Raw genomic sequence first — 72089 nt, 5'->3', positions numbered from 1 at the left:
CGAGGGTGGTTCTACCTACGGAACTACAGCGGTGTGCTCCCGGCGTTCACCAACAGGGTACTCCGGGAGCGACCACCGAAGTGGGACTGGGGGTATCGCCCCCAGCACAGCAAGCCAGGCTCGGAGTCCTCACCGACGCACTGGCGCACCTGGCGAAGAAGGGGTTGACGGCGGCGGCCGTCATCGCAAACTTTCACCTTCAGTGAAACACAAGAGACAGGAGATATCAGTTGAAAATCTGATAGCGACTCTTGATTTGAGGAGAAGGCTCGGAAGAAGGACGTGCCTGAGAAAGGAGATCAAGGCCAGTCCAGCGCCAACCTAGTCCAAAAGTTCCCACATGGCAAGAACAAAGGGAACAACAAGCCTAACAAGACCACTACCTTCTAGAAGAAGAAGAACAAGGCTTTGGAAAAGTGCTATGCATGTGGTAAGCTTGGACACTTCTCCAAGGAGTGCCCAGATCGGGCAGACCGCAGGGCCAAGAAAGCAAATGAGTCCAAGGATGTCAACATGGTGACCATAAGCAACACTGGAGATGGGTACGGTAATTTACCTACAGTTCTTTCAGTGTTTCAATCCATGAGTTGGTGGCTTGATACGGGTGTTAATGTTCATGTGTGTGCTAACATCTCTATGTTTTCTTCTTACCAGACCGTCAGGACTTCTCTGTGCTGATGGGGAACGGTTCACATGCTTCTGTTCATGGTGTTGGCACGGTAGATCTGAAGTTTACTTTGGGGAAGATCGTGCAGCTGAGGAACGTGCAGCATGTGCCCACTATCAACAAGAATCTGGTCAGCGGGTCAGTCCTATGCAAGGACGGGTTTAAGGTAGTGTTAGAGTCCAATAAATTTGTCGTGTCGAAACATGGACAATTCGTTCGTAAAGGCTATGATTGCGGAGGCTTGTTCCGCTTTTCTCTTGCTGAATTTTGTAATAAGTCGGTGAACCATATTTGTGGCAACGTTAGCAATGATGCGAGTGTTTGGTATTCACGTTTATGTCATGTTAATTTTGGTTTGATGTCTCGGCTTTCTAGCATGTGTTTAATTCTGAAATTCACCATTGCTAAAGGTTCTAAGTGCCATAGTTGTGTGCAATCAAAGCAACCTCGGAAGCCTCACAAGGCTGCTGAGGAGAGACACTTGGCACCTCTAGAACTCATACATTCTGATCTATGTGAGATGAATGGTGTGTTGACAAAAAGTGGGAAAAGATACTTCATGATGTTAATTGACGATGCGACTAGATTTTACTATGTTTATTTGTTGCGAACTAAGGACGAAGCGTTAGACTACTTTAAAATATATAAAGCTGAAGTTGAGAATCAACTAGAGAGAAAGATCAAGCGTCTAAGGTCAGATCGTGGTGGCGAGTATTTTCCCAAAATAATTGATGAATTCTGTGAGGAGCATGAAATTATTCATGAGAGGACGCCTCCCTATTCTCCCGAATCAAACGGGATTGCCGAGAGGAAAAACCGCACGGTGACTGACTTGATTAACTCCATGTTAGACACATCTAGTCTTTCTTAGGCATGGTGGGGGGAGGCTGTATTGACTTCGTGTCATGTCTTGAATAAAGTTCCAAACAAGAATCAAGATCAAACTCCATATGAGATGTGGAATGGGAGAAAACCATCACTTTCTTATCTGCGCACGTGGGGGTGCTTAGCGAAAGTTAATGTGCCTATTCCAAAGAAGCGCAAGTTGGGACCTAAGATAGTGGATTGTGACTTTCTAGGATATGCTCAGAGGAGCATTGCTTATAGATTCTTAGTGGATAAATCTGAGATTCCAGATGTGCATGTTGATACTATTATGGAATCTCGTGATGCAACATTTTTTGAGAATATTTTTCCTATGAAAGACATGCATAGCAATTCTAGATTTTCGACGGAGATAACTCCTCAACCTGCAGGACCTATTGAGTCTTCTGAACAATCCGATGAGCATGAGCATGTCCTAGAGAAGGATGACAGTGAATCTCCTAGAAGGAGCAAGAGACAAAGGATTGTAAAATCCTTTGGTGACGATTTCACTGTGTACCTTGTGGACAATACTCCCACGTCCATTGCAGAGGCATATGCATCTTCAGATGCAGATGATTGGAAAGAAGCAGTCCAAAGTGAGATGGACTCAATTCTTTCTAATGGAACATGGGAGCTCACTGAACGACCCTATGGTTGCAAGCCAGTAGGATGTAAGTTGATATTAAAGAAGAAGCTTAATCCAGATGGTACTATTGACAAGTACAAGACTTGGCTTATTGCTAAAGGGTACACACAAAAGAAAGGCGAAGACTTCTTTGATACTTATTCACCTGTCGCTAGATTGACCACTATTCGAGCATTAATTTCCTTGGCTGCCTCATATGGTCTTATCATTCATCAGATGTATGTTAAGACAGCTTTCCTAAATGGAGAGTTGGATGAGGAGATCTACATGGATCAGCCTGATGGATTTTTAATGAAAGGTCAAGAAAACAAGGTGTGTAAGCTTTTGAAGTCATTGTATGGGTTGAAACAAACACCTAAGCAATGGCATGAGAAGTTCGACAGAACTTTAACTTCTGCGGGCTTTGTCATTAATGAGGCTGATAGATGTGTGTACTATCGCTATGGTGGGGGTGGAGGAGTGATATTATGCTTGTATGTGGACGACATACTGATCTTTGGCACAAACATTGATATGATCAGTGAGGTCAAGTCCTTTCTTTCAAAGAGCTTTGATATGAAGGATCTAGGAGAAGCTGATGTTATCCTTAACATCAAGCTTATTAAGGTTGAGAATGGGATTACTCTTTCACAATCCCATTATGTGGAAAAGGTCTTGAGCCGTTTTGACTATATCGACAGCAAGCCTTCTCCAACACCTTATGACCCTAGTGTGATGTTGAGAAAGAACAGGAAAATTGCCAAAGATCAACTGAGATATTCGCAGATTATTGGTTCACTCATGTACTTAGCTAGCGCAACGAGACCCGACATATCTTTTGCTGTGAGCAAATTGAGCAGGTTCATGTCAAACCGGGTACTGATCATTGGCATGCACTTGAAAGGGTTATGCGCTATCTAGCAGGTACTATGAGTTATGGGATTCACTATTCTGGGCACCCTGCTGTGCTTGAGGGATATAGTGATTCAAACTGGATATCTGACGCTGATGAGCTATATGCCATGAGTGGGTATGTGTTTACCCTTTGAGGTGGTGCGATATCATGGAGGTCTTGCAAACAGACCATTTTGATACGGTCAACCATGGAAGCAGAACTTACTGCTTTGGACACAGCCACTGTTGAGGCAGAGTGGCTGCGTGAGCTCTTGATGGACTTGCCTGTGGCTGAGAAACTAGTGTCGGCCATCCTTATGAACTGTGACAATCAAACGGTGATAGCCAAAGTGAATAGTGCTAAGGATAATGCAAAGTCATCAAGACATGTTAAAAGACGACTGAAGTCTGTCAGGAAGTTGAGAAACTCCGGAGTGATAAGTGTGACTTATATTCAAACAGACAAAAACCTGGCAGATCCCTTTACAAAAGGATTATCACGGAATGTGATAGATAGTGCATCAAGGGAGATGGGTATGAGACCCGTATAAGTTGCCACAGTGGTAACCCAATCTATGTGATCGGAGATCCCGTGAATTAGGACTTGGGGAGAACAAGCTGATGGTGAACTAAGGAGAGTAATGGTTAAACCCTCTCTAAGAAAAGATGTAATACTCTCAGTTGCTGTAAGGCAGGTTGGCTATTTGCCTTAATGTGTTTCTGTTGGCTCTAATGAGCAAAGGTGTTGTCCTACAGAGCATTCTTGAAAGAACACACCTATATGAGTCTGACTGTCTAACATCGCAATCTGTGAGATTTGGGTGATCTCTAGTAAACTCATGAAGAGACCAGGGAGTACGACGTATATGCTCCACCCGCGGAGAAGGCTACTGGCAGCCATGTACTGGTTATGACTTTGAGTGAAACTTGTTCGCACCAAACTTGCAATTCAAGGCGTAGTCTATTATTCAAGTTGTGGATAAGTGTAGCTTGGAGCTCTAGGTGAGAGTTCAACTTAACAGTCCTCACTAAAACACTGGTATATCAAACAGTAGTGAGAAACAGGCAAAATCTATAAATGGGTATTTGAGATCTAGTGGGGGATTGTTAGATTTATGGGCTTGGCCCATATAAATAATCCTAATAAATCTCAAAGGCCCATTAGCGCTAAGAGGAGGTACACCATCTATTAGTCCCGTATTGCTAATGGACGAGGGTGTAGGGGGTTTTTCTCTCTTTAAATACGGACCACCTCCCTCATGAAAAAAGTGCACAATAAATCGTTATACGTGGAGTCCCCAAGGTTTGGGAATTCATAAGAAGATCTATTTTGAGTTAGGGTTTTGCCTCCTCTCGTTGCTGCGCAGCCACCGTAGTCTTCTCCATCCCGAGCGCCGGCGTGCACCGGCGAACGGGAGAGCAGGTCTCCGGAACCGCTCGCTCTTGTGATCCTGCACCGGGAGAGAGCGAATAAGGTTTTTGGGAAGCGCTAAGCGCCACTGCTCATCTTCTTCACCACGGCTCGTCCTCCGTCCAAGTCAGGAGCTGCGGCTTACCGTCGTCTGCAACGCCGGTTGCTGCGCTCCGTTCAAAGGACCGTCTTCGTCTCGTCTGCGCCTTTCGTCTTCCCGGCGGCTCCCGCACAGTATGTATTTTGTGATCAGGTCTGTTTCATAATTATGTTTTCTGAGATCATGTCTATGATATACGTACTGTCTAGTATGTTAGAGTCATGCATGTTAGGTTTAATTCTCGTCATGATAAATCTAGTTCGGAATTTAAACTTACAGTTGTCTATTTTTCCAACAGTGGGGACAGAAGTGTCTCCGAAATCTAGATCCATAGAAGATCCTACACCGGTTAGGGCGATTAAGGTTTTTTGACAGCGATCACTTGATTGCTCGCCGAGTTGATCTGAAATGTTCTACTGACTTCATGATGCACTCAGCCACGATCTCATCATCGATCATGCCGGAGCAATCCCGACTGTAAGCAATGATGAGTTCCTCATTTGCTTTAGATTTAATCTGCTATATAGATATGTTGTTCTTTGCGACGTGTGGTTTATCCCTAGTTCATGTAGCTTGTGTTTTAGGAATTAATTTAAAATTTTTTGGTAAGCAAAGGGAAATGCATTAGCTAGACAAGAGTATACATTCGTATTCTATGGCATCGGTGACACGCTCCGGCGCCGGTCCTATCGATACCGCTGAATGCGTATTGCTTCTAGCTAACTGCACTCAATCTATCCCTCTTCGGCTTTACGGACTTTCCAACAATCCACGAGAGTCCGTGCCCATTCCTTTGCTTCTTGAACGATAAAGCTCACCTCTGACATTCCTTTACAACAACGTACTACTATAATAGAGAGATTGAAAATTATTTTGATTTGCAACGGATTTAAACCTCCAAAATAATTACGTACAGTAATTATCTCCAAACCGAACAAGCGCTCAAGTTCGCTGCGACCCGCTAAAGAGCAGCAGGAACACCGTGTAGGGTGGACTTATTTATACTTTACAAACTATAGTATAGTAGATAGCCAGCTTATTACATGCACAGCACGTACGCAAGCATAAACATACAAATTAGTTACGTAGTACAATAACAGCACTAGCTGGCACAGGCGTACAGTAGAGTGGCAGGTCAAGTATGTGTATGAACCAGATTCACAGCTCGTCCGTCCTTGTTTCTCAGCTAGATCAGCTAGTTGTTTTGGTACTTGACGAGCGCCACGATCCTGGCAGCGTCGTTTCTATCCTTGACACCTACCTGCTCCAGATCGGGGAACTTAGCAGTCGGGTCCTTGGCCCACTTGAACACCGCCGCCGAGATCCTATCCCATTTATTCACCTGTTTCCCCTCCATCTGGGTCACCGTCGCCGCCGGATTGTCGAACTGCTTGTCCACCGTGCCGGACACGGTGAGGAAGCGCAACCCCTCGCATACCATGATCACCAGCTTTGCCAGCATGCTCTTGGGCAAGGCGTGCGGGTCGTCAGTCCCAACACCGGCGCCCCGCAGCAGCTCCTCCTCCTCCAGAATCCTGCTTGTGCCGTGTTTCGCCAGGACATCCACGGCTGTGGCCATTTGGAAACGGCCGAGCATGACGGTCTCCAGTCCCTTCTGGCCGATGAGGTCCTGATACCTGCCACCGAATCCGAGCCACTTGGCGTCCCTGATGAGGTGCTTGTTCTGCTCGTTGTTGAACTCCCACCAAACCCCAGCCGGGGTCTTGAAGCCAACGAGGTAGAGGTTGTCCATGCGTACGGCGAGCGTCAGGGAGCTGGTCTTTGTGTTGATGAGGTCGACGTGGAACCAGAGCTTGGGGATCTTCTCCTCCGGTGGCAGCACGGGCTGCCAGATGCTGGGACTCCGGTCGCTGCAGTATCTGATCACGTTTTGCCGGACTATGCGGATGAAGTCGCCGTAGTTGTTGGTCTGCACGAGAAAGGAATCCGTGAACTCGGGTGTTGGCACTGCCATCTTCTTCTCGTTCTTCTTCTTTTGTAAATATCAGCAAACTAACGTTGGCAGGATGCACGATGGATGGATGTGGAACGTGAGGAGGGTCTGCTGCTTGCGTTGCTCGAGTGTGTGGATATAAATAGGAGAGTTGGGTACATAAGTAAATACTCACGCAGGGCCCACTATGATGATTGATTGATTACGTTAGATGAGATGGGAAGAAAATGAGAACGAGACTATGGTAATGGTGCGTTGGCACAAAAAAAAAATCCAGGTTTCCACTATCTTTGTAAAAAACGTACGCGTGCTTCATTATTCCCCTCCGGACGGAATTGAAGGTCAGATTTCCTGCACACAGGATTGGTGCCATTTCCATTAAAATTACAGTTTTTTAACATCGAGGTGGTTTTTTATCTGAGAAATTGGGTATTGTTACGTACGGTATAAAAAAACAGCAACTGTCAAAATTATTACAACTCCTAAATTACAGGTGCCGGAAAAAGGCCAAGTATTCAGGCGTATATGGTATGCTCACAAATTGCAATTTGTTGGAGCATGCTCATGATATCCCTCCAAAGAGTCCAATTCTTTATAAGCGTGCTAAAGCTTCCTAATTTGGTATTTTATCCGTCCTAAATTACAAATCACACTTTAGTATTGTCTTAAGTTAAATTTTCCTAACTTTGAATAACTTTAGAAATTTGACAGAGGACAAAGCTAGAGTATTGACTTAGGAATTTTATAACAAAATCACTCGTCAAACAGTGTTATAGAAGTCCACATAGTATTGATTTTTTAATTCTTAGTTTCGTATGTGCCGATAGAATTTACCAACGCAAAAAAAAGATAATACTAAATAGAATGACAAGCCAATCTTATTTGTCACATGTGAACATACAATAAGTAGAGCGTGTATGCTTGAGCTCACTATCGCTGTGCTTTGTGCTGCAGCTACTGCTTTTCACTGTTCGTTCTTTGTCTTTTCCTATAGTAGTAGTTAAAGCTGCAGCAAAAGCCATGGGAAGTAGCACTTCTGAATAGGCCCACAGTACATATGCTTTTCTTTGTATGAGAACAAGATTCTTATCCCATCGTCTAAAAAACAAGATACTCCTCATGTCATCACTCAGTATCAATTCCCTATCCACTAAATAAAAAGGGACAGCGAATCAGTATATATTATCAATAATATGAGACGAATAATAAAAGAAGGAGCAACATTTATTCGATGAAACAAAGAATATTGATCCCATTGTCCAAAAAGAACTCTTTCTCATCAAGAATCGTAGTTCTCGCTAAAAGCACATTATTTTTTAAAAAAATATTGCCCCCGCCCTATAGAGAAATTGACATCTCATGCCATGTTTTGATACATTTGTTTCAGTGATTGATTGACAAACAACACGTGGACATCATCGAAGATCAACCAAAGAAATGCTACGAAGAAGCAAGAAAAAGGGGTTGATTTGTTTGCATCGGTTTAACCAATGTTACCTACGTTGGTGTATTTGTAGAGCATCGGTGCATTGGAAGTGTCCTAGAAGAGTCAGAGAAAAATGAAATCAGATTGACTGATGAGGGAAGAATTATATTGATCGGTTCATTAAAGATTTGATAGGCTGAAGGTCAAAGAAACTATGCTCATCAAATCAACCAACGATAACGTTGGTACATTCCTCGATCCAGTTTATTAGAGAGGGTGCAGACCGGCAAAATGGACATTTACACTTGTTAGATTTACCTATGAGGTCATCCGATCGACTGATGAAAGCATCGGTGCATTATGGTAGTCATTGAAGTACAATGGCTAGCTCGGAGTTGTGTCTCATCGGATCAACTAATGATGGCAATGTTCTGAGCAACAGTTCATCCAATGTTAAGTACTTTTCTAGCCAAACTTTTCCCCAAACATTTAAATATCTATATCACAAATGATTAATGTTATTAACTTCAATATTACTAATGACATTTTCCTTAATACTATTTAAAGATATCTATATAACAATTTATTGAGTATAATTCAATAATATTAATTATGATAAATATTAAATTTAATATTTAAATTTATTAATAGTGTTATAAAATTAAATTTAAATCATTTCAATGAATTAATTATAATTAATTAATTAATTGATAATTAATTTTATATAATAATGACTTATTGTTATTTAATAATTCTTTTATGTATTTAAGCATTAAATGTTTATTTATAAATAATTTTTACCTGTATTTGTCAACTTTTTGTGCTCATACATTGACTAATAGTTTTGTCATACCAAAAACATATATAAACCAAATTGATATTTATTATTATCAAAATCAAATAGATATCCGAATGGAAATCCATATTCGGGGCAGTCGTTTTGTATTCGTATCCGATAATATCCATATTTGTATCCGGATTCGAACAAAAATATGGTAAATAGTGCTATCCGGATTCGATTCCATCCGTATTCGATCTGAATCCATCCCTACCATTGATCCCGCACTTCGTTGCTAGAAGGAAAGGCTAGCTGCTGGCTTGCTTTATATGGTCCATGAGTCAAGTGGCCCTGCTATTTATAGGTCAACTAAGTTAACAGAAGCCACGTATTACTCCCAAGACCAAAACTTGTACGTCTTAGTTAAAATTCATACAGGTTTTATTCATTTCGTTGAAATGTTTCGTGACTATAAACCATTGATATATCATGATGGAAAACAACTAACTAACATAGCAACACAACTAACGGCCTTCACGACGGCCGGCATCCGAGTGAGGCCAAAGAACATATCATCCACCTCATCACGTCCCAACGGTTCACACCCGTTGAAATATGGTGTGAACACGAGGGACCGGCAGTTCAGAGAATGAATAATCACCGTACTTGTCTTCATTTATTCCTCACCGTACTTGTCTTCATCATCCTGCCTACGCAGCACCCCTGGAACATCTGGTTCGTAACACTTCAAGAATAATTTTTCTTGGCGCCACTTATTTCAACAGATCAAAAAAGGCCAATACGAAAATTTAACCTTGGGAGCTTGAAGTCAATTGTAGAGAGAACAAAATCCTGATGTCAAGAATGGCCCAGAATCTGTTCATCTAATGTTTTGAGATAAATATATGTATATTTTATTCATTTTATTGTTACATGTTTTGTCATGAATGTTACTTATATTTTTTATATTTGTGCTAAAAATCCAACGGCATCGTAAATTAAAAACCAAATGGAGTAATTGTTATCCTTAAACAACGACAATCTATTGAGAAAAGAATTGCGGAGATGTAAAACCAGTATAAGAAATAACATAACTGGCAGAGTTTTACTAAAATGAAATTCATGAAACAAATTTGCCGGAACACTCTGAACACTTGTAAAATACAACAAATTTGCTGGGCTCCGTCGTGACCAACCAATTGTTTGTGTGAACAAAGTTACAAAAAGCACATTTTTTCATGAACACCAAACAAAGTTACGAAAAACTACTATATCTTAGTAAATCTAAGCAAACCTAGACCAACACGATCCTCGTAGCACGAGTCTCACAAGAATTATTACAAAGTTGAATATCGAATAACCAATGGAAATATTTTTGTATCTAAAAACAGGTGAGCACAAAGAAAAACACAACAAACAAACAACACAACGAGCAAAAGAAACGACACCACCAGGCAGCTAATACCTTCGAGACTTGTTTAGTTAAGATAAACCCTTCAATCCATGTCGATTGGTGTGGTTTTGCTTGTATCCAAATAGGCCCTAATATAGCCCACCATCTGAGGAACGGCAAATGAACACATCCGCCACCTCATCACGACCCGACACACCACACTAGACGAAATATGGTGTGAACATGAGAGATGGGCAGTTCTGCAAAATGAAAAATGTCTCCACAAACCTGCGTGTTAATAAGTCAATCGTTCGTCGTTCCATATTATTTATTGTACCACAACTTTGAGTAATTTTTTACTATATATTTTTTCTATACTTTGACGGGAAGGAAGGCCAGGTACGGATATCATCAATTGGATCAATCGAGGTTCCTTTTTTGCACACAAAATGAATCAAAAAGGTAAATCCATACTAGGGCAAATTTATGTCTGTACATCGCAGAGCTGAGAAGCCAAGGTAGAAGTGTACGCGTTTGAGTACATATATTTTTGAGTGATTGAGTACATACATTGACCAAGAAATAGCTCCCAATTTGCCATTCACTACCCCATGATTAAATGTAACGTGCAGCAAGTCACATAATGCAAGGCGAGAGTTAATTATATAGTTGTAGAGTACTTATTAACCTGGACAGGTAAGACAAACTCGGCCCGAGCCCTCGAAAGACTGCAGGGTCGAGAAAAGGCCCCGAAAGCTGGATGCGTATGGCGCGCCTGCAACACATGTGTCTCTGAAGGCTGTTTCGTAGCCAGAGTCTTTTTTTTTCAGAGACGACCTACGGTCCGAGCTTTGGTTGGTCAGCACCACACCTGGGTGCAGCGCCAGCACACTGTACACGGACATGGCTTCTCAACCTGAACGTACCAACGGACTACGAGTATGTATCTTCCTCAGAATCCTTGCCGGGACATAACTACCATCTTGCACCCTTTTATAGCCAGCGAGCAGCAGGTATTAAATGCTCAATCTGTCCGTGCTCGATCCATTATTTGCCACACGTACACGTACGTCTATTTGATGGGTATACGATTTTAATCTGTTTTGTCGCAGCAAAGGATGGATGGGCCACTCATGTAAATAACTTGCACTACCGGAGAACAGCTGAAATGATGAATGCAAGGCATGGGCGCCGAGTGGAACGGCACGGGCCTACGGGAGTTTGTTAGTACCAGGCGGTAACACTCTAAGGGCACATCATGCAACGGCTGGGAGACCTGGGAGCGTGACTGCACCGCCTCATAACACCACCCGGTGCCAATTCTTGAGCTCGGGGTTGGCACCGGGTCGTTACACCGCCCGGTACTAATGACCACATATTAGTACCGAGTGGTTTGATCACCGGCTACCTTTCTAGTTTGGTGTATGGACACGGTCGTTCCCCTCCCGCCATCGCCTATATTACCTCGCCCCTACCGCCGCGCCGCATCATCTCCTCCGCCGCGATATCTCATCATCTCCTCCGCGTCCACAATGGTGAGGCTCCACCTGAACCGCCGCATCAAGCGTGTGAGGGAGATGAATCCCCGCCTCCGCGATGCCCGGCGGGACTGGAGGTTGAGCGTCCTCCACTCAGCTTCTCGCGCCGCCGAGCTCCTCTTCAACCACCACCTCCGCCGTGTCATCGGCGCTGCTGCTAGGAGAAATGCAGCCCGCCATGCTGCTGCCGCCGCTGCACGTGAAGCAGGGGTTGGCTCCTTTGCTTCCGCCGCCAAACCAGTCTCCACTGCTACCGCCACCGCTCCGGTCTCCACTGTCATCGCCGCCGCACCGGTCTCCTCCGCTCCTGTCATTGTAGCCACCATCCTTGCTTGCCTTGCCGCCAATGTAGCCACCCCTGGCAGCCTCCCGGGTGACAGCGCTGATGACCCCATCATCATTGAGGACTATGATGAGGAGCCGACAACCCCATCATCATTGAGGACTACGATGAGGATGGCGTTGACTGGGAGGTGGTGGTGATGACCTCGTCGTCCGGCAAGGAGTAGTAGAAATTAAGTTAGCAATTTTATTTGGAATATAGGTATGTAATAACTTATATAAATATTATTTATGGAATATTGTGTTTGTATATGTGAATTTGTGTTTGAATCTGTGTACTTGTGTTCGAATATAATGAGATGATTTTGTGAATGTGTTGAATCAGTGAATCCTGGAACAATTTTCAATTTTTTGTTTAAACAATGACATATTAGTACTGGGCTATGTTCCAACCCGGTAAAAAATCCTTGGTTCTAACAGCTACTACAAGAAACAGGACCCGATAGGCCGTCGAATTTAAGTTAAATTCGACGTCTTCTCCGTAGCCGTCGAATTTAGTGCATTAAATTCAATAGGGCCATCGAATTTGCAGTAGCCGTCGAATTTTGTCCTGTTTCTTGTAGTGAGCCGTTTGGTCTTTGCATTATTAGCACCAGTTAGTAACACCACCCAGTGCTAAATATTGTTATAAGTACCGGTTTGTGTTAGACTGGTACTAAATTCCAATGGATATAAAACCCTCTTCTTCCTCCCCCTTAGCTCGCATAAACTGTTCAGGGCAGCCATTTCTAGGGGAGGTGCTGTCAAATTTTCTCAAGAATTATAGTTGAAGATTTCACTCATCCAACTGTGCTAAGATGTTTGAAGCATAATCCTCTCACATTGTATTGCTATGGTGCTGCCTTTCTTTCTTTGGTTCTTTAGAATTTTATGTTTTTCATATAGATCCAAATCTAGATCTAGCAAACTTCTTCCTCTCATCACCATTCGAGCAACAATTTTATTGTGGATTGTTTGTTTAGATGTTGTTTAGTTGATGATCTTGGTCAAGGTTAATATTAGCTATAATTTAAGATAAATATTATAGGCGATGCTACTTTTTACTTTTATAGAGTGATGTAGGACTTAAGAATCATAATAAATATACTGTGAGCTTTGAAAGCTATAATATATATCCTGGTGATATTTTGATCTTGTTTGCTTGAACACATACCTTTTAAATCGCTCTAAACATGATGTGTCAAATATATACATAGGTGATGCTATTTTTTACTTTTATAAAGTGATGTAGGACTTAAAAATCATAATAAATATACTGTGAGCTTTGAAAGCAATGGTATATACCCTGGTGATATTTTAAACTTGTTTGCTTGTATATATACCTTATAAATCACTCATGATGTGTCAAATATATACAAAAAGGTCACCAACACATAGGTTATATGTACATATGTTTTAATTTTTTTGTTGAACTCAATTAATTAATAAATACAATATCGATGGACCGATAATGGATGTACAATGCGGACCAATGATCGAAATAATTTATTGATGACTTGGGTGGATTTTAAGCTATGGCCGTGAGACACAAGCAGCTGGGTTTCATATGTTGTACTCTTCATCACGAACCATTCACACGAACTTGGTAATGAGGGGTTTCATGCCACACTATATTTGTTGGACTAAGCATGGAGTAAAGGGGATTGTAGAGGTAGAGAACAAACTACTAGAAAATGGGTCATGGGAACCGGTTGGAAATGGCCTTAGGCACCGGTTTTCCAACCGGTTCCCGCCAACCGAGACCAATGGCCTCACCTTAGGACACCGGGTATTTAACCCGGTGCCTTAGGCACCCATTGGTACCGGTTGGAAAGTCCAACCAGTACCAAAGAGGCTGCCACGCTGACGCAAGGTGGCAGCCCCTTTGGTACCGGTTGGTCTTTCCAACCGGTACCAATGATCTTTTCCCTTTTTCCCAAATCCAGTTTTCTTTGTTATATTTATTACTATTTATTCTTTTATAATTGCTAAACGCACTCAAGCTCTACAGTACTATACGTTAATTGGTCGTTCGTGTTCGTTTTCAGAGAATATTTGAAACTAACTAGAAGTAAAATGCGAGCATATAATTAAGCTAATTAGATGAACTAATATATTTAAAAATTTACAAACATCAAGACATAATGTTTAAAAATATTTACAAATGTACAAGTCATGTTTGTAGTCCAACTACTGGTCCCCTCAAGAGGTAGGTGGAAGTCCTCTATGGATGTGACCGTCGTGGTAGAACTCGCCTCTAGGATCCAAGATCTCGTTCAAAATGAATCCGGTGAGCTGCTCGCACACGGCGTTGATCCGATCAGTAGAGTAACATTCATCCGCCATTTGAGACATCTATCATTTAGAAAAAAAGAATTAACATCATGTGCATTAGTACAATTATGAAAATATACTAGTGAACGGTTTGGACATACTCTCGTGTCTTCATCAGTAACCTTCCCGCATGGAGTCATGATGTGCAAGTAGTCGCATATTTAGTACCCGCACCAATCAGTTCCTTGTTGTTGTTTCGCACACTTAAAAAAAAACAAATAAATTACTCAATTTAGAATAATTTGGGATTATATACTTAACTAGACAAATCTTTATGAATCAACATACCGGATAATCCATGTTAACGTTCAGTTCGGGCCTCCATTGACCACGTCCTTTGTTATTTCTCACAATTTTTTTCCAAACCGTGCGCTGAAAGTTAAGTTTGATATTCATAAATTGTTATTAACATAAAAAAGATTTGATTGTGCAAACTGAACTTACCTGTTCAAGAGGTCTATGATATGTTCAATTGCGGACTTTGGATTTCTCATTGAGTCAAAGACTATAAGATTGCCGGTCTCTACGGAAAGTATGAGTAAAATCCAATGATAACTGCGGATATAGATAGGATATATACATACATGCATTAGACGACTTAGTATTTATTTAGTAATATAACAAACGATTGAGTCAACCAAGGCTTACCCAAAGTTGTATGGTATGAATATATAGGATTTGTAATTTTGCCTAGTCAATGAATCGTACATGTTTTCGCATGTTTCCTTGTAATTTTCGTTGAGCACTTTCTGGTTGACTAGCAAAGGAGACATGAAGCCGATCTGATGGTGCCATCCATGTTTTCGGCTTCTTTGGGTCTCCTGTCTAAATGATACAATAGAAATTTTATAATGCACACATATAATTATGTTCTTGTTAACAAAAAGTATTAATGTAGAGGTAAGTGATAATTACAAAACCCAAATGGTGATGATAGCGGCGTCGAGGGCTTGTCGATGGTAAATGTGATATAAAGTTTCGAAGTACACCCAGAAGTCCTCCTCCCCGCGGAAGAAATCATGGTCACGATACTTGACTCCAAACATTTTCCCATGGTCCTTCAACATTCGCAGGTACCATCTATGCAAATTGAACATCTGCGTGCCTAGACTTTTCTCCTCTTCCTCAGTGACAAAAGGTTTTCCATGCTGGAATGGAGTAAGAATGGGAGCGACAGGGATTTCCGCCTCCACTTGCCCCGTTGCCTCCTCTAGCGTTAATCCAGTTTCAGAAAGAAATATCGCGGCCTGTAGGTCCGCCTGGAGTTGTACGTCCGTCGGGTGTAGGAGTGGCAACCCTGGCACCCGGAGGGGCTCGAGTCCTTTTTGTTGTGTGCCAAGCTGAGGAATGGTCTTGCCACATTTTTTCTTTACATTTCTCACCTTGTGTGCTTTTGTCAGAGCACGATCATAGTCCGAGGGTAAGCTTTTCGGTTTTGGTGGGTTGTCTAGGTTTGCGAGAAGCTTTTTCCCTAGTTCTAGAGGTACCTTTTCCCTCAGCGGGGGGACTTTAGGCTTCAATTGTTCTTTTATATATTGAGCAGTCTCCTCTTCCAACTCCTCAGCAGTTTTCTCTTAGGTTAATTTTCTTTCGACCGTTTTCTGCTTCTTCTTTGAGGGTCCATCCGCTGGGGGGCCGGATGCTGTCTTTTTCTTTCCTTTTTTTGGGTCCGGAGGAGTTGGAGTACTCGTGGCCCTTTGCGCCGGCGGAGACGGTGGTGAAGGAGGTGGTTGTGGGCATGGCGGTGAGGGAGACCGTGGAGACGGGCGATCGGTCTGCACGGGAGCCGTTGTGCTTGCAGTAAGTTTGATGTCGGCCTTGCGCCATAGAACGACCCCATACAGTGCGTCTCCCAATGTCTTCTCTCCATCCCCTCCAACGAAGTCGAGCTCAAGATCCTCATTGTTTCCAACTATCTGCTCGACTGTGATGGAGGTGTAGCCAGGGGGTATCGGCCTTCCATGAATTGTAGTAGAAGGATTCAGGGGCAGGGCTGACCCGTATGCGACATGAATGGATATATTTCCTGCTCGCACATGAAGCTCGCACCGAGTATCCCAGTGGTACCCCGAAATATTATGTGTGCCACAGCCCGGTTTCGAAACCCACGCCCACCCTTTAATTAAATTATAAATAATGGCAATATATAATAATTAAATATAAAAATATCTCTATAATTAAATTCTAGTCAATATATAATAATGGCAACACTATATCTACACCTAAATTAACACAGATAGCACTGACATCTAACATGCACGAGCATTTTTCCTTCGAAGATCTAGATGCAACTAAAGTAACAAAGTTGATTTTGTATTTTTACCATTTTTCTATGATTTGTTATGCATTTTACAAAATGTCAGCCGAATTAAAAAAATTTGGAAAACCCTAAACCCTAAACAGGGGCTGACAGCTGGGCCCCACTGGTCAGTGAGAGGCCCAGCCCAGCCCCAGCTCGCGCACGCCACGGCGGCGCGCGGCGGCGGCGTGCAGCCCCGCATAGGGGCTGCCCACGATGTGTGTGCTGCGGCGGGACGCCAACCGCGGCGGTGCAGCTGCGCCCCGGCAATCCGGCGCCGGAAAGAGAGGGGAAAGGGGTCGGAGAGGATGAGGAGGGCGTGGGGAAGCTCACCACGAGCTCTATTCGGGTGGAGGTAGACCGGAGCGGCGTCGAGGCCGGTGGGCGGCGGCGCCTCTCGTACGCGGCGGTCGAGCGGTCGAGGGCACGCGCGGAGGTCGAGGTGGCGGGTCGAGGAGCTGCCGCGGCGGCCGGAGCAGAGGGCGCGAGCGTCGTCGAGGCCGGCGGCGGAATGAGGCGGCGAGGTGGACGATCGGAGGCCGGCGGCAATCGCGAGAGGAGGGGGGATGGAGGAAGAAGGGCCGGGGTTTAAATACCCTAAGCCTTTGGCACCGGGTGATAATTTCAACCGGTACCTAAGAGCTCCTTAGGTACCGGTTGCAGTTCCTCCCGGTGCCTTAGTGATGCCTTAGACACCGGTTGCAGTTCCACCCGGTACCTTAGGTCCAACGGGCAGGAATGAAATTTCCCTTTGGCACTGGGTGGAGAAGCAAAACTGGAGCCTTAGGGTTTTTGAAATTTGCTTTTGTAGATTGCTGGCGGGATGAGATCTGAAATCCCTCAATAGCTCAATGGTAACTCTGTGTAATTTGTTCGCCGCCGCTACGGTTCGAACCCACGCCCAACCCTTTTTTTTTCGAATCGCCTGCCTTAGGTACCGGTTGATAATTCTAACCGGTACCTAAGGCTTTCTTTTCTTTTCCCATTTCTCGTTTTCTAATAAATCTGTTAATTCACTAATAAATCTTTTAATTGTCTAATAAATCTGTTAATTGCCTAATAATAATAAATCAAATAATTGCTACACAATAAATCATTTAGGTGCATAACTAATTTTGATTGGTGCTCTTGTTATCTTGGGCTCTTGTATAAAATGTGTAACCATTAATTTCCTATTCTTGGTACATCATTTAATTGCATAATAAATCACATAATTGCATAATAAATCATTTAAATGCACAATAATTTTAATTGCTACATAATAATTCATTTAGGTGCATAACTAATCATTTTAATTGCATAATAAATCATAATAAGTCAAATAATTGTATAATAAATCATTTAAATGCACAATAATTTTAATTGCTACATAATAAATCATTTAGGTGCATAACTAATTATTTTAATTGCATAATAAATCAGAATAAATAAAATAATTATATAATAAATCATTTAAATGCACAATATTTTTAATTACTACATAATAAATCATTTAGGTGCATAACTAATTATTTTAATTGCATAATAAATCAAATAATTGCATAATAAATCATTTAAATGCACAATAATTCTAATTACTACATGATAAATCATTTAGGTGCATAACTAATCATTTTAATTGCAAAATAAATCATAATAAATCAAATAATTGCATAATAAATCATTTAATTGTCCAATAAATCAATTCATTGCATAAGAAATCTAATAATGTGCAGAGAAAATATTACAAGACATAATCATTCAACTAAGGGAATATTAACAATGGTTCGCTTTACAATCGTCCCTTCATTATGATCATGACGTGCGTACGGAGCCTCCTCTTCGGCTAAAAGAATACTTGTGTCAACCTCCACTGTGAACGGAGTCATATCTTCAACCTTATTGTATTCTTCTTCATCTGTGACATCGTCGACTCCCACAATTTTCCTTTTTCCTGCCAGAACAATATGGAGCTTTGGCTCATCTCCGGCACCTACAAAACTTGATTTATTTCTGGACTTGTCCTTTCTCGGTTTGCTAGACATGTCCTGCACATAGAAAACTTGAGTGACATCTTTAGCTAGGACGAATGGTTCGTCTCGATAGCCAAGCTCTTTCAGGTCTACCGTGGTCATTCCGTACTCGTCGATATCAACACCTTTTCCTGTGAGTTTAACCCATTGACAACGAAATAGAGGTATTTTCAACGGCCCATAGTCGAGTTCCTAGATCTCTTCAATGTAACCAAAATATGAGTTCATTTGGCCACTAGAGTCGGTGGCATCTATACGGACACCACTATTTTGATTGGTGCTCTTGTTATCTTGGGCTATTGTATAAAATGTGTAACCATTAATTTCATATCCTTGGTACATCAAGATTGAATTTGCCGGACCCCTGGCCAGCCAAGCTAGCTGCTCATGAATTTGATCATTAGCCATGACTTCCTTTTGCAACCAGGTGGCGAATGTATCGTTATGATGTTTTGTAATCCATGTCTCAGACTTCAAAGGGTATATGCTTCGCACAATTTGCATGTGCTCCTCCATGTATGGAGCCACCAAGGCTGATTGTTACGGAACTGTGAGATGTGCTTTGCTCAACGTGGCATGATCTGTGGCATTTACTAATTTTCGCATTTACTAATTTTCTTCCAAGTGTGCCCTTTCCAATCAGCCGCCCCTTATGACGTGATACTGGAATCCCAATTGGGTAGAGTTCTTCCACATAGTCAACACAAAACTCAATGACCTCCTCTGTGACGTAACCCTTCGCAATGCTTCCTTCTGGACGAGCCCGATTACGAACGTATTTCTTTAGGACTGCAAAGTATCATTCAAAAGGGAACATATTATGAAGGAAAACAGGACCGAGAATACCAATCTCTTTAACCAGGTGAACTAGAAGATGCGTCATAATATTGAAGAATGATGGAGGAAATATCATTTCAAGACTGACTAAACTTTGGAATACATCCGCTTGTAGCCTGCTTAAACTCGATGGATCGATTGCCTTCTGAGAAATTGTGTTGAGAAAGGCGCATAGCTTTATGATTGTTGCTCGAACATTAGCTGGTAGAATACCTCTAAGTGCAACTGGAATCAATTGCGTCATCAACACGTGACAGTCATGGGACTTTACGTGTGCGAATTTCTTCTCTTTCAAGTTCAGTAGCCTCTTTATATTCGAAGAGTAGCCTGATGGGACCTTGATACTGTTCAAACAGTCAAACATACTTTGGTTCTCTTCCTTACTAAGAGTGTAGCACGCAAGACCTAAATATTGACATCCATTATCCGTTTTTTCTGGATGTAGGGCGGCCTGTTGTTTCATACGTTGAAGATCTTACCGTGCTTCCAATGTATCCTTTGCCTTACCGTAGACACCAAGGAAACCTAGAAGGTTCACACAAAGATTTTTTGTTAGGTGCATCACATCAATTGCGTGGCGGACATCTAAGACTTCCCAATAAGCTAACTCCAAAAAATACTCTTCTTCTTCCACATAGGTGCACGTCCGTCATCACTCTGCACTGATTTGCTGCTGGGTCCTTTTCCGAATACTTCTTTTATATCTTTGACCATTTCAAACACCATTTTCTCACAATGTTACCTAGGCTTGTTACGATGATCTGCCTTTCCATCGTAGTGAGCATGCCTCCTCCTTAATGGGTGCTTGATCAGAAGAAATCGACGATGACCCATATACACGATCTTCCTACAGTGCTTGAGGTACATGCTGTCGGTTTCTTCTAAACAATGGGTGCATGCCCTATAACCCTTATTGGATTGTCCAGAGAGGTTACTTAGTGCTGGCCAATCATTGGTGGTTACGAAAAGTAATGCACGAAGGCTAAAATGATCCTTTGCGTGCGCATCCCACATACGAACACCCTCCTCTTTCCACAACAATCGAAGATCCTCAATCAGTGGTTTCATATACACATTTATATCGTTACCCGGTTGCTTCGGGCCGGGGATAAGCACCGGCATCATAATGAATTTCCGCTTCATACACAACCAGGGAGGAAGGTTGTATATACAGAGTGTCACAGGCCAGATACTATGGCCACTGCTTTGCTCTCCGAAAGGATTCATGCCATCCGTACTTAAGCCGAACCTTATATTCCTCGCGTCATTTGCAAATGTTGGGAATGTTCTGTCCACTTTTCTCCACTGCGACCCATCAGCAGGGTGTCTCAACATATTGTCTTTCTTACATTCTTCTTTGTGCCATCGCATCAATTTAGCATTCGTTTTGTTCATGAGCAAACGTTTCAGACGTGGTATTAGAGGAAAATACCACATCACCTTGGCAGGCACCCTCTTCTTGACACGCATCCCCTCAACGTCACCTGGATCATCTCGAGGGATCTTATACCGGCATGCGTTGCATACAGGGCATGAATCCAAATTTTCATACTCACCTCGATATAGGATGCAGTCATTAGGACAAGCATATATAAACTAAATCAAGTAATTTGATAGTATTCAAATATCAAATAAATTGATAACGCATATAACTACAATAAGATGCTACAAATAAAAATAATTATCACATGTATAAACTAAATCAAGTAATAACTGTTTCTAAAAATTAATTGCTAAGTTATAAAGAAAAATAACTAACATTTTTTTCAAAAAAAATCAAAAATTCCCCTCCCCTCACCCCACTCAGCTGCCATGAGCAGTGAGTTCACGGCAGCTTGAGAGGGGGAGGGGCTTGGGTATTTATAGGCTCGGGCCAAAGGAACCGGTTGGTTTCAATGACCCGGTGCTAAATTTTGTTCAATAGCACCGGGTCAAGGAACCAACCGGTGCCTTAGGCCCGAGCTCCTGGCAGCTGCCACGTTTCATCACCATAGGAACCGGTTATTACCATCAAACGGTGCCTATAGCGCCGCCTTCATTTGGTACCGGGTCGTGGTTCAAACCGGTGCCTATGCTGACGCATTGGAACCAGTTGGAACCACCACCCGGTGCCAATTGTCCTCCACTTGGTTGGTCCAAGGCCAAAGGTACCGGCTGCAACAGCAGCTGGTACCTTTGGCCTAGACCGATGGCCCGTTTTCTATCCGAAGTGGGTAGTAGATATTATAATTGGTGATGGAGATGTCAATGACCAAGCTAATGAAGATGATCATACAGACTCTTCTTGAGTTGTTACGATGGAAAGTTGCAAATGGTATGTCGGATAAGGGATTCAATGACTTGTTAATGCTCATAAAGAAGATGCTTCAAGAGGGTAACAACTTGCCTGCAACAACATATAAAGCAAAAGTGGTTGTTTGCTCTTTAGGATTGTAAGTGCAAAAGGTACATGCATGTCCTAATGACTTGAAGCGTCCCAATCCTCACAGGACCCAAATGTGATTCAAATACTAGTCCCAAGAAGGCTAGTATCCATATTTATACATCAGATAGTTCCAGATCTGCTCAAGCGAGATAGAACTACTTACAAAGATGAACCCCTTTAAGAGAAAGTTCATCGCTCGCAACAAACCGTAGTACAAAAAGACTTGCAGCAGGCAATCCATAATATGCAGCGTAAACATTTCAACAGTCCAACCACCACCGGCAAGTTGGGAAGCAGGCATAACCCTTACACGATCTGAGCAGCAAAACTCCTTCTCTGAAAAACAACAACAAAAGCAAGGTGAGTACTTTCGTACTCCGCAAGCCCACTTCACCCACAATAGGGAGTGGACCTATACACTATATGCATTGAGTCAGTGGAGCTTTGGATACTTTGCATGAGGAGCGGTTTCAATGCAGTTTTCAAAAGCATTTTATTTTCAAAAGTCTCCATCTTTCCACAAGGGAGGTTTCGATGGGTTTTATCTCTTTTCAAAACAAAACCGCTGGACTTGGCCATCCAGAAATCTCAGCATAACAAGCCGATTTTCGCAAATCATTTTCAAATCCTTTTCATCAAATGCTATTGGACTCCCCGTCCATCATAGCTCACGGCATCACCTGCCGGACCAAACCATTTTATCAAAACCTTTTATATTTTGAAAACAAAACCTAATAGTTGATACCACGCCATAACTCATCCAAGACTACGGACACAACTTTTCAAAAAGATTTAAACTCTGCGCAGAGGTGTACACTTTACCCACAAGTTCAGACCCATGGCACCACACCGCCCTATACCGGGCTGAAAATTTAAATTATAACACCACCCTTGGTTTCCATTGCATCACCCTGCACACCTGGTAAACTACCAGATTATCCATGAGGGAATCGAACTAGGTACTGCCCACGCAGCTTCGAGTCGTCGTACGATAAGGAGTTAGGCGAAATGAGACAACAAACCAGCCCTTAACAGGATAGGACGGATCTCCAATATTTCTTTTTCTTCCTCTACCAAGCATCTCCCCTGAGATCTTGGCTTCACCAAAATGGAGTCCCAAAACTTAGGAACTTACACCGTCCTTCCCTAGGTAGTGTTCCGACTGTAGTCGTTCACTTTCTTTTCGAAAACATTTTCTTTTTGAAAACTACTCACGCCATTTTCCAAAATCATCTTCCAACACATTGCATCAAAAGTAATGACAATGGTTGGGGGTTTCCTAAGCGTGACTATGACTACAACGGCATAGGTAGGCATTTGATTGGAGTTTTAACCTTAGCAGCAAAATAGATAATGTAATGTATATAAAAACAGGCTTAGGTAGTAATGGCATAATAGGATATTTATGCATCAAGAGATCCAGTGGACTTGCTGCTTGCTTTTACCGACGGAAGACTTGAGCTCGCGGTACAGATTCGAAGAACTTGACCACGAACATGGTCACACCAACAAAAAGCTTCTGCTGGCCTTCTGGCTCCAGCTTACTTGACAACGGCTTCACGGAACGGCACACACACTCCGATGGCAAAATGGCACAACCAAAACACACACATACAAGCAAGCACATCAACAAAATATCACTCGGTGGTTACTAAGAATGGTGGATAGATAGATCTTGGATTTTGGCTACATGCTTAGCATGTATATGGAGTACGCATGCTACCATCGGAGAGTGTAGATGTCCTTACCCGCAGTACGAGTGATGGATCTGAGATCGGTCGGTAGCTGGTTTGGAACTAGTGTGGAAGCGGAGTGGACTGAGTGCACTGAGGGTGCCTTAGAGTGGGAGGGTGTCGGTGGAGGTGGGGGAGCTCAGCAGTAGATGTTTGTGTGGGGAGTGGGGTGATAGCTCTATGGTTTTTTTTATAGAGGGGATGGACTGGTTGGGGAGTGCTTAGATGGATAGAGCTCATGATTAGGGGAAGAATGGTGAAAGAATCGCCCAAAATGGATTTCTGACGGAGGAGATATGAAGGGTTTACTGGGTAGGGGGTAGATTTGGACTTTTAGTTGGAGCTGGGGGGAATTTTAGACTTTTTCGGAAAGTTTTGCGCGGCACCGATCCGGCCCAGGCCGGCCTTTCGGCCCAGCTGAGATGCGGGCGCGCGCGGGCAACGGCGTCGCCGCGCCGTTAAGGTGGGCCCACACGTTAGTGGCTGAAGGGGGGAGGACGGCGTTGGGTGCAGGGCGATGCCAGCTCGGCCGGACCAGTTCGACCGGTCGGAGCTGCGGTTCGCCCGTGGTTCCTCGCCAGTGTCCCTGTTCCGATGGTGAGACCTGGCCGGGAAGGGGCTTGGCGACGAGGCGAACTCGGTGGTGAGGATGGATTGTCGAGGGGGTGGCGGAGGTGGCCGGCGTTGGAGGGGACAAATGGGGGAGGTGGAGGCGGGGAACATCGGCGACCACGGCGGTGGTGCGGGTGAGGGGAAGAGGGGTGGCGGAGGTAGAGGGTGACGAGGCGGAGCTCGGGGTAGAGGGAAATGGACCGAGGAGGTTTGTAGGCGCGGTATTAGCGTGCCCCCATTCCAGCCGGTGAAAATAGGGGAAGGGGGGAGGGCGGCGGCACTGGGGAAGGAGGGGGCGAGCTTGGTGTGGGGAGGGAGAGCGCACGCCGGCGCATTTTATATGTTGGGGAGGGACGGCTGCGCCGGTGGGCTCCAGGCATAGTGGGGTGCCGGCCCCGCCATAGTGGCCATGGTGCAGAGCACAGGGGAGGGGAGGAGCACGTGGGTGACTGAGAGGCCGCCACGCACACAAGGTGACGGGGCGAGGGCCGTGTTGTCGCGCGGTCCACGCCCACCGGTCCGGCAAGTGGCGTGGCACCGGCCGAAGCCAGCCATTGCGGCTCCTCCCCCGGGGTGGCCACGGTTGGCATGGTGACCCATGCACTGTGGTGCACAGTGGGGAGGGGGCACTATTGCACGTGTCCATGTGGTGGAGCCGACGCGATGGAATGGCAGCCGGACGGTAACAGTGGCGCGCTGCGTCCCGAGGAGGAAGAAGGAGGAGGGTGAGACCGGAGGGAGAAGCTCAGGGAGGAAGAAGGAGCCGGGGAAGAAAGGGAAGAGTGGGCCGGGACAGGGAGGTGGCCCAGACGGGCGCGGGGCGGTGAGGCGGGCCGGTCGGCTGTTGGGCCAGTCGGTCCCCTTCTTCTTTTCTTTTTCTTTTCCCTTTTCTTTTCCTTTTTGGCTAGGGAACTTTATAGAGATGGATATAGGGCATTTGGGTGAGGTTTAGAGGGGGTATTTTGGTAGAAGTATTCATAGAATATCTGTGGCCTATTTTGGGGATTTTTCTGAGGTAAGTATTTTATAGAAAGTACTTATCGGATTAATATAGAAGGATTTTTGGAATAGAAGTTTGGAATGAATATTTAGAAAATATTCGAGAGAGTTGTCGGAGAGGGATTTTGGAAAGATAGAGACCCCTAAATTTTTGTTGAGTACAAACTTGCACACAAGTTTATGAAGACATTCTCGAATTCAATTTGAGTTTAAGGCAGGAATTTGAGAAAATTTAGTAGGGCGATTTTCGGGGTGTTATATGACTGTATCCTCTACCGTGGTGAGGAGTATGAGAAATTGGATGCTTGTCCAGTGTGCGAAGCATCACGCTATAAGCTTAAATGTGATGACCCTGGTGATGTTGATGGGGACCCCCCGAGGAAGAGAGTACCCGCGAAGGTGATGTGGTATTTCCCTATTATGCCACATTCAATACGTTTGTTTAGGAACAAGGGACATGCTAAACTGATGCGGTGGCACAAAGAAGAATGTAAGCAAGATGAAATATTGAGGCACCACGCTAATGGGTCACAGTGGAGAAAAATTGACAAAATGTACCATGAGTTTGTAGAGGATACGAGGAACATAAAGATTGGTTTTAGTACAGATGGAATGAATCCTTTCAGTGAGATGAGCAGTAGTCATAGCACCTGGCCCGTGACTCTATGTATGTACAACCTTCCCCGTGGATGTGACTAAAGCGGAACTTCATTATGATGCCGACACTTATCCAAGGCCCAAGGCAGCCTGACAACGACATCGATGTGGATCTAAAACCATTGGTTGAAGAACTTCTATTATTGTGGACAGATGGTGTATGTATGTGGGATGAGCACAAAAGGGAGAGTTTTGACCTATGAGCTTTGCTCTTCGTAACCATTAATGACTAGCCTACACTTACAAATTTGTCTAGACTGTCAAAAAAGGGATTCAGGGCATGCGTCCGTTGCTTAGATGAGACGGATTTCATGTATTTGAAGCACTGTAAGAAGGTTATGTACGGAGGCCATCGTAAATTTCTTTTGGTCAAAACACGTGGTAAGAAAAAAGGTAAACACTACAATGGGTAGGCGGACCACCATGCTAAGCCACTGCACTGTAATGGGAACCATGTATTCCAGATGGTAAAGAATCTTAGAGTAGTCTTTGGAATGGGATCTGGTAGCCAACCTATTTCGAAGGAAAAAGGAAAGGCACCCATGGGAATGAAGAAGTCAATATTTTGGGACTTTCCTTACTGGGAAGTATTAGATGTTCGTCATGCAATTGACGTGATGCATCTTATGAAGAATCTTGTGTGAACCTGCTAGAGTTTCTCGGTGTGTCTGGCAAGGACAAAGATACACTAGAAGCATAACAGGACTTGCAAGCTATGAAAGAACGAGATGGTCTGCATCCAGAAAAGAGGAAGAAATGAGAGCATTACTCTAGGTCCTGCTAACTATACTCTAAGTAAGAAAGAGAAAGATAGCATGTTTGAATGCTTGAACAGTATCAAAGTCTCATCTGGCTATTCATCAAATGTAAAGAAACTAATAAAGGTGGCAGAGAAGAAATTTATACACATAAAATCCCATGACTGCCACATGCTGATGACACAATTGCTTCTGATTATTCTGAGAGGCATTCTACCAAGAAATGTTAAAAAAACTATCACAAATCTATGTGCATTCCTCAACGCAATATCACAGAAGATAATCAATCCAGTTAAATTAGAGAAGCTACAGAATGAAGTTTTCATTTGTCTTGTCAGCCTCGATGCAATCTTTCCTCCATCCTATTTTTGACATTATGACACATCTCCAAGTTCAAGTTGTCAAAGAAATTGGTATCCTTGGTCTTGTTTTTCTACATAATATGTTTTCTTTTGAGAGGTATGTGTTAGTACTAAAGAAGTATGTTCATAAATGGTCGCTAAAGGTTATAGGACAAAGGAGGTCATTGAATTCTGTACCGACTATATTGATGACATTGTCAAAGAGATTGGTATTCTCATTCTTGTTTTTCTATAAAATATGTTTCCTTTTGAGAGGTACATGTCAGTCCTGAAGAAGTATGTTTGTAAATGGTCTAATCCGGAAGAATGTATCACTAGAGGTTATGGGATAGAGGAGATCATTGAATTATGTACCGACTATATTGATGACCTTAAACCGATTGGGGTTCCTATATCGCGTCATGAGCGAAGACTAGGAGGTATAGGCACACTAGGAAAGAAAGTAATACAGACTATCGACGATTTCTTATTCGACAAAGCACATTTGACGGTATTGCAGCACTCATCCATGGTAGCTCCTTATATCGAGGATCACAAGAATATTCTATGCTCTAAATACTGAGAAAGTTCTGAGGCTTGGATTATATATCATCACATAGAATCCTTTGGCAGTTGGTTGTGACAACATGTCACGGGTAGCGAGGAGATTCATGACCAATTGGCGTAGCTGGCTAGGGGGCCATCTTCCTCAATCTATATATTCCAATGATATGAGATAAATGGATATATGTTTTACACAAAATCCCAAGACAACAAGAGCACAAACCAAAATAGTGGGCTCTGTATACATGCCATAGACACTACATGGAACAAGGACACAAATTATGGTTACATAGACGAGATTTGAGAACTCGACCATCGGCCTTATTTGAAGGTCTCTCTATTCAGGTGCAAATGGGTGAAACTGTCTAGGGAGGAGTAATTGTAGACAAAGAGTATAGTACAATTATCGTGGACCTCAATAACACTGGATATGGAAACGAACCATTCATCCTCGCCAAAGATGTTACTCAAGTTTTCTTTGTGAAGGACATGTCTTCTAAACCCAAGAAGAAAGTTAAGAAGAATGCAACGTCAAATGATGAGCCCAAGCGCCACATAGTTCTTCTAGGGAAAAAAATAGTGAGAGTCAAGGATGTCATCGACGAAGAGGACTATGATAAATTTGATGATACACCTCTTTTGTTTGTGGACATTGACACAAGCATCCTCTTAAATGATGATGAGGCTCCCTATAACTGTTGTGATCATAGTGAAGGGACAACTGTGAGGAGAAAGTTTGTTACTATTCCATCAAGATGTAATGTTGTATATTAATAGAAAATTATGTTACTATTCCATCATGATGTAATGTTGTATATTAATGGAAAATTGTGTTACTATTCCATTATGATGTAATGTTACACAATTTCAACAAGGATTCATAATAAAGCACCTTTTTAGATTTCAAACTAGGATATGTGAAATACCTTTTCATTTGAAGTAGGAATTTAGAACATTTATACATTTTAAGCAAGGCCTTGTGAAATATTATTACAATAGAAACACCTTAGTTTAAAGATTAAATATTTAGTACCGGGCCTTGAAAACCCCTGGTACTAAAGATACTCCCTAGGGCGCTTGGGAAGTGAAAAGTCACAGCTTTAGTACTGGGTACTAAGAACCCCCGGCACTAAAGATACTCCCAGGGTGCGTGGGAAGTGAAAAGTCACATTTTTAGTACCGGGTGGTAAGAACCCCTGGTACTAAAGATGCTTCCCAGGATGCACCAGTTTCTATACTATGGTATCCTCTTTAGTACCGGGGGTTCTCACCACCCGCTACTAAAACATGTCTTTAGTACCGGGTGATGATAAAATCTGATACTAAAGAAGTCTTTAGTATTGGGGTTTGAGAACACCTAGTGCCAAATGTCTTGGGGATATATATATTTTTCGTTGCAACTGTTCCCTCACCCAGATTCACTTTCATCGATTTTCACCGTCGGTGCCCTGTTCCCATCGTCACTCGTCGCCACCATCATCACCGTCGTAGTCACCACCACCACCGTCGTCTCGTACCGTTGCCCCGCCACCACCATCATCACCATCGCCTAGTCACCGCGCCACCATCGTTGTCGAGCGCGCCACCATCGTTGTTGTGCCACCGCCGCCATCGTCGTCGCCATGCCACCGTCGCCGCCCGTTCAACAGCGTTGTTCCGCCAACATTGCCGTCACCGTCGGAGGTTAGCCACCCAGCCGCCATCTCACCCACGCCGGCCCCAGCCCCCTCCTCTCCATCGCCCACGCTGCACGCCGCCATTTTTCTGGCTTCCGCTGTGGTATTATTTTTTAACTATGGTGTTAATTAGTATATATTGTGAAATGTTAATTAGGATACACTACTAGATTTTAGGCCTATGGCAACGGTCACAAAATAGTAGCAATAGGTCAAATATAGATGCGATAGGTTCAACCTACAACTATCTTAGTTTGGTTGCAAGCCGTTGCAAGTATCTTTGTGGTAATAGGTGCTTTGCAACGAGTTTTTATTCCTATTGCAATACTAGTAATTGCCATGCAATGAACCATTGCTTTAGAGAGATGTGGAAACAACTGATATCATGGTAGTAGCATGTATTGCCACGCCACTAAGTGTTGCTATAATATCTAGTTGCAATACACTAATGCTATGGCAATAATTTTTTTGGCTATGACCAAAATCGTGGCAATAGAGAATGTAGCCACGGAAATTATTGGTGGTAACGATAAGTTGTGCAACGGAAATTATTTAGATGCGAGAAATGAAATCGCAACAAGGTATTGGTCGAGGTTAGTGAAGATTATAGCAGCACTAACAATTGGTTGCAACAATAAGTGTTGCAACATAAAATATGTGGAAGCAAGAAGTGAGATTGCAACAAGGTATGGTTCGAGGTTATTAACTATTATAGCATCACTTAATATTGGTGGCAAAAGAAAGTGTTGCAACAGAAAATAATTGGAGGCAGCAAGTGATATTGCCGCAAGGTATAGTTCGAGGTTATCTACTATTTTAGCACCAGTCATTATAGGTGGCAACAACTTGTAGTAAAATAGAGTTGTTGCAATTACTTATAGCATTGAAGAACCATTGTTACATTTTGGTTATTGCAATAAGTTTATCCCTATCGCAATGGATATTGCATTTTATATTTTTGGATAATAAGTTTTCCTAAATAATAAACTAATAACCAAAAATCACATTTCAATTCATCAAGAAAATGAAACAAATCCATCATTAATTCTACCAATGAGTAGATAATAAAATATCAAGTGCCCAATTGCAGTACAATTTCTGAATTGAGAATAGTTCATAGCTAGGTAGCTAGCTAGTGTTGGGTGAACAACACAACTACATTTATCTTGTGTAGGATCCAGCAAACATTGTTTGACATTATAGACTTTCTTTCTGTTGATCATGGAAGGCATCCGAGTCCGAGTCCGTTCAGCAAGTTCAAATACCCTGCTCAAGAAAAAATAAAGTATTTGTATGCGTCAGCAAAATCTCTGTTGTTATTTTCATAATTAATCAGTATTTAATATATTTTGTATGTACAGGCCATAAAAAAAATAGTGCTAAGGTAATGTCATGCTCCATAGAGAAATTGAAATATAATGGAATTATAAAGTCTCATGTATAGCCTCATCACATAAGAGTTGGATATCGATAAACTAAACAAAATACCTGTCAACGTCAATTGACAGGTAATTCTATATGCAGCAAGACAATTTTCTCTTATTTCAGCACTAAGCTACAAGTCATTCACATTAGAATATTATCGCTTGTTTTTTCTTATAATGGACACATAATGTAGGTCATATAAAACCTTACAAATATTGAATGAAAATCGGATTTGCATTTCATATCTGTTGGCTTCTAGTCCATATATGTTTCAGAGCAGCATTCATCAAGTTATGTAAAGAAATAAAATGCTTGTTGGTTTGAGAAAGACTTCACTTGGCCTTAGAGGATGGTGTTTTGCTTCCATCTGTCTCCACTGTTGGAATATTGACAACAATTTTGTCTACTAGTGGTCCAGCTGCCCTTGGGATGTCTGCACTTTTTGGGGCAATCTGCATAGGAAAAAATAGAGCAAGTAACTTAGGTCATGTTCCAATATTGTCAATGATGTGATAAATATCTACAATTTTGTACCTAGACTAATGGGGTTTCACTATCATTAGAATCTGGAATATTTACAACACTTATGTCAACTGGTGGCGTAGCTTCCCCTTGGATGCTTGTACTGTTTGGAGCAGTTTGCATAGGAAACAATTGAGCATACTTCTTAATTAGTTCAGAACCTTATATAATCTTTTCTATTAGAAATCAATATTCAAATATTTTTTACCTGAACTAACGGGATTTCTCTACTTCCTTAAAGTGCTACCATGAATTCAACCCTAAGTGCTTAGATTTTTCCTACTCTCTTCATCTATGAACTACTACAATTTTAAATTATATGAATTTAAATCTAGTTGCCACAAGTGAAATTTCAAAGTCAACTCCAAATGCAACAAGTAGCGCTAATATTGGTCAAGGATAGAAAGATGACCTTTTACAATCTGATTGGTAAACCCAGTTATCCAATTCAAACTTTAACAGCTACTAACTTGCATTGCTTTCAAAATTATCAGCCTGAACCTAATGTACATATATACATATATCATCAAATTCTATCTTTTGTTAGAGAGTTTCAGTTTTGCACAGCATGAGAATTTAGTTAAGTGCTCTAACTTCTAATTTAAATTATCCAAGCAAAAAAAATTGTTTTGAGAAATATTTCATTGAAGGTTAACATTCATGCTCAATTGCTCACATCAACAAGAACCAACCAGTGCAAACACATGAAAGAGGGTGTTGGTTTTAAGCCAATCCAACTTAGAAGTACTTAATACCCGTATCCTGATTAAACTAAAACTCCTAATTTTCTCAACCTCACAGTAGCTCTACACTTCTAAAAGATTTGTGCTACTGGCTCATAGCCTAATTCAGTGTTTGTGCACACAACAAGCAGGGACTGTCAGGCTAATCAGTATAGCTCAACGTGATCGGTCCCTTCACTACCGGACTCGCCTACTTTGCCGAGTGCCAGAGACACTCGGCAAAGGCAGGAAAACACTCGGCAAAGAAGTCGCCGAGTGTAGAACTCGGCGAAGCGCACACGGCCTTTCTTCTACCGGCAAAGCCGGCTATGCCTTTTCTCGGGCACTCGGCAAATGTTTTGCTTTGCCGAGTGTCAGGCTAAAAACACTCAGCAAAGCTTGCTGTTTTTTTGTATTTTTTTCTGTTTTTTATGTAATAACCACATTCATCATCACAAACAAAGCATATATACATTCCAGACAAGCAATATAGTATATATAAGGCACATCCATCACAAATATCACATAATAACACAAATATCTCACGCTACGGCACAAGAATATCACAAATAGCATAAGTCCAACATCGATGCCATAAGTGTAACATTCAACACGCACAAGTCCAACTAATTAAACAAGTCTAGTCCAACAACAACAAGTCTGTAGAACAAATATCATAAACAACTCTAAATCAGCTAGGTGGCCACTGCGACGCTGCCGGTGCCGGTGATTGCTCGTCCGGAGACTCATTTGACCCCCCCCCCCAATCGATTGATTCTGCAAAAAAAAATTGACATAGGATTACATCTTGAGAAAATTGTAAGAGTTCATGTCCCTCTTGATAGTATGACATACCTAAACTCAATTTGAAAAGATAAAATATTAAATGAATAGCCACTTTTCAACTTTCATATCCTTGACTTAGCTCATGTATATGTCAGCTGTGATACCTTCTAATCATTCTTATTAAAGCATATGTCATTAATCAACCAACCACTAAGTGAGTCTAGATGTTCTGTCAGATATAGCACATGATATATTGACATAAAGTATCTCAAAATTTGAATATGTATGTGCAATCAAAGTAAATCTATATATCATACTCACAGGAGTGCCTGTAGCACCAGATGGAGGAAAAGATAGAAGGAAGGCCTAGCGGTGGCAGCGGTGGTGGAGGCCAGGGCATCGTTGGTGGCGGTTGATAGTTGATTGTCGCGCGAAGGCCTTGGAGATATGAGAACATGGTCTGCATCTGTTGTTGCGCAGCCTGTCGCTCAGCAAAAAGCGCCTGCTCCATCCTCTGCCGCTCCTGCATCCGCTCTTCCCGCCACCTGCGCTCTTGCTCCTGCCTTAGCGTCCGTTCCTCCTCCAGCCTCGCCTCGATCTCCTCCCGCCTCTTCATCTCTTCGTCCATCCGGGCCTATAAGATTTCACCCAAATGTTACAATGCGAACAAAAGATAACTAAAAGTAACGAACGACAAATGGAGCAGAAATAACCTGGATTGCACGCACGGTGGCCACTGAAGTCTTAGGCCGTGGGCGTATTGGCGGGGTTGAGTCGGAGGTCCTTGCCCGAAGTTGGGAGAGAGTCGGCGTACTGGCTGTGTCGACAAGGCTGTTGGCGATCCAGTAACGGCCGTGCTTCTTCCCTCCTCTAGACCTCCTCCTGCCCTCATGATGGCTTCTCCAGAAAGGGGCTGGGTGGCCGGATCCCATGTGTCCCCATGGAGCCCCTTTCCCATCTCCGTATACTCAGTGATGCGCGTGTGGATGCTCGGGTTGTTGTACGCCTCGGGTGGATACGCCGGGTTGTAGGAGACGTCGGACGTCGCCCTGCACTTGTGCGCCATACAGTATGCCTGGAAGTCATTGCATTCCTGGACTTCATGTGACTCCGACTGCAAGCAAAGCGAAAGAATACAATGATTAGTGAGAATGCAGAATTTAGAGTTTGAAAGTACCAAAAAGTGTAATGACTTACCCAAAGATCCCTGTACTCGGGAAGGCCTCGGCTGCCTTGATGGTGTGGCGCACCTTGCATCAACAAGCGGCGCTCCCGGCATAAGTTGTGCTACTGAATCCACTCCTCGCTAAGCCACATGTCCACCATCATTTCCCAGCACGCACCCTTGCCGGCGCACCAGTTCGGAGGCACCTACACGTAATGGAAGCAAAGTGGATGACATTTCCGAAAATGAAATTCAAAAGAAATGAGTAGTGATTTTGTCATTTACCCTCAAGTATTGTTCCCGCGTGAGAAACATATTTCTTGCTACGTCCTTGCCGACCTTACTTTTTTCCACATTGGCGCAGTAGGTAATTACGGCCTGAACACGCGCCTCGTAGTGCATGTCCTTCACTAGTTTGCGACATGCTGTGTCAGCCACCTGAGCCGCTATGGCTTCATATCCTGGCTCGCACCTGTAGAAATCCTGCATATAGACTCGATAAATGCAGTCAATATTCAAAGAGTTTCAAATATATGGTAACTATTCACCAATATAGTGCGACGACTTACCCAGAATTCTCCCACCACCCGTCTCGCCTTGTTGCCGAAGGACCTCCCTTCCCGATCTTCTGCATCTAGGACGGCGATGTAGTGGTCCCACGTGTATACCGGCTCCAGGATCCTGGCATGCATCACCAGCCCAGGGAAGAGCTCCCTGCATAGGGTTCCCAGGATGCCGTTGGGCTTCCTTTTGTGGGCACTCGCCTGCACGCGCATCCAATACCTGTAAAAGTGTATAACACAAAGTATTAGTGTCTTGTCATTTTGAACATATGAATTGAAAAATAAATGCCATTGTGCATAACATAAAGTATTACCTGTCCGGTACCGGTCGAATCATCGGGCGTCTCGCAAGAGGTATCGGCCGCTGCGGCAGTTGCGATGGTCCTCGCAACCACACCGCCCTTGTATCTCCTGCTGCCTCCTCCTCCTCCTCCTGGTCCTCCTCCTCCTGTCTCGGCTCCTCCTGCTCCTCGTGCTCCCGCTCCTGCTCGTCCTGCTCCCGCTCCTCCTCCTCGTCGTCCTCCTCCTCCGCCGCCGCCGTCGTCAAATCTGGAGGTGTCCTCTCCCTCCTGCTCCTTCTCGTCCTCCCCTGGCCTCCACCACCTATCTTACCTCCTCTCGTTCTCCCTGGCCCTCGTCCCCAACGCCTCCTAGACCCCCCTGAGGCATTGGACCCCCTGCTGCACTGGACCCCTCAGGAGCCTCTTGCTCTCCACCACTACTCCTGTACAAGGCGCTCAGGAAACCAATCTTGCCCCCACCTGGCATTTCGAATCAATAACCTGCAATGAATAATTGTAAATGAATCAGCAAAAATGAACAATATGTACTTAAAAAATTATGCAAAATAAACAATAAATATATCTACAAATATGCAAAATCAGTTCATATAATTAAACAATTCGGTTCATAGCAAATTAAGCAAAATAAAATAATATATATACATAGAATTAAATAATTTAGTTCATACATGTACTAGAAATAGTCATCATGATCGGGATTAGCTGGATCATAATCCTCATCATCACTATTAGGCTTCTCGACGTAATCAACATTATTCGAAGGAGGAATGTCATCTTCACTGTTTCTGCCCAAACGCAGCCGCTCGAGTAATTCTAAGTCATGAGCATTTTCAACCTCGTCTCCAGCTTCCTCGTCAGCAATCCTTTCATTGTCCACTTCCATTCCCATCACGTCACTTAAGTCTATCTCGAAACTACCTTCTAGTCCTTCTTCTTGAAAGAACTCTCTGCCATTGTTGTAGTCTTCATTGTTTGGGACAGGAAGTTTGCCGTGTGATGATACCTTATACACAACATCCCAACCCTAAAGACGTTTGTCGGTTTGGCATGGATATGAGAGATAATAAACTTGTGTGGCCTGTTGAGCCACAATGTAGACATCATCGCCTGGTAACTTTGAATCCTGACGAATTTCGACTAGGCCAACATTTGGGGTCCGCCTGGTTAATGTAGGATCAAACCAATGGCATTTGAAAATAACGGGAGTCAGTGGTACGGAATCTTGAAACTTGAGTTCTTATATTTCTTCAAGTCTTCCATAATACTCGACCCCATCTTGGCCTGGCGTAAAGACTCCAGTATTAGTGGTTTTTCGATTGGGCCGACTTTGCTTGTATCCTGTTGTGTTAAAGCGATATCCATTCACGTCATAAACGTTAAATGACTTAACCCTATAGCTAAATCCATCAGCCACTTGTCTCAACTCGGCACTCATGGACGAATCGGTTTGCCCCTGAAAGCGAAAGGGACAAAGTTCGTCATATTGTTCGAAACGTTAAATGACTTGAACCTATAGCTACAGCAAAGATCCTGTGAATCGGAGTTTACCTTTTGTTGCAACCAATAAATGAAATCGGGCTGAGAATTTCCGGCGCCATTTTTAAGAAGAGACTCCGATTCGTTCTGGGTCGGAGACCTTGAGCGACGCCAGAATTGACGAAGAAATTGCCTGTGTGAAATATGATCGAGGGGTTGGATGCTGTTAGTGCAAACGCAAGAAGATGTTAAATGAGATGCTAAATCATGGAACATCGTGAACACGTTAAATGAGAACTTACCCTATGTACGGCTCCACCTCAGAAAGGTTGGTCAACAAATAAAGCATGATACGGCGCCACTCTTCATGGTTCAGGGTCTTGTACATCGCATCATTTGCACTTCCAAGTTGCCCTCGGAAAATGCTGAGACTCAATTCATTATCGCCAGCATTGTAACGAGGAGGTGGATTATGCACGCTGGGAAGCTTCTCACCATAGTATTTAGTCATGAAGTTTGACACCTCCTCCAAAATATATGCCTCAGCAATCGAAGCCTCAATTTTGCATTTATTCTTACATTTCGTTCGAAGAACCTTCTGGCATCTTTCAACTGGATAGCACCAACGAAATTGCATAGGCCCTCCCATTCTTGCCTCATAAGGCAGATGCAGAAGCAAATGCTGCTTTGGATTGAAGAAGGCTGGTGGAAAGATCTTCTCCAACTTACAGAGCAACACGGGAGCCATTTTTTCCATGTCCGCAATAACAGCCCGAGATAACTCCTTAGCACAAAGCTGACGGAAAAAATTGCTCAACTCTGCTTGCACGAGCCATACATTATCAGGTAAGTAGCCTCGAACCATCATCGGAAGAAGCCGTTCAATCCATATATGGTAGTCATGACTCTTTAGCCCATTGATTCGCATAGTAGTCAAGTTCACACCCCTCCTAAGATTCACTGCATATCCATCGGAAAATTGTAACTTTTGGATCCACTCTAGTGCTTCTTTTTTCTGGGCCCTCGTGAGTATGAAGTCGGCCTGTGTCTTCTTCAATTTCCTCCTGGGTCCAGGAGTCCTCATTTCATATCTTGGTCTATCGCACAATAATGACAGATCCACTCTTGCCTTTACGTTGTCCTTCGTCTTATAAAAAATGTCCATGACTGTTCCAAAAAGTGCCTCCCCCCAATTCTTTTCAGTATGCATCACATCAATGTTGTGTGGAAGCAGAATATCATCAATACAAGGGAGCCTCCACAGCCCAGACTTCTGAGTCCAAGCATGTTCTCACCATACCCAACAAAACCACCGCCATCGTTGACTCGGAGAGCGTCTATCGGAGCATGAATCGCAGCACCCGTCATGATCGGCGGTGCAATTTCTGTAACTTTTACACCTTTCGTGAAGCTCTTAACGTCATGTCTAAAAGGATGGTCAGCTGGGAGGAATTGTCGATGTTTGTCAAGAATTTATCTGCTCATATGGCATCTTAAGTGCACCGAGAATTTTCTGTGCCTGATACATTGACTTTGGCAGAATGTGATTTTCTGGAAGCATGCTTCCAAACACAGTCAACAGACTGTCGAAGGCATCTCGGCTCAGGCTAAACTGAGACTTCAAGGCCATTAGCCGTCCGATGCCGTCCAGCTGAGAAATCTTTGTATGACCGTGAAGTGGTTTATGTGCAGCCTCCAACATCTCGAAATACGCCTTTGCGGATGCCTCTGGCTCCTCCTCCTGCGGTCCTTCACCGAAATGTGCTTCATGATAGTCATGTAACATGTCTGCAACCCCACCATCAGCATCACAATCATCGATGTGTTGCCTCACGACCTCGTCCCTCATACGGTGGCCTTCACCATGAAAGATCCACCGGGTATAGTTCGGCGTAAATCCATACTTGCAAAGTTGTTGGCCCATAACCTTCTTCGTTTTCCATTTCTTATTTCCACATCTATTGCACGGACACCACAAGAAACTCGATCCTTCAGCCTGACTCCACGCGGCTTCCAAAAAATCATTGGTCTTTCGAATCCATTCATCGGTCATGGTAGCCTGACTTGGACTGCCCGTCTACATCCAATGACGGTCATCCATCCTCTAGACCGGAGTGAGAATAAAAATCAAATGCAACTACGTGTTGTCCCTACATTCTAATAGGTGAAGGTAGGTCCTAATCCCACCCGAGGATGCGTACATACGGTCAGTTTTCATGGTCCACTACCATCCGAGACAAAATTTCGGAAGCACCTCCCCGCTGTTCTCCAGATACACGTCCCGAAAGGGAGATTGTGTATCCGGAGAACAACGGGGAGGTGATGCCGAGACTCTGTCTCAGATAGGAGTGGACCATTAAAACTAAGTGTATTTACGCATCCTCGGGCTGTCCAAATAACGTGGATAATTCGAAATAGATACAATTATAGATATGCAAAGATCCGCATATCTCAATTGTATTTCTTCCGAACGGGAGATGCCTAACTAGGTTGCGGTTCCATAATCTACGAACATTATCAATAACGGGGGCAGTTGCACTGCTTACCGAGGGTCGGTGGTGTAGTCGTGGCCGGCGTGGAGTGGACTCGCGGTTCCGGCTTCTCGCCGAACACGTCACGGCCGGCACCGGGGGCAGGAACGGTCGCACCGGGGCGGGGTCGCGGCGCACCGGGGGCGGGGGTGGGGGCCGGCCTCTCCGAGCGCGGGAACGCGCGCCGGGGACGGGCACCGGGGCGCTCCAAGGGCGGGGGCGGGGACGCGCGTCAGGGACGGGCAATGGGGCGCTCCGGGGGCGGGGTCGCGTGCCGAGGGCTAGGCGCAGCGCTTCGGGGGCGGGGAGGGGCGCGCGGGGGCCGGGCCGAGCTCCTCCTCCTCTGGCGGCGTCAAGGCGGCGGTGCTCGGGGGCGGTTCGCGCCGGGGGCGGGCACCGGGGTGCCGGGGGCTAGGCCGAGCTCCTCCTCCTCCGGCTTGGCGGCGGCGGCGCTCCGGTAGCGTGGTGCGCCGGGGGCCGGGCGGTGCGCCGGGGCCGGGCCGAGGTCCTCCTCCTCCGGCTTGGCGGCGGCGTGGAGGCGGCGGTGCTCCGGGGGTGGGGCGCCGGGGCGGGGCGGCGCTCAGGGGGCGGGGCGGAGTGGAGGCGGCGGCCGGCGGCGGATGTGCGCGCGCGGCTGCGGGTGTGTGCGTCAGTAAGGTGTGTGTGTGTGGCCGGCACGGCTAAGTGCTGCGGCCGGGGGGCAGAGACTTTGCCGAGTGCCAGATCAGGGCACTCGGCAAAGCGGGACCGCTTTGCCGAGTGCCAGATCAGGGCACTCGGCAAAGCGGGACCGCTTTGCCGAGTGCCCTGACCTGGCACTCGGCAAAGACGCGACCGCTTTGCCGAGTGCCAACCTGGAAGCACTCGGCAAAGCTAGGATTTCATTTCAAAATTCTTCAATTCAAAATTTATTTAAACATATTTGTTTCAATATAATTCAACATTTCATTACTAAACTTATATTTCAGAAAAATATATCATGCTTCAATGAAAAAAAAATTATATTATTTTAATCACTTTTAGCTATATTTCAATTTGTATGAACTAATTCTCTACATTTGACAAAAAAATTAAAAAATACGAAAACATTTCAAAAAATAACCAAAATTTAACATAAACCAATTTATGAGGTCTATTGGGTATATAAAAAATTTAACATACTTTAGCCAAAAAAATTCCATTATTTACCTAGTACTAAAAAAACTTTAATATTATCAAATGGCCTCAAAAAATAATGAATATTTACCATAAACCTATCCATCATGACCATTGCCTACACAAAAAGTTTTGAAGTCATAACTCAATTTGATGGTCCGTTGGACTCAAAAACTTAACTGACTCATTCAAATGTCTCTGGAACTTCTTCAAGATTCCTCATCCTGTAACCAAAGTATGTGATAACTTTTTCGAAATCTTCTGAAACTTTTTCCACAGCCTCAACTTATGATATCATGATTTCACTACAAATTTCATAATTTTATGACTTCAATTGTGTTTTATAGAATTTAAAATCTATTCAGCCACAAATTTGTTGCTATGCTTTCTGAATAAGATGTTTGATTTTTTTTCTTTAAATTCTTGTACAAACCCTCAAATTTGACTCAATAACATGAATATAATTTTTTAGTTAATTATCCACACCTTTGACAACATTTTGCAGTTTAAATTTGAATTATCCACAAAATATTCTTATAATGAAATAAATAATTTAAATATAGTAAACATAAAGGATAATTTTCCAAATTTAAATATGATATCGTTCACATAGTATGAGAACGTAGGAAAAAGTTTGGAGGGTGTTGGAGAAAGTTTTTGTATTTGTTTGCCGAGTGCCAAAGCAGACACTCGGCAAAGTTTAGTAAATGCCGAGTGCCTGGTCTATTGCACTCGGCATTACAATATATTTGCCGAGTGTCCCAAGCTGACACTCGGCGAAGCATGTTTTTGCCGAGTGTTACCTAGCTGGCACTCAGCAAACAATAACGGTAACGGCCGTGGGAAAATGGGAACGTTCGTGGCAACGGCGTGTGCGGGGCACGTGACAGAGTTTGCCGAGCGTCGACTGTGGGGCACTCGGCAAAGATCTATTTGCCGAGTGTCCCCTTGTAGGCACTCGGCAAACAAAAGCAGCCCCCACCGTAACGGTCGTCTGCGGGTGGGTGCGGTGCACGTGACGGTATTTACCGAGTGTCAACTGGCCGACACTTGGCAAAGTGTGTCTTTGCCGAGTGCCAACTGGCCGGTACTCGGCAAAGAGATATTCCGCCGAGTGCCAGTTGTTCCCCGAGTGCATGTTGTTTGGCACTCGTCAAATAGTAGCTTTGCCGAGTGCTCGTGATTCTGCATTTGGCAAAGAACTTGGCACTCGGCATACAGGGTTTTCCGGTAGTGCTTGCTACATAGTAGTGAGTTGGTGACATTCCATTGGCGTTCAGCCTTACAGGTTACGCACACGACTTAAATTAGCTAGTATAAATGGCATTAGACTAAGTATGGTAATCAATGCAAAGGATAGGATTGCTTCATTATTGTCACTGGAACAGTCTACCATGCCTTCATCCAAAGGAAATTCAGTTCAGTATCCGACAAACTGAAATATAATGGTAGATGTAGCAAGGCTACAATTTATCACTCTGTCCTATTCCAAATTTTAATTGATCTTAATGTAATGCAATACTCAGATAAGCATTCCACAAACACCTAACGTACGTGACACTGTGTGCAGATTGCATATAGAATTAGCATGAATCGTTGTTTGGCTTACATGTAGGAATACAGGGAATAGCTCTACCAGGAACACATCAGGAAGATTGCTCATAACCAAGTAAAGTAATTAACAAAACTTCACATGAACGCAATATGATATATCCTTCGACGCACTACTAGAAAACGGGCCTTGGGCACCGGCTGAGAAGGGCTAAAGGCACCAGTTTCCCAACTGGTGCCCCGCAACCGCGACCAATGACCTCGCCTTAAGACACCGGGTTTTTCAACCGGTGCCTTTGGTTTCCATTGGTACCGGTTGGAAAGACCAGCCGGTACCAAAGAGGCAGCCACACTGACGTAAGGTGGCAGCCCCTTTGGTACCGGTTGGTATTTCCAACCGGTACCAATGACATTTTCCTTTTTTCCCAAATCCAGTTTTGTTTGTTATATTTATTACTATTTATTCTTTTATAATTGCTAAACGCACTCAAGCATTACAGTACTATACGTTCATTGGTCGTTCGTGTTCATTTTCAGAGAATATTTGAAACTAACTAAAAGTGAAATGCGAGCATATAATTAAACTAATTAGATGAACTAATATATTTACAAATTTACAAACATCAAGGCATAATGTTTAAAAATATTTACAAATGTATAAGTCATGTTAGCAGTCCAACTACTAGTCCCCTCAGGAGGTCGACGGAAGTCCTCTATAGATGTGACTGTCGTGGTAGAACTCGCCTCTAGGATCCAAGATCTCGTTCAAAATGAATCCGGCAAGCTGCTCGCACACGGCGTTGATCCGATCAGTAGAGTAACATTCATCCCCCATTTGAGACATCTATCATTTAGGAAAAAAGGATTAACATCATGTGCGTTAGTACAATTATGAAAATATACTAGTGAACGGTTTGGACGTACTCTCGTTTCTTCATCAGTAGCCTTCCCGCATGGAGTCATGATGTGCAAGTAGTCACATACGTAGTACCCGCACCAATCAGTTCCTTGTTGTTGTCTCGCACACTTAAGGAAAACAAATAAATTACTCAATTTATAGAACAATTTGGGATTATATACTTAACTAGACAAATCTTTATGAATGAACATACCGGATAATCCATGTTAACGTTCAGTTCGGACCTCCATTGACCACGTACTTTGTTATTTTTCACAAATTTTTTCCAAACCCTGCGCTCAAAGTTAAGTTTGATATTCAGGAATTGTTATTAACAGAAAAAGGATTTGATTGTGCAAACTGAACTTACCTGTTCAAGGGGTCTATGATATGTTGGATTGCGGACTTTGGATTTCTCATTGAGTCAAAGACTATAAGATTGCCGGTCTCTACGGAAAGTATGAGTAAAATCCAATGATAACTGCGGATATAGATAGGATATATACATAAATGTATTAGACAACTTAGTATTTATTTAGTAATATAACAGAGGATTGAGTCGACCAAGGCTTACCCAAAGTTGTATGGTATGAATATATAGGATTTGTAATTTTGCCTAGTCAATGAATCGTACATGTTCTGGCACGTTTCCTTGTAACTTTCGTTGATCCATTTCTAGTTGACTAGCAAAGGAGACATGAAGCCGATCTGATGGTGCCATCCATGTTTTCGGCTTCTTTGGATCTCCGGTCTAAACGATGCAAAAGAAATTTTATAATGCACACATATAATTATGTTCTTGTTAACAAAAAGTATTAATGTAGAGGTAAGTGATACTTACAAAACCCAAATGGTGATGATAGAGGTGTCGAGGACTTGTCGATGGTAAATGTGATATAAATTTTCGAAGTACACCCAGAAGTCCTCCTCCCCGCGGAAGAAATCATGGTCAAAATACTTGACTCCAAACATTTTCCCTTCGTCATTCGCCATTCGCAAGTACCATCTATGCAAATTGAACATCTGCGTGCCTAGACTTTTCTCCACTTCCTTTTTGACAAAAGGTTTTCCATGCTGGAATGGAGTAATAGCACGAGCGACAGGGATTTTTGCCTCCACATGCCCCGTTGCCTCCTCTAGCGTTAATCCAGTTTCAAAAAGAAATATTGCGGCCTGTAGGTCCGCCTGGAGTTGTACGTCCGTCGGGTGTAGGAGTGGCAACCCTGGCACCCGGAGGAGCTCGAGTTCTTTTTGTTGTGTGCCAAGCTGAGGAATGGTCTTGCCACATTTTTTCTTCAGATTTCTCACCTTGTCTGCCTTTGTCAGAGTACGATCATAGTCCGAGGGTAAGCTTTTCGGTTTTGGTGGGTTGTCTAGGTTTGCGAGAAGCTTTTTCCCTAGTTCTAGAGGTACCTTTTCCCTCGGCGGGGGGACTTTAGGCTTCAATTGTTATTTTATATATCGAGTAGTCTCCTCTTCCAACTCCTCAGCGGTTTTCTCACAGGCTAATTGTCTTTCGACCGTTTTCTTCTTCTTCTTTGAGGGTCCAGCCGCTGGGAGGGATGCTGACTTTTTCTTTCCCTTTTCTGGTGTAGGAGGAGTTGGAGTACTCGTGGCCCTTTGCGCCGGCGGAGACGGTGGTGAAGGAGGTGGTAGTGGGGACAGCGGTGAGGTAGGCCGCGGAGACGGGCGATCGGTCTGCACGGGAGCCATTGTGCTTGCAGTAAGTTTGATGTCGGCCTTGCGGCATAGAACGACCCCGTGCAGAGCGTCTCCCAATGTCTTCTATCCATCCCCTCCAACAAAGTTGAGCTCAAGATCCTCATTGTTTCCAACTATCTGCTCGACTGTGACGGAGGTGTAGCCAGGGGGTATCGGCCTTCCATGAATTGTAGTAGAAGGATTCAGGGGCAGGGCTGACTCGTATGCGACATGAATGGATATATTTCTTGCTAGCACATGAAGCTTGCACGGTGTCGGCATGGTGACATCACCCACTGGATACCTCTGGTCATCTACCGACGTTGGCTCAATCTGGGGTTGTTGTTCCGCTTGTACATCGGGGGCCGCCGTGGATGCACAGCTGCTGCGTCGCTGAGAGGCCGGGCTTATCACAACATCTGGGTGCGACCCAGCAGTGCCCCTTTGGCTCAGAGCTAGCTGCACAGCCTCATTGACCCTGGCGTCCATCTGAGATTCCAAGGACACAACCTTCTTGTTCATCTTTTCTTCTATAGCACGAAGTTTCTCTTCCTGTTCGGCTTTGCTCTTTCGGTGAGTCTTGTAAGAGGGATCTCCGGCCCAAGCAACTTTCCATGGGACCATGCCGATGCCGCGGGCTCGTCCAGGGTGTTCCGGATTCTTTAATGCCCTTGCCAGCTCATCATTCTCCCTTTGAGGATGGAATGTTCCTTGTTGAGTCTCATCTATTGCATCGACTAGATCGCGGGACACTTCTTGCATATGCTCGGGCACGACTAAACTTCCATCCAACTGGTTTAGTGTCACGCCATTAGAAAATAACCACCACTTGGATCTATCCGGCCAATCCCAAGTCGTCAGCCTGATGCCTCTATCCATATAAGGTCCTACTCCATCTTCGGCCATTTTTTAACTGACTTCTTGTACCCGGCAGCCCCATGGTGGTGGCTGTACTTCTTATGTGCTGCATTCACCTTGGCTTGTTCGGATTTTGTTTGGGCTTCCTCTGATAGTTTGTATTGTTTGAACTCCTCCCAGTATGGTTTAACCTGAGGAAGATCGTCCCAGTTCGGCTCCTTATCCTTCTTGATGTAATTGGTGTACAAGTTCTTCTTGAAAGTTGCAAAGGCAAGGGTCATCTTTCTCAAGGCACATTTCTTCACAAGTTCTTGGTCAACTCCTTCAGAAAGAGTGAACATATCCTTGAGTTCTGCCCATAGCATTTCCTTCTGATGTGCAGGCATGGCGTGTTGCTATTCTTCGGGTTTGGTCGTTTTCCATAGTCTTGTAGTGATCGAAATTCTAGCCCGAACAATAACCCCACATTAGTTGACAAATTTTGTGCTAGCATCCTCTGGAGCACTTGGACAGCCCTCTGCGTCCACTTCTATGATGACATGTCTTCCCTCCATTTTCTTGGTTGGCCGGCGTCTCCCTTTTGACTGGCTCAACGAAGTCGATGCGGAGGTCGACTAAATTACAGAAAAGATATGTTAATCGCAAAACTAATCTACCGAAGTCACCATGCATATAGTTTTAAGATTCGTACTGGAACATGCTGCTGTTGATTGGGCGGCGGCGCAAAGTCATCATCTTCTTCATCGGCATCTCCAGATATATTCAGGAACGAATCAGCTGTCCGAGCATATTCTTCAACGATTGGCTGGGTGGTGTTGGCCCTCGTATCTTCGTTTATTGCATCCAACATGTATTGCCCGGCGGCCTGCTCATCACCGATGGGGTCCATCCTTAACTGAAACCGTAAAAATGTGTTAGAGTATGTGTTCATCCTTAAATGAAGAAGGAGAATTCAATTCTTTGAACGAATATGCGTGTTTGAGAGAGAGAGAGTGTGTGTGTGTATGTTAGAGGGACATAGAAAGAGAGAGAGAGTTAGTGAGTGTGTGTGTGTGTGAGTCAGTGTGTGTGTGTGTTAGTGTGAGTGTGTGTGTGTGTCTCGAGGGTTGATACTTTATACAATTGTGTTAGAGTGTGTTAGAGAGAGAGAGTGTGTGTGTGTGTTAGAGTGTATTAGACAGCATGCGTGTGTGTGTATGTTAGAGGGAGAGAGAGAGAGTGTGTGTGTGAGTGTGAGTGTGTGTGAGTGTGTGTGTGTGAGAGAGTGAGTGTGAGTGAGTGAGTGTGTACAAGTGTGAGTGTGTGTGTGTGTGTTAGTGAGTGAGCGAGAGACCGAGCGTGTGTTTGTGTGTTAGCGCGAGTTTGCGAGCTCGATCTTACAATGGAGCTAGAACTGTTCTACGCATTACAATGATCGCGTGGACATAAAGAACACCTAAAACGAAGCTAGAACGCGAAAACTAGGCTAAAAACAAGATCTAGGGGCTTAACTGTAAGAAAAACAGAGTTTCTATGGGTTTTCTGCAAAAACCGAGGGCCTAAACATAATTAACGGTTAGATACAGGGGCTAGCGCACAAAAACAGTAGGTCTGGACCGTGGGTTCTAAAAGAGAAAAGCGCAGGGGCCTAAGTGCTAAAAACAGGGTCAAACTGGAATTATTTTTGAACTAACCAGGACGGCGGGTTGATTTCTAAAAAGCTCAGAGTCTCTTTAGCAAAACTGCCAGGCTGAAGGGGTACGCGTGGATCATGGCCGTCGGATCCAGATCTGGTGGCTCGGATCAAAGGGGTACGCGCTTCTAATCTTATGCGTCTACTTGGGATCGGACGGCAGGGAAACATCCCGCGTGCAGGGCGGCGGCGCTGGGTCACCGGAGCTCTGCTCCGCGGCGGCGCTGCGCGGGGGCTCACCGGACTTGGCCTAATCTGGTGTTCCGGGGCACGATTTAACTCAGTTTTGAGTCTAGGAGGGTCATCACGCCATGCGTGATCCACCTGAGGCGTTAGCGAGGCACGGCGGGGCTCTAGGCTGCGTGCGCAAGGGCGATGGCGGCTCTGCGTGGAGGAGCTCGCCGGCGTACTCGCATTCGCGCTGCGCCGGGCTCACTCAGGGGTGCAAAAACGTGCCTAAGGCATCTGTGTAGCACGGGCAAGCCTGAGCGTGACTCGTGCGGGCTGTGCGGGGTTGCGGAGGGCTCGCCATGGCGAGTTCACGGTGGCCTGTGGAAGCGGATCCGCGGGCGCAGGCAGTCGGTGGCGAGGTCGAGCGGTGGTGGCACTGCTCCGGTGACGGGCTCGGGCGGAGAGTGTGCTGGGGAGGTTTGCCTCGACCTGGTGAAGCTCTTTGGGGGGTCGTCTTGCACGGATTCGGCGCAGATAAAGGAGTTCACCGCAAGGGTCTCGATGGCGGCGTTCGCGGCGGCGGCGAGCGGCGTTCCCAGCGAGCTCCGAGCGACCTGCATGGGGAAAAGCGGTATGTGAGCTTGAGTGAGGGAAGGCGAAGCTTGATAGGGGGTTGTCGTGGTCTGGGGGTGACTGGGGATGGGTGCTCCGCGGCGGGGTGGTGCTCGGCGGTGGCAATGGCGATGGCGGGCGGCGTTCCAGGGCGCAGGGAGGAGAGTGGAGGCTCGGATTGGGGTGGAATGGAGAGGGGAGGGGCCGGAACGTGTGCTGCGCAAGCAAAAGGTGGAGGAGAAGGGCTGGTAGGGGTAGGCCATGGCGGCGACGGGCGGTGTTCTGGGCGTAGGGGTTTGGGGGCTCGGCTCTGGGTGAAAGAAAGGATTGGAGGGGGTGTACCTGTCGAGGCGGCCGGGGAGAGCCGGACCGAGGTGGCGGCGCGAAGGGGAGGGGGCGCCGGCGTCGAAGCGGAGGCGGAGGCGGCGGCGCACCAAGACGGGTCGGGCGGGGGTGGCCAGGCGTCCAGGCGGCAGCGTCGCGGCGGAGAGAGGTCCAGGCATCGAGGCGGCGGCGGTGGACGACCGGGCGGCGGCGGAGGACGATCGTCGGAGGTGGCGACGGCGGACGATCGGGGGCGTCGAGAGAGCCGGCAGTGGAAGGAACAAGTGAGGAAGAAGGAAACAGTGCAGGAACTTATATATCCCAAAGGCCTTAGGCACCAGTTGGTAAGTCCAACCGGTGCCTAATAGGGCCTAAGGCACCAGTTTGTAACTCACCCGGTACCTAAGGTAACCCATAGACACCGGGTGATAAGTCCACCCGGTACCTTAAGCCTACAACGGGCGGGAATTGAAAAGTGCCTAAGGTACCGGTTAGAAACAAAAAACCGGTGCCTAAGGCTTCTGAAATATTTTTACTTTAAGCTTTTGGCCGCCAGTGAGATCGATAACCCCGTGTAACGCAGTGGTAAGTATAACTATTCTAATCGCCGAGGCCCGGGTTCGACTCCCGCGTGCCCGTTTTTTTCGCCAAGTATTTGGTACCGGTTCAAAATCAAATAATTGAATAGTAAATCATTTAATTGCATAATAAATCATTTTAATTGCATTATAAATCGGATAATTGCATAATAAATCATTTAAATGCCTAATATATCTAATAATTGCATAATAAATTATTTAAATGAACAATAAATCGGACAATTGCATAATAAATCATTTAAATACATAATAAATCTGATAATTGCATAATAAATAATTAAAGTGCATAATAAATCAGGTAATTGCATAATAAATCATTAAAGTGCCCAATAAGTCGGATAATTGCATAATAAATCATTAAAGTGCATAATAAATCGGGTAATTGCATAATAAATCATTAAAGTGCATAATAAATCAAGTAATTGCATAATAAATCATTAATGTGCCTAATAAATCGGATAATTGCATAATAAATCATTAAAGTGTATAATAAATCGGGTAATTGCATAATAAATAATTAAAGTGCATAATAAATCGGGTAAATGCATAATAAATCATTAAAGTGCCTAATAAATTTTATAATTGCATAATAAATCATTTAAATGCATATTAAATTTGATTATTGACTAATAAATCAGGTCATTGCATAATAAATCTGATAATGTTCACAGAAAATATTACAAGACATAATCATTCAACTAAGGGAATATTAAGGATGGTTCGCTTTACAATCGTCCCTTCATTATGATCATGACGTGCGTACGGAGCCTCCTCTTCGGCTAAAAGAATACTTGTGTCAACCTTCACTGCGAACGGAGTCATATCTTCAACCTTATTGTATTCTTCTTCACCTGTGACATCGTCGACTCCCACAATTTTTCTTTTTCCTACCAGAACAATATGGCGCTTTGCCTCATCTCCGGCACCTACAAAACTTGATTTATTCTTGGACTTGTCCTTTCTCGGTTTGCTAGACATGTCCTGCACATATAAAACTTGAGTGACATCTTTAGCTAGGACCAATGGTTCGTCTCGATAGCCAAGCTCTTTGAGGTCTACCGTTGTCATTCCGTACTCGTCGATATCGACACCTTTTCCTGGGAGTTTAACCCATTGACAACGAAATAGAGGTATCTTCAACGGCCCATAGTCGAGTTCCCAGATCTCTTCAATGTAACCAAAATATGAGTTCGTTTGTCCACTAGAGTCGGTGGCATCTATATGGACACCACTATTTTGATTGGTGCTCTTGTTATCTTGGGCTCTTGTATAAAATGTGTAACCATTAATTTCATATCCTTGGTACATCAGGATTGAATTTGCCGGACCCCTGGCCAGCCAAGCTAGCTGCTCATGAATTTGATCATTGGCCATGACTTCCTTCTGCAACCAGGTGGCGAATGTATCGTTATGATGTTTTGTAATCCATGTCTCAGACTTCAAAGGGTATATGCATCGCACAATTTGCATTTGCTCCTCCATGTATGGAGCCACCAAGGCTGATTGTTGCAGAACTGTGAGATGTGCTTTGATCAACGTGGCATGATCTGTGGCATTTACTGATTTTCTTCCAAGTGTTCCCTTTCCAATTAGCCGCCCCTCATGACGTGGTACTGGAATCGCAATTGGGCAGAGTTCTTCCACATAGTCTACACAAAATTCAATGACCTCCTCTGTGACGTAACCCTTCGCAATGCTTCCTTCTAGACGAGCCCGATTACGAACATATTTCTTTAGGACTGCAAAGTATCGTTCAAAAGGGAACATATTATGAAGGAAAACAGGACTGAGAATACCAATCTCTTTGACCAGGTGAACTAGAAGATGCGTCATAATATTAAAGAATGATGGAGGAAATATCATTTCAAGACTGACTAAACTTTGGACAACATCCTCTTTGTAGCCTGCTTAAACTCGATGGATCGATTGCCTTCTGAGAAATTGTGTTGAGAAATGTGCATAGCTTTATGATTGTTGCTCGAACATTAGCTGTTAGAATACCTCTAAGTGCAACTGAAATCAATTGCGTCATCAACATGTGACAGTCATGGGACTTTACGTGTGCGAATTTCTTCTCTTTCAAGTTCAGTAGCCTCTTTATATTCGAAGAGTAGCCTGATGGGACCTTGATACTGTTCAAACAGTCGAACATACTTTGCTTCTCTTCCTTACTAAGAGTGTACCACGCAGGACCTAGATAATGACGTCCTTTATCCCTTTTTTCTGGATATAGGGCGGCCCGTTGTTTCATACGTTGAAGATCTTGCCGCGCTTCCAATGTATCCTTTGGCTTACCGTAGACACCAAGTAAACCTAGAAGGTTCACACAAAGATTTTTTATTAGGTGCATCACATCAATTGCGTGGCGGACGTCTAAGACTTTCCAATAAGGTAACTCCCAAAAAATACTCTTCTTCTTCCACATAGGTGCACGTCCGTCATCACTCTGCACTGATATGTTGTTGGGTCTTTTCCGAATACTACTTTTATATCTTTGACCATTTCAAACGTCATTTTCCCACAACGGTGCCTAGGCTTGGTACGATGATCTGCCTTTCCATCGTAGTGAGCATGCCTCCTCCTTAATGGGTGCTTGATCGGAAGAAATCGACGATGACAGATATACACGATCTTCCTACAGTGCTTGAGGTACATGCTGTCGGTTTCTTCGAAACAATGGGTGCATGCCCTATAACCCTTATTGGATTGTCCGGAGAGGTTACTTAGTGCTGGCCAATCATTGGTGGTTACGAAAAGTAATGCATGCAGGTTAAAATGATCCTCTGCATGCGCATCCCACATACGAACACCCTCATCTTTCCACAACAATAGAAGATCCTCAATCAGTGGTTTCAGATACACATCTATATCGTTACCGGGTTGCTTCGGGCCGGGGATAAGCACCGGCATCATAATGAATTTCCGCTTCATACACAACCAGGGAGGAAGGTTGTATATACAGAGTGTCACAGGCCAGATACTATGGCCACTGCTTTGCTCTCCGAAAGGATTCATGCCATCCGTACTTAAGCCGAACCTTATATTCCTCGCGTCATTTGCAAATGTTGGGAATGTTCTGTCCACTTTTCTCCACTGCGACCCATCAGCAGGGTGTCTCAACATATTGTCTTTCTTACATTCTTCTTTGTGCCATCGCATCAATTTAGCATTCGTTTTGTTCATGAGCAAACGTTTCAGACGTGGTATTAGAGGAAAATACCACATCACCTTGGCAGGCACCCTCTTCTTGACACGCATCCCCTCAACGTCACCTGGATCATCTCGAGGGATCTTATACCGGCATGCGTTGCATACAGGGCATGAATCCAAATTTTCATACTCACCTCGATATAGGATGCAGTCATTAGGACAAGCATATATCTTCTGTGCCTCTAATCGTAAAGGACAAACAACTTTTTTTGCCTCGTATGTTGTCTCCGGCAAGGTGTTACCCTCAGGGAGTAAGTTTTTTATATGTTTCAGCAACTCCTCGAATCCCTTGTCAGACAAACCATTTGATGTCTTCCATTGCAATAATTCCAATGTGGTACCCAACTTCTTTTGGTCTTGTTTGCAATCAGGGTACAACAATGTTCTGTAGTCCTCCAACATACGCTTCAGATCTCTCGATTCCTTTTTTGTTTTGCAACCTTCCTCAGCTTCGCGCAGCATCTGACCAAGATCATCTTCTACAACGTATCCTTCAGTATCTTCTTCAGGCTCACCCATTGCAGTGTCATTGAAAAAGGAATTGTAATTGGCTGCAAAGTCAGGAATCCTATCCTCTTCTTCTACATTATTATCCAGCACAATTCCTCTTTCGCCATGCTTGGTCCAAACATAGTAGTTCGGCATGAAACCACTATTGGACAAGTGACTATGGATGGTTCTTGATGATGAGTAATCCTTCTCATTGTTACAAAATTTGCATGGACAACGAACGAAACCGCCATACTTGTGTTTCTCGGCCGCTTCTATGAATTCATGCACGCCATCCATGAACTCCTTTGAACGCCGGTCGGCCATGTACATCCATTGCCGACTCATCTGGGTCCACAATACATTTATATACATCATTGTACTGTACAAATAGTTCATTCATACTACCAATTTATAACAATATATTTATATAATTGATAATGCATATAACTATAATAAATAGATACTATTCACTTATCAAATAAATTGAAAAAACATATAAATACAATAATTTGATAGTATTCAAATATCAAATAAATTGAAAACATATATAACTACAATAAGATACTACAAATAAAAATAATTATCACATATATAAACTAAATTAAGTAATAACTGTTTCTAAAAATTAATTGCTAAGTTATAAAGAAAAATAACAAACCTTTTTTTTCAAAAAAAGCAAAAATTCGCCTCCCCTCACCCCACTCAGCTGCCATGAGCAGTGAGTTCACGGCAGCTTGAGAGGGGGAGGGGCTTGGGTATTTATAGGCTCGGGCCAAAGGCACCGGTTGATTTCATTGACCCGGTGCTAAAATTAATTCAATAGCACCGGGTCAAGGCACCAATCGGTGCCTTAGGCCCGAGGTCCTGGTAGCTGCCACGTTTCATTACCATAGGAACCGGTTATTCCTATAAACCGGTGCCTTTAGCGCAGTCTTCATTTGGTACCGGGTGGTGGTTCAGACCGGTTCCTATGGTGACACATTGGAACCGGTTGGAACCACCACCCGGTGCCAATTGCCCTCCACAAGGTCGGTCGATGGCCAGGACCGATGGCCCGTTTTCTAGTAGTGACGTGCCGAATGGAGGTGGGGCCTGTGAGGATTTTCTCCTCGCGACGGAGGGGAACGGCGGCACCCTGCCCCCATGCTCGAGCCGATGGGGAGCAGCAGGGCCCCGCCCCATGCTCGAGCCGATAGGAGCAGCAGGGCCCCGCCCCATGCTCGAGCCGATGGGAACCGGCGGTGCCCTGCCCCATGCTCGCGCCTATGGGGAGCAGCAGGGCCGCGCCGATGGGGAGCGCCCCGCCCCACGCTCACGCCGATGAGGAGCAGCGGCGCCGTGCCCACCCCACGTGCACCGATGGGGAGCGGCGACGCCTCGCCCCAGCCCTGGCTCCTATGGGAGCGATGACGCGCTCCGTCGTGGTTTGGGAGAGAACGGCGGGGGAGGCAGAGGGTGCGAGGCGTAGGGTTGGTTGGGAGCCGCGGTGACAAGGAGACGGAGTAGGGTTTGCAGTCGCCCGGTCTTTTATCCATCTAGGAATCGATCCGAATCGTTGGATCAGAGATAGACGGCCGGAAAAAATTGGGCTTTTGCCGAAAATGGTTATAACTAGATTCTCGGCCTGTTTAATATTTTCTTTTTTTTATTTTATTGCACCATTGTAGATTTGCACATAAAATTGATTATCTTATATACACCAATATATTTTTTATATGTACTAGACTATGTATAAGATGTCTTCTAGAAGTTTCAAAATGTTTAGAACTGATTTGCTTGTTTCTATATATTAAATGAACTTCTAAATGGTTATTGAAATTAATTCAAAATTAAACTACACGTACATTTAGTAAGATACAAAAAATTCTATATATTTTCTTGTTTCTATATATTAAATGAATTACTCATATGTTCTATTCTAACCTATATAATGGATAGAGATGAAAAATTCAATTATTTTTTAGGGACAATTCAATCGCTTATCTTCAAATTACCACATAATAATTATAATAATATCAAAATTGAAGCTTCTAAAAATCGAGTTGAAAATATATTTTCGGTCTATAAGCTTGGCATAAATTACTTAAATGGTTTTGATAAAGTGTCACACCCGGTTTTTAAAAGAAACCGAATGTATAACTATATGTATGCCAGGATCAAGTTCCATACATATAGTGATGTCATAATGGAATAATGAGCAACAATGTCACGTAAAAAGAAACTTACAACACTAACAGACTATCAGAGATGTACAACGTCTCCTGGAAACGAAGGCTCCACACTTCACAGGCAATCGACCGGGGGTTGCGTACGCCTAGACCTCAGCAACATCTTCAGAAAACTTCATTGCAACTTTCTCCTCTGAGCAGTGTTGGTATAGCAAGGGTGAGCACATGTCGTACTCAGCAAGTATATTGGAAATAAATGACATGCAAGGGTTAAACAAGAAATAAGACTGGCTGAATAAAGTGGTAAGCATTTTAAATAACAGTTGAACATTACTAGCTATTTACTATGCATGTGTGAAACCATCCCACATTTATGAAAAAGGAGTAGATATCTGAATAAACAATTAACTTGGAACATTTAAACAACTGAGTTAACCATAGTGATTTCCACTAAGTTGAACATGTGAGGGTCCGAGCCGCTCTTGACCGTGAGCACGGCTGATATCTCAGTTTTCACTCTGCAGAGGTTGCACATTTTACCCACAAGTCTTGTTACCCGTCACGCGGTGCTGATCAGGCACACTCACCACACTTCCTTAGGTATGGCTGCATAGGTACACTACGAAACCTTTACAAAGACTCTCTAACAAGTAGTAGCCCGCTAAGGTTTCAGCCGCTAGGCGAGTGCACCCTCCCCCAGAGTGAGCGTACCCCGTAGGCATACCAAAAACCCCCCGTAGGCATACCAAAAACCCCTCTGGCAGGCCGAGTACCCCTCTTGAACCTAGTCCCCCCTCTTGCGCCTTTCGGTAAGCTATTAACAAGCTAGAGAAATCTAATTAATCAGCCAAGACCAGAGCCATATAGTCCTTGTGGTTGCGCTATTTTCCCGGGTGGTTCTCCATGGTTGATTTTAATCAAGTTCGCCAAACCATCATATTGTTCCAAAAGTTATATCCATTAAAGTCTTAAGTCCCAAGTATCATTGTTGTTAACCACCCATAACATTGTTCAGCAGCTAAGGAAACTACCCAAAAAATTTTAATAAAAGAAACCCGGCTGTTCAAGGACAAGGATAATCAATAAGGATAATAGGTACCCATCAATTTAATGCATGCAAGCACAAAGTAAATATTATTAGGATAGAAATATGATCAAGAAATATACTTGCCTTAAATCCATATAATAACTGCTCAAAGTCTTCAACTCTTGTTCTTGCAACTCTTCTTCTTCACAGCTCTCGAACCGCGTTCCTTTCTACTCGCAACAAGCATCCGGACAAACATACAAGAACAAACAAGCACAACTAAGAAAATAGCACTAAACAAGAGAAAAGCATTACAAGAACACACTAAAACGGAGCTAAAACGATGAAACTATGGAAGAAACAAGGCTGCAGGGACCTACTTACGATTAACTAAAGACTGAGAAGGGCTAGCATGAAAGGATTTCAAGACACAGTAACGAGTGCTCGCAACACAGGTGAAGCTTTGGGTTAGACACGAACAAAGCATGGCTTGGGCTAAATGCAAGACACAAGAATTAACTATTGAGAAACACCATGCTTTAGGGGCGTTACCACAAAAGCTTTGGAGCTACGTACCATGGTCAACGGAGGTTCTGGCCTTCCTGCTCACTCGCGTTCTGGTGCAAGGGAAGGTCTGGTGAGAGGGGAAAAACAGATAGGAGGCGGAGAGTATCTCGTTTGAAGGCTTACCCACGTGGGATGAAGATGGAATCGGCCGGATTCTGATGGCGTGCGGCGGCCTGTGTTTCTGTTCGTAGTGACGCTCCTTCGGCGGGAGTTCAACAACTTCAGGAGGCGAAGGAGGTGCAGCTCCGCGCAGGGATTGGCGTGGAGGTCGCAGCTTGGGCCGGCGCACCCTAGCAGCAGCAAAATAAGCCGGCGGCACAGCTCGGACAGGGGCGACACGGCTCGGCAAAACATCTCGTGGCGGGGGGGTTACTGCAAAAAGATCATGGCCTTCTCCTTCCTGTCCAAGGCTGCCGGAGCCCTGGTGCTTCAAATCACCTGCGATTCCCTGCTTGAGGATCTCGAACGAGTGGGTGAAAACGGAGAGGAGGCAGAGGGGGTTCTGTTTTGGGGCTTACCGGCGGCGGGGGATCAGCGAGGCGGCCGGAATCTTGGCTGGGAGGATGAGACGACGGTCTGATCCGAGGAGCACGGGCCGGGTAGGACAGATGCGCGTGGTGCAGGGGCTTCGCCTGGGTGCAATGGAGCTCGTGGGCACGTCGGCTTCAGCTGCCGACCGGGGAGGCCTCATCAGCTGGACGGAGCGTGCCCGGTGCATGCGCTTGGTCCGGAGAGCGATGGCGATGGCGTGCGGCACAGGCGAGGCGGCGGCGCGGCGCAGCGAAGGGGTGCCGAGGCAGCGGCACTACAGGGCGCACGATGTGTGGCCGTAGGTTGGAGGGGAACGCACGCTCAAAAAGAGGCTGCGACGGCGGCGCACCCGGACTGGACTCAGCCTGGGCTTCCAGGTGATGTGGTGGTGCCCCGCGGCCGGTTGGGTCAGGTCCAAAACGAGTGCCACAGGCTCAGCCCGTTAACCAGAACCTTGTACGCATTGGGATGGTGAGAGTATAGATTAGTTGATCGGGATATCCATGTTCAAAATAAATAGCAAAGAACTGCACGGTTTGCACAGAGTACGTAGGAAATCAAGATTAATTACGGCATGTGCCATACTGTTGAACTTGCAAGAGATAAGGCATAGATGGATTGAAGAACATAGATTTGTGGAAGTAGTTTACGTGCAAGACTCTTGGACGCTGCTGCTCATGGCCAACGACTGTAGCATTCAGCACAACATCATGGCCAAGGACGACAGTAACTCTGATGAGCCTGCATGCTACCTAGCCCTCTTTCGTTGCAACTGAATTGGTTGGTAGAAGGGGATGACAGAAGGGTGTTTGACATGCCGATAATGAGAGATGAGTGTTTGACTGCTGCGGGTGACACAAGTTACAGAGAGAGATGACAATGGAGAGGAGCATTAGGCTGATACAAGTGCCGAGAAAGAGAGAGACCGAGGGGTGGTCAAATGGATCCAAGAAAACGACGGCACACTGACTTAGCGGAAACGGACTGAGGAAGATGAACATTTGTTTGGACTAGAAAAAGGGCAATGGCCAAGACGAGTTGATCTACGCCTTCTCACGGGTTGGGTTGATCCGATTAGGATTAGGGATATGGAGAGATAGTGCCAATCACCTGAGCTGATGGTGATGACAATGCATTATCAACGGAAAATGCTGAAATCCAGACAAGACTCCGTTTCGAGCATGATTTGACCAACATGAGAGATTAGGGAATTGGAAACTCGATGGGGCAAAATAGGTTAAATCTAAACCGGGAAGAAAACAGAAAAGATTTCGATCGCTCAGAATAATATTTCAAGGATTAATATATATCTAGAAAAGTCTAGATAAATATTTTAATAAAAAAAATATTAAACAAATCAGAAAAATTCCAAGAGAAACCCTAGAGATAGTTTGGGACACGACGAGTCCAAATAGAATACTTGAATCTCATGAAAAAGGATTCTAGATATTTCCATAAAATGGATTTAGCTCCATAGAAAATGAGAATAATTTTCAGAAAAAACTGAAAAATTCTCGAAATGTTCAGAAGATGAATAATTATATTCGAAAATATATTCACAACCTAAAATAGAAATTTTGGGGTGTGACATAAAGTGAGACTATAGATTGTTCACAAAATAATACATCTTTCACATAGTTTCCTATAACTCAAGTTATACTTTGAGATTTGAATAGCTCATAAATTTTTAGACTCGTATGCACCATAAATATGGTCATAATCTTATATTTACAATAATATTATAAAATATAAAATTATATCACTAATTGTTATGCAGAAACATATTTTTTTTATTCTCTACTTGGGTGGAAGAAACAAGACATTCGCAAAATATCTAAGAAACAATAGCTAACACTGTTTGCTTTCCTGTGCAGTTAGTGTTCTTAACCCCTGCACCCCCAAATGTTTACCAAATTGCAATTTATATAAGAGAACATCATTAAAGAGGAGACAATGATATTAGAAAAATTCAAAAAAAGAACCATCAAATTTGGATTCATACAAGTTACAATTTTTATTTCAAGATTAAAAAGGGACAGATCAACTATTCATGAAATTTGGAGTTCTTTTTATGAAGAAATTCCAATTATAAATTTTTATTCCAAAATTAAAAAGATAAAATGATAAGAGTTAACTATTAATCATCTTAACCTGAGCAGTGAGCATATCAGCCCAAAAGAACTAACTGGTGCAAATGATTACCTATTTTTTATTCACCTAAACTTTTAGGATCTTTTTAGAATGTAATATATTCCGCTGAAATTTCATTTTTTAATAAAATTTAAGTATTACTAAAAATATAAGAAAAACCATACCATAAATTATTTAAATTCAAAAGTGTCATGTATGTTTAAGTAAACATGTAAGGTCATAAATATTTAAGAGAACTTAAGGTATTCTATGGGTGTTTGTGCGCTGTGAGTAGTAAACATCACAAGTTGAAGCGGCTTATAGTCCATACTCCGTACCTGTTCATGAACTTGACACAACATAAGCGTTCTTTTCTTTATATAAACTGAATGCAAAAAGATAGAACATGGGCTAACAACCTGACACTACCACTACACCACGTACACCCACCAGCCCATGCGAGTTGCACGCGTCGTGGACGAGCAGGTCCTAATCTATTGGCCTCGATGCCAACACATCGCATCTCAGGCTAACTAACATGCATGCTATTGACCATGCATCACACATGGCTAATCCTCCACATGACTAAGTACATGCAGCCAAATCCCAGTGGAGGAGGACTCCCTACCCGAGCCCGAGCCCGAGCCCAACCCCAAAGCCAACATCCCCAGCAGCTGGAGTGGAGGCACCACAGCCTTGACCAGGGAACTGATCACATGCATGGTGCGCAGCGAGCTTCGGCGGGAGATGGGCCACCTTGGAGAGGACAGAGAGATGGGGACATGGAGGGGAGATCATCGCCCACAACTGCCATCTAATCGGGATCCAGTCAGTGAGAGATGTGGGAGAGGTCCAGCCGGGAGAGATAGATGAGAGAAAAGGGTGGAGAGGGAATACCTAGAGGTAAGATGGATATTTTGAAAATAAATATATTGAAATACGTACTCTAGGTCACTAATAAAGAGTAAAAGATATAAGATCGAGCTCTGAGGCCTGCCACCAAGGTCCTCCCTATAAGGTTGCTAGTCGTAAGAATATCTCGCCGTGACTGGAGGAGAAGCCGTGAACTGAACACACAGTAGTGTCTTCAATGTGGAGGTCAGATAACAGGTACTAGAACTGCATGCGCTAACACGTACGGGAACACGCGCTGAAGAAGGTGGTGCTCTGATGAGTCTCCATCGATGGCTGGTCCGGGGTGATGATCTGCAGCAGCTCGCCTCGCCACATTCCACCCAAATAATTGCTCTGTGATCTAGTGCTATTATCGGAGTCCATGCTGGAACGCCACTCCTCAGGCGGCCACAAGAACGCAGGCACGTCCGGCGGTGATGCCAACTTGGTGATGACCTGCACGGCTTCCACCATGCTCCGACGACTGGATGGGTTGGGGTTGGTACACGCCAACCCAAGGAGCAGTAGACGTTCAGCCTCATCTGTAATGTAACAACGGCGGCCATGTAACACCCTATTTTCGAGCCTTTTCAAAATTAACAAAATAAAATTTTGAAGTCTTAAAGTACATTTAAAATTTGTTTAAACCCTCTAGTAGTTTAAAATTTTCTTTTGAAATAAAAACCTTTCAAAAAGCTTTCCAAAAGTATTTGAGTGCCCTTTAAGTTGTTGTGGTTCTAATAAATTTTTGTTGTGCATGTTTGTGCCCTAAACACTTCAAATCCCATTTAAAATTTGAATTCAAACTCCATTTGAAAATGTTTAAACCTTAAAACCTCAACTGGGCCGCCCTCTCCCTTTCCTCTCCACGCGGCCCAGCCCGACCCGCCTCCTCCCCTTCCCCGCCTGGGCCGCCTCCGCGCCGCGCCGGCCCAGCCCCCCGCCCTCGCGGGCGTCCGCGCGCCGGCCCGCACGCGCGAAGCCGCCACCGCCGCTCCTCGTTTCTGCCTCTGCCCGTGCATTCGCGCCCCCGCTCCCGGACACGCCCTCCTCTCCTTCTTCTTCCTCCCACACCGGCCGGCCCCGACCCTTGCCTGAGCCACGTGGCGGTCGAGCCCGAGCTCGCCCCGTCCTCTCCACGCTCGGCCCCCACCTTCCTCTCCCGGCCCCTACCTAACATGAATCGCGCATCCCTCTCCTTCTCCCTGCCCGCGGCCGGCCCCTACCGTCACCGCCATTGATGGTCAGAGAAGTTTCCTGAGCTCCCTTGCTCGAACCGACCTCCCCTCTCCTATAAATGGGACCCCAGCAACCCGGCGCCCCTTTTTGCCACGCCCAAGCAACTCTCACTGCCCCAAGTCGAGCCAGCCACGTGCCCCACCGCCGCCCGCTCTCCGGCCGCCTCTGCGCCGCCGAGCAATTAGCCCCCGTCGACCCCGCATTGCCCAATCCAACGCCCAGGTGAGCTTCGCCGTGACCCACTCCTGCTGCTAGGCTAGACCCAGAGCCATATAGGATCACCCCCTGGCCGGAACACCAACGCCGGCGTGACGCCGCCGCGCGCAGCCGAGGTCTCACCGTGGCGAGCTCACTGCTGCACCATAGGACCCCGCGCAAGCCTTGCCTAAGCTTGCTGCTGTCCCGCGCAAACTCCCTAACCAATTTAACCCCGGTACCAAGCCCCGGAGTAGCCCGAATGCGCACGCCGGCGAGCTCCGCCGCCGCACGCCGCAGCGCCACCCCCGCTGCTGCGCCCGGCGCTACACCCCTGCAGCCCTCGGCCAAGGCCCTAGGAAGATTACGCGTGTCGCGTGCCTCATCCCAGACCCAAGCCCGAGCCGATTTGACCCCCAGAGCACCATTTTTTGTGAACTCTGGCGAGTCCCTGCCGCGCGCCGCCGCGGGGAAGAACCTCGGCGACCGGGCGCCGCCGCCCTCGCGCCCAGAAGTGATCCCTGCCGTCCGATCCAGAACGGACGCATGCGATTAGAAGATACCGGTTCGCCCGGGAAACTTTGCCAAAGAGCCCCTGAGTTTTTAGAAATCAACCCGCAGTCCAGTGCAGTTCAAAAATAATTGTGAAACAACCCCTGACTTTACGAATTTAACCCTGAATTTTTAAAATATTGAACCCACAGTCTTGGGGGTGTGCTTTCACATGTAGGCCCCCCGGAAGTTTATTTTAATCATGTTTAAGTCCCTGGTTTTTGCAAAAAGACCCCTGGACCGAGGATATTCTATGGAATATTCCCTCGTTTCACCTTTTCTAGGATTTAAAACTTCCACAAGCCATAACTTTTTCATTTTTCATACAAATTCGATGATTCTTGTCCCTAAAATTTTCAAAAATCAAGATCTACGCAACCATACCAAATTTACTCAAATAAAAGTTTATTTTCAATCATTGTTTGCTTGTTTGTTGTGTTTATGCGCGTTCGTCCGAGCCGTTAGTAACGTTCGACGTACATGCGTAGGTTCAAACGACGCTGCGTTCGACAACGATCCCGAAGACCCGGATTACGAAGAAGAACCCATCGACGAGTTCGAAGGCAAGTCCTATCGCCCCTCCTTGATCATATTGAACCCAAGTTTTCGCAAACATAAAATATGACCAACATTAAATCAGACTTTCTTTTTATGCATGATGTGTTATTTTAATATGTTTTCTCGAGGTTAGTAATTACCCATATTTGTAAATTAAGCCAATCCTTCATCTTTGAGCACCCTGATCCCTTGATAACGCTAGGTTAAAATTATTATTTCAAATGCTTAGGCTAGGTGCTTTGCTATCGCAAAAATTTTCAAAACAATATTTTCTCGTGTGAGTTCATGAATGGTTTAAAAACTGTTTTGAGCTGGGAAAGATATGGCTACGGACCTACTTTGTACATATGCTACGGAGAGTCTGCCCTAGCATATAAGGATTATCGTTGTGGTTATCACCTAGCATTTTTTTCGTCCAACCACATGTCCGACCTAGGATGACTTGGTCACAAACCCATAGGCTTAGAGCCGCAATTCACCTAGAGGCAGGGTGCAATGGACACCAAGAGCGGACCCGGGACCTGTGTGGCGTACCGGAGTCTGGCCCCGACACGGGACCTGTGTGGCGTACCGTGTCATAAATCGAATTATATCCTTTAGCTGTGTGCTATTGGGCCCCTGGTTGTTCCATGGAGGTTGTGGGCTATATATCCTATGCGTGTACGAAATCAAGTTGTACTTGACGCAACTCAAGTACACCATATGGGGAAGTGTACAAACTCTGCAGAGATGAAATCTATCCGGATAGCCATGCCTACGGTCTCAGGCATGCTATGGTGGAGTCACAGTGATTAGGTTTTCAAAAGTTTATGTATGTATGTTAGTTGGAAAAGATGCCCAAACTCGGTTACCGAGAAACAGGGTAAAGCTATGTGATAATGCCAAAGTGTGGCAGTGTGCTTTTAAAGCACGGGAACTGGCGGGATTGAAGTATCTTCCCCAGGGCCAAACCCTTTATAATAAAACATATTCTTTTCGTACCTTTCTTATTTCAAAAGAAATATAGCAAATTCACACTCATGCATCAAACACAACATTTCCGCAAAATAAACCCAGAGCCCTTCCTTGCCTTACCCTATGCATCTAAATAAAATTTTGTTTAAAAGATAGGACTTGCTAAGTACATTATGTACTAACCACACCAATCATCATGTTTTTCAGCAGAAGATGCAGAAGACGAATTCGATGTAGATGAAGACGCGTAGATAGGGTTTCGCCGACACCCAAACTTTTGCCGGTGGTTTTGGGTGACCGCGTAGTGCTTCCGCCGTGTAATAAAGTTTACGGCCTGCGAGCCGTTATGTAAGAATCTTATGTAAGACTCTGTGTTATGAAATGTATGCGATGTCAGGCTTTCTGTACCATTTCTGTTTATCTGTGCGTATCAGCTACTGATCCAGGGACTGATACGGTAAGCACAGTGGATCTCGAAAATGGGTCCGACAGGCCAGCTGATGCTTGTCCACGGCCTCGAGCAACTTCCCCTCCCCATAAAGCCGCCAGACCCAAATGGAGATGTGGCCATCGTCAAACGGGACATCCCTGTTCATCTTACCTGTAACCACCTCGAGGATGACCACCCCAAATGCAAAGATGTCAGTCTGGCGTGTGGCCCTTTGGCTCATTGCATATTCCGGCGCTATGTAGCCCCAGGTGCCGGCGACTCCGGTGATGGAGCTCCTATCCCCAGCCACCGTGCAGGCGATACTGAAGTCGCTGAGACAAGCACCCAAGTTGGCGTCGAGCATAATGTTGCTGGCCTTGATGTCACGGTGCAGCACCATTGGTTCATGCTCATGGTGAACATAGTGCAGGCCGGTGGCTATATATGTCCCTCAGAATGTTGTAGCGGGTGTGCCATTGTTGAATACTAGATCTATCTTCCTCTTGCTGCTGCTGCTGCTGCTGCTGTTGGTGGAAGACATGTTGATCCAAGCTACCATTGGTCATGTACTCATAGATAAGTAGAGGCACTCCTCTGTGGTATGACCACCCTGGAATTGTATGGCCATGTCAAACCGAGCTGATAATGTTCACATGAGTGTACCATACTGACATATATAGTACTCCCTCCGTCCAAGTATATAAGGCGCGGTCAAACTTGATACGGTCTTCAATAATAACATTTGACTCTTAATATCTCCTATAATATAATATTTGTATCAACAAAATTATAGTTATATGAAACTACTTTTAAATATGAATACAATGGTATGATTGTTATAAGATGAACTTTTTATCAAATAAGATTAATTGTAGGTCAAAATTTTTTAAGTTTGAATCTTAAATTACGTGCGCGCCTTATATACTGGGACGGAGGGAGTAGCATCGATCTATAGATATTTATTTTGCTGATAACCAAAAGTGAGTAATTAAATTATAGTATGGCGCGCACAACATTTCATGGTCAAAGTGAACAACACACAGGCCAGATAGAGATGCGCATAGGGGGCACACATTGTCCTTCCTACTCTGTCCCGTACTTTGTATGGGGACATCACATATATATAAAAAAGCGCCATGTGCTTTTTCCAGGATAATATGAAGCAAGGCCAGCGTGGCCTGGTCATCATTTTAATCAAGCGTGTCCGACCAGTCTTAGCTACACATATTTTGTTTTAATGCTCTCCACACCACAAGGTAACTAATGAAAGCGTAGCATGAAAGAAAATACTTTAGCTTATGCTGTGGGCAACTTCAAACTGGGAAAGGGTTAAATCAAGGCCAAAGTCATCAAAGACGTCGGTATTGTTTATTGGAGTTCCCATTATAAAGCACTCAAAAGTTTGGTTGACATGTTTTGTATGATATAGTCAAAGTATGAGAAAATTGTGGAAGATGGTAAAAGGATTTGAAAATTAGAGACTAGGCACCAAAACTTCTAAAAATACTTTCAATCTTTTTACTTTATATTAGGAATCACAAACAGCTTGTTATTAGAACTTTAATGAACCAATCAAGACATAATGAATGTTAGTAAATGTGTGAAAGCAACTAGATGAGCTTATAAGAGAAACGTGAGGAAAAACATGAAGTGTATGAATTCCGTGACAAGAAGAAAATTTCCAAACTGGAAATGGAAAACGAATCTATAAATTAGTATCAGCTAAATCGTATTAGTGATGTTATTTATTGGTTACTTAAAGAGCCTGACGGCTGCTTCAATGAGAGAAGCCCTCAGTTGCTTGTTTCCTCAGCTGATTTTAGTCTTTCATGATTTCAGTATGTAAAATTTTCTGCGCCTTGCAAAGCTTTACACCCATGATTTTGATCATCGGGATGCATTAAACCTTAGCAACTTGCCCTATACATATGATGTGAGAGATAATGACTGGTTCAACAGTCTATAAACTGTTGCTAAACTTTCTCAAATAATGGCGTGTAGTAGGAAACATGGAATATATGTGATAGTTTTTGTCCACTTTTCAACTCTTGCCAGTCCTATTTCACTGTTTGGAATCTACTTTAGCTCAATTCTGAAGTGAAAATTGTTGAAGGATGAAATGGGACCTTTGCAACATTCCATATCCTTGAGGTGGTTTTCTGGAAAACTGTAAGTATAGCTTAATCTCCCAATGCCTACGAGTTCATGAGTTTGCATTGGCTTGTTCATTCCTTGAGGAAGTTAGGGTTGAATGCAAGCTTGAATAAATAACTAGTTGGTAATAGTCACTAGTCATTTAATTTGGTGCGGTAGCAAATACAAGCTGTGTTAGAATTTGTACCGGTAAAATATTTTTAACATTGGCCAGCGGTAAATGAAGATTAGATAGATGATGGACAAGGTAAAATGACTCCTTTTGTGTGTTAATTTGTATAATAGAAATAAAAGGCCATAAGTCCATGGTCAATAGGTGCTTACCAACGAGTGGGACAATGTTCTTGTGGCACAGGCGGTTGATGATGCTGACCTCAGCGAGGAAGTCCTCGTAGCGCTGTTCCTCAACTTCACGCGTGAACTTCTTAACGGCGACCTCTATCATATTTGCTGGTCCTTGTGGAAGCAGAAGCACAATCAGCAGCCGGGACAGGGAGCTTGCATCTGTAGACGGAGCTTATGCCACCTTTCCCCAACTTCATACTCCCATGGAAGTTGGCGGTGGCCTTTCAGACGTGGGCGAAATCGACGTGAGTGGGCACCCCTGGCAGGCATTGCATGGTCTTGGTGAGCTTCTCTAGCTTTTTCTTCCATCTCCTTTGCTTGGACGTCAGGTACCACGTACCCACAGCGATGGCCACCAGGACAATGATGGCAACTATGGTTAGGGTGGGCAGCAATAATCTCCATTTAAGGGAATCACGATGTGGCGGCTCGAACGTGAAGCTCCAGGAACGGACCTGCAAGAACTGCCCGATCGTGGAGAGTACGCCAAACTCGGTTAAGACGATCGTGGAGAGTACGCCAAACTCGGTTAAGACGTAGGCTGTGTCATTGAAACTGACATTCTCCAAGTAGGCAATGGGGCTGGCTGGCCTTGCTTTGCCTTCACCAGCAGCAACACAGACCGATAAGCTGTGTAGGTCATTGTAGTACTCAATCCACACCGTGTAGTTGGCCGACTGAGGCTCAATGATGGCAATGTTGACTCCCATAATGAGAAGGTCGACATCCTTGTCAGGCGGAAAGTAGGTTACCCTACCGATCGATTGTGACAGAAGCGTCTTTGCCACTCCTTGCTACGGCGCCGTCGGTGAGGTTCAGCGAACCATCCACGCCAAGTGGCAGTTGTTTACTCGGCGAGGAATTTGCTGTCTTCTGATAACGATCCTCCAGTTGGGGAGGATGAGGAAGGCTAGGCTATAAGTATTTGGAATTCTTCCTTCTTCTTCTTCTTCTTCTTCTTCTTCTTCTTCTTCTTCTTCTTCTTCTTCTTCTTCTTCTTCTGTTGTTGTCGTCGTCATCTGGGTCGTAAAGTTGACCTTGAAGAACGCCTCGCCGGTGACAGATAGGATCCTTGGTCGACATCACCGATCACATCGACGAGCGTCAGAGGTTGATTGTCATGACTCATGGAAGGTACACCAGCCCTTGGGCATCGCTGGACATGCTGACGAGCTGATGCCTGGTAACATTACCGGAGCAACAAGGAGACTCAGTGAAGACACGATAAGTGTTGTTGATTGCACCCAGGCTTGCATTGAAGTAGGAATTTTCTATGCTTGGAAAGTAGCTGTACATAGGGCGTCCATATTGTTTGGCTTGGGAGCTGGGAAGGAGTATTTGGATTTAGAGGAGGAGGATGCAGAAGAAGGGCACATGCTGCAGCTTAAGCTGACGACCAAATTGCTGTTTCTGGATACATACATCACTACCAGAAAACAGCAAACTCCTGACGGCCAAAAACCGTCAGGAAAGACTCAAAAACCGTCAGGAATACAATTCCTGTCGGCTCACCGTCAGGAATTCGCCGACAGGACCACGTTGTCAGGAAAGATGGACCTTTCCCGTAGGTTGGCCGACAGGAATGAATTCCTGTCGGCCATCCTGAGGAACGACATGAGGGGCAATTCCTGACGGTAAACCGTCAAGAAACCAGCTTAAAGAGCTAAAAAAATAATATATTCACACACAGATATGCATCCATGATTACAATTTTTAAACCAACTAAATGAGACAACAAAACAATATATACACACGCAGATCCGCATCCATGATTACAACAAATCTAATTTGTAGGATAGTTTCATATACATATCGTTTACAATTTGTACATACAGACCACATTGCCATCCATCAAGTTATTGGCATAAAATGACTACTACACTAAATATACATCTTCTCAGATCTGAAGAGAACTTAATACGATAGATTCTATATAACTCCTTGTATATAAGACTCCCAGCTAGTTTTTTGAAATTGTAGACAACTCAGTTTGACTCTAAGTGAAACAAAAGGTAACTGAAGTTCACCTCGAAGTTGATGTCAGTTCATGCTAACTCTATGTCGCTGTATTTTTGTACTTGACCAAGAACCAAATTAACCCAATCAGATGGCAGCCATGTTGAAGTTGTCAAAACTGAAAACAACTAGTAATGATAGAACTAGCAATTTATCCTGCTGCCTATATCTAGTTTTGAACAAAAAAGACCTTTCAACTTAGGACAGAAAATGCATATTACAAACTGAAATTCAGTAGACACTAGTCAATTTCTAAACTATAAGACTTTCAGTTGAAGACACAATACAAGTGTAGAGAATTTTAGGATATGTTATATAACAACAGAACAAGGAGTCAACAAAAGATCACAGTTTATTTTCCACTAGGACATTATCATATAGGAGGCAAAAGGACATGAGTTCATTGTTCAGGACAAAATAAAGAGAGCTACTTACATGAGAGACTTTGTGCCACTGCCAACACAATCATATTGTGTCTATACCTAATCAAGCGATATTTACCTGAAATTGAATCAAATTAAGTTAGACAAGGTATTTGCATGAACATGGCATAATTATTTCCCAACATCAAGATAGCATGCCGTTTTGTAACATGGGCTGCAGCTAAACAATGAAACACTAGGATACAAAAGAGGCACTCTACTTCCAGATTCCAGCAAAGTACAATAGTGATGCTTCATATATAGATTTGCTCACACACCCATTAGATTTGTGTGCAGCAGCTAGCTAGTAGCTCTCAACAATTCCTGGTAAATAAAATTACTAACGAATCAGTTGATTCTGCCAACATGAAAGTACACTCGTGCTAGTTGCCTGCAAATAAATTCTAGATGGATATATCATTATGAATAGAATAGGGACAATTCTTACTAGTGTCATGTATACTTTGACTGTTAACAAATTTCTTTAGCATACGAGACGACTAGAACACCTTTGACTATTAGCAAATTTCTTTAGCATACTAACTTATATGTTTCCATTACCACCTTTGTCTTTGTGCATCATTTATTCATTTTCAGTTCACAAACAAGACTAGAACACAATCATCATAATAATAGTTGGGCGCCCCACCGTATGAAAAATAACATCATGCTTCCTTTCCCTCTGATAGACAAGTAAAGGGTCAATGTATTCCTGTTGGGAAACATAGAGAAACATGAAGAAAGTCTAATCAGAACCATATGGTTTCCACTCAAATCATTACTAGATCCATCCCCTGTAGATAAATTAACACCACACAAGAGAATGATACCACATGTAGCTGAGGAAGACGACCTTGGCAGGCATTCATCTGTGTCATCGAGTGCGAGATGGAGTACAGGCTTGCGTCCGGCTCGGTGGCGTTGCAGCTGAGGTGCAAGAACCCTGCATATGTCACAGCACTGGCATCGGACCTCCAGATCCGCGCCAGACTTGCTGCTGACAGCACTGAGTCCGCACCCCACTTGGCTAGCGCCAGCGACGCAGGAAGATCCGTGTGAACTCTCGAAGCCGACCCCGAGCTTCCGGATCTGGGACGGGGAAGCGAAGACGACGGCCTGAGCATGGACTGGATCTCGAAGGTGGCACAGGCTAAGGATTCAAGAAAAGTGAGCAGCGATGGCGGCGGCGACCTAGGGTTGTGAGGATGGGAGGTGGAGCGGAGAGGTCGAGAGGATAAGGTTTGAGAGAGTAGCAATTCCCTTCGTTTTTTTTTGGTTGGTCGAGGGTGGGGGTGGGGATGCGCTGCTGCGGGCTCTACGGATCGGGCTCCTGACGGTCGGCCTATACCGTCAGGACCCTTCGTGTTTCCGGTAGTGCATCTACATCACGCAATGTGGTGTGGTCTCATCCAAAAGGATATAGTGCCACAAAATATTACTGTACAATATTAGCGTGGGTGGATACGTGAGCTGTCCGGCAGGCAGGCACGGGGGCTTCCAAATTACTTGTGTTCCCACCATGATCGATCAGCCAATTACGATTAGCCCTCTAAACTAATACATTAATTTGTAATGCAGTGGCTCTCTCATCAGGCAAGAGTAGATAGTTTGCTGTGTGTGTGTCGCGTGGAGTATTTGTTACAGGAACATTCCTTGAAAGCCCCTAACTACATACCTAACAGGGTCTTCAAGATTAATTTTATATTAATAAGGAGCTTAATAAGACTTGTAGTACTCCCCTTTTCCCTTTTTGTATAATTTTCTTTACTACAAGGGATTACGCGGCTTTCATCCAATGTACAGTAGTTCTATCTTCGTACAGAAGCAAAGGCATCAGGGGTCAAGTTCAACACCAAACATATTAGAAGAATAGTACTCGCAGTGATATACTGCATGCTAATCTTGGTCCTAATGATGAAGGTATTTTATGATTTTTTTTGCCGAGCTATCGAGGAAGCGCACATACCTTATGCGACATTCATAATAAGCACATATGCATGACAAGCAATTGATAAATAGATAAAGAGCTTTACGATTCACCTGCTTCAACTCGCCGAGCCAGTAGATTGGGCGAAGCGCGGCGATGGGAGGCAGCCGTCCCAGCACATTGGACAAAACCACGCTTGGCTCCTACCCCACTCAATGACAACCAACCTGCATCATATTATGTTGAATTTAGGCCGCCGCCAAGAATAATTGCCACCATACCTGTTGAGTGACTAATGCAAGTTCTGTTAAGTAAAAAGTTTACAATGGCCCCCTGACATGTTTTAGACCTAGCTGCAAGAAAAGCCACTATCTATACTTCGGCAATTGGATTGCCTACACCAATTTCTTTGGAATATGCATGATTCATATGCTTCAATTATTAAACATGGCCGGTATTTCTTTTCATAAGAATCTTATTATCAAATATCATGTATTTTCTGTCCCCCAAACTAGATAGATCACGAGTGCTCAAACGGTTAATTTTAATTGAGTCAAGTAGTAGCACTTGTTCTTTGAAGAACCATCCACACAACAATGTTATTAAACTGAAACTGGAACCAAACATATGTACTTCTAAGTTTCCTTTCAGATATACTACCGGATGTTAGGTCTTATAGGATCTTCCCCTTTCCCTAAACCACTAGAACGACTAGGATTAGATTGAATACCTTCAGTTTGCTGGCTCGACGACATGGTGTAGTGGCGAGTACCGGTGTCCTTGTGCCGTAGATGTGCTCAGCTACAGCTCGGGGTCGCCGGTGTGGTCGATGTGGTCGAAGCAGAGGTGACGGCGCGGTGGCAGCGGCCCTTCCCTCCACTGCGCGCTAGGGCTAGATCGGGTACCGGGATTGTGGGGTGAGGTGAGTACGGCGAATGTTGGTTCGCGTGCCAGCCCTCACCCCCTATTTATTTAGCGCGTATGGAAGGGGGGCTGCAACCAAAAGGTTGTTGCGCCCCCCGATCAGGGCGCGTAGAGGCAGCGGACTCGGTCTCTGACCGAGTCTCACGCGCGAGATCAACCAACGCCGGAATCACTATTGTTCTATTATATTTGAGATGTCATGGCTGACATTGTCTTCTCAGTTTGATGAGTGATTGCCAACACAGTCTGTTTTGACGGTCTCACCACGTGGAGTGGACTAATATCGCGACTAAGAGGAGATTGTGTTATGCTTGGTCTGTGGTGGTGTAGGTATATGGATGGCGTGGTGGTCGGTGGCATGGGTTCAGATAGGCGAGCGGTCATGCCAGGGGCTGGGAGTCACGCGACGGTGAAAACTGGCCCAGGAGCTTGGGCCATGGAAGTCGCGGGGGGCGCAGGTGATCCACCCCTAGGGCCATAGGCATGTGAACGTGGGTGAAGACAGTGACAGTCAAGTCGGGAGGAGCTGGCAGAGGCTGGACATGCATCGGAGATGGCTTGGCAGGTGTGCCAAAAACATCACACGAGAAGGATTGTGGGGTGAGGTGAGTACGGTGAACGTTGGTTCGCGTGCCAGCGCTCACCCCGTATTTATTTAGCGCGTGTGGAAGGGGGTCGAAACCAAAAGGTTGTTGTGCCCCCAATCAGGGCACGTAGAGGTGGCGGACTCAGTCTCTGACCGAGTCTCGTGTGTGAGATCAACCAACATTCTCCCCCTTGATCTCAAACTTATTCTTAAACTTAATTCTTTAACTTGACTTACTTTCAGCTCCTCTCAATAGATTAGCACACAAAGACCAAGGGTTACGACAGTCAGTTACGTACTGTCGAACTCAATGACTACAGCATGCTTTTCTATATCGAATTAGAACAACTCAAACTTCTGGGGGATGGTTGCATATATGACCCCTTAATGTCCAGAATCACAGTCTTTCCATTAAACCCATGCCGACAAGATGTTCTCTGAACACTTTGGATGGAAGACCTTTAGTAAGCGGATCCGCCAGCATTTGCTCAGACTCAATGTGCTCAATCTCAAT

General features: G+C 44.4%; 1 protein-coding gene, 1 long non-coding RNA gene and 1 pseudogene across 2 annotated transcripts; all 3 read right to left on the bottom strand.

Moving 5' to 3' along the window:
• Nucleotides 1–5422: 5422 nt before the first annotated feature.
• On the bottom strand, nt 5423–6651 carry LOC120640425 (ribosome-inactivating protein-like). The gene has a single exon (XM_039916244.1). It carries the CDS (start codon nt 6537–6539, stop codon nt 5760–5762), a length of 780 nt encoding a protein of 259 aa, XP_039772178.1. The 5' UTR covers nt 6540–6651; the 3' UTR covers nt 5423–5759.
• A 28426-nt stretch (nt 6652–35077) lies between these two features.
• LOC120642932 lies at nt 35078–36562 on the bottom strand. The gene is made up of 3 exons (XR_005662799.1): nt 36485–36562; nt 36255–36405; nt 35078–35186 (listed from the first exon to the last, which is right to left on the bottom strand). It is a non-coding gene; the product is annotated as an uncharacterized LOC120642932 (long non-coding RNA).
• A 10525-nt stretch (nt 36563–47087) lies between these two features.
• On the bottom strand, nt 47088–66410 carry LOC120639978 (annotated as a pseudogene).
• Between the last annotated feature and the right edge of the window lie 5679 nt (nt 66411–72089).

Source organism: Panicum virgatum, chromosome 7K (genome assembly GCF_016808335.1).
Source record: "Panicum virgatum strain AP13 chromosome 7K, P.virgatum_v5, whole genome shotgun sequence".
NCBI classification, from domain to species: domain Eukaryota; kingdom Viridiplantae; phylum Streptophyta; class Magnoliopsida; order Poales; family Poaceae; genus Panicum; species Panicum virgatum.
The sequence above is the reverse complement of the archived record's forward strand: the minus strand, read 5'-3'. Positions and strand labels throughout refer to the sequence as shown.

What these genes read in the sequence shown, in the direction of transcription:
- LOC120640425 (XM_039916244.1), bottom strand. Translation starts at nt 6,539, where the DNA reads ATGGCAGTGCCAACACCCGAGTTCACGGATTCCTTTCTCGTGCAGACC.